General features: G+C 35.3%; 1 protein-coding gene across 1 annotated transcript; it reads right to left on the reverse strand.

The window, feature by feature from the left end:
* Positions 1–16,812: 16,812 nt before the first annotated feature.
* LOC145666939 (trypsin-1-like) lies at positions 16,813–51,507 on the reverse strand. Its single transcript, XM_081734558.1, has 7 exons — positions 51,459–51,507; positions 43,982–44,079; positions 41,018–41,103; positions 24,025–24,175; positions 20,607–20,720; positions 17,597–17,752; positions 16,813–17,030 (listed from the first exon to the last, which is right to left on the reverse strand). Exons 1-7 carry the CDS (start codon positions 51,502–51,504, stop codon positions 16,887–16,889), a joined length of 795 nt encoding a protein of 264 aa, XP_081590684.1. The 5' UTR covers positions 51,505–51,507; the 3' UTR covers positions 16,813–16,886.
* Between the last annotated feature and the right edge of the window lie 20,582 nt (positions 51,508–72,089).

Here is a 72,089-nt window from a genome sequence, read left to right on the forward strand (position 1 = left end):
TATATTTACTATTACTCTCCATAGCTACATTACAAGAAATATAACAGACAGTAATTAAATAACCAAAAACATTTTTAAAACAATCCATCTAAACACACCAGTAATGTTCTATGATGTCTAGATCAAATGGAAAATCAAACCTACAAAGGGCAACCCAAATATAACATAAAATACTGAAGAAATGCAAAAATATTTAGCAGAAAAGAATTTAATTAACGAAAGAGTAGCATCACATATAAACTAATAAGCCATTTAAATTCATATTTTCACTCAAAATCATACAGGAATAAACTATATATATATATATATTGGAAGGCAGATCTAAATTATTGAACATCCTGTATAAATAATCAAAAAAGACGAGGACGTGCAGCTGATTCTTTTATAACCGCCCTTATCCGTCAGACCATGGAGGAGAAATAGAGATTATCAAATTAAGAAAATATTAACCTCGATCTCCCACCAAAAACCCCGCATACGAGACTTTCGGGGACAGTACCTGAATGCACAAGCTCCACTGAACCTATTTTTTAGAGATTTGATACAATGCTCAATGAGAAACAACCATATATATATATAACACACTAAAAATAAGGAAATCAGCAAAGTATAAATAAATCAAAAGAATAAAGTTCAATAGAAATGACAATTTTTATTTCAAATGTAGGGTGGTGAATGTGCAGTTATTTGACTGTATATTCAGATCTCACACATACAAATATTCTTACGTTTCGTAACATTTAATAACTAAGTTTTCTTAAAAACGAATTCCTAAGAATCCGATATCTGATGCTAAAGTCTGAATTTTACCAATTATCATTTGATGAAGGTGAATATGCAGTTAGTAGACTATATATTCACCTCGAACATATACCTACAAACTGAAATGTTTCAAAATTCAATAAAAATCCTAAGTCGGATTTAATTGTCTGACTCAATGTTAATTCCACTTTTACAATATCTAATTCAATTCAAATTAACATGTCCTCTCAAGCCAACAATATTCACTAATCAATTTTAACATTTAAATATTCTTCCAAAGTTTCAATTTAAGAGTGAAAATCGACAGAAAGTGTAATTTCAATCTAAAAAATCAAAGTTATCTGTAATCTATCAATTATCGCAACATATCATCTGTTACTTCAATTTTATTTTCGCAAGAGTTAAAAATCTCAATTTATCTATTTAAAAAATCCATAATTGTCTATCCAAACACGGCCAATTATCTCCCTAATTGCTCAAATTAATACTCAGAATAAGTTCATGAAATACTACAATAACCTGCCAAGTACATATCATATTCCGGATATATTTAACAATATTTAAATTTACTCCTCGAGTCTCTATTCAACGGCAACATTAAACTTGGGAATGAATGAAGAAGCCAATTAACACAAGAGAGCTGTACTATATCAACTTAACTGGCTTATCAACAGAAACCTTAACAGAATGAGCAAATAAATTCTATAGGAAAGATTTAGAAGTCATTGGATCAACGATTTTTCTCCATTATACCATATGAAAGCATGAGGAGACAACCGAGAGAAGGAAAACCTTCCCTTTCGAAAGAAACAATTACTGCACAACCTCACACTTCTCCACTTTGTTTTTTTAAACAAAAATTAGCTAACATTGAGCAGTGCACAAACAACACATTTAACTAATAAGACAACTCACCATTTCAGAATATTATACCTCTCCCAAGTATTTCTCTCGTTACCTCGTAGATGGATTAATGGCACATTTCTTCATTCACTGGCTCTATTCACGTCTAATTGGCTGACTGAACAAATTTAAAGAAAAAAGCGAAATGAACCATTTGGATTTCCCAGTACTTTCACGCCAAAAAATACACAAACAAGCTTTCGAAACACTATTGATGAGCTTATAGCAAAAGAAAGAGTAATTTAAAGCAGCCTTAGAGGGTATACAAATACACCTCATAACTGCTCAGCAGAATCGCGAGTCCGGGCCTTTTTAACAAACACATATTTTCACTCCGAAAAAATTCTTCTCTCAGTAATACAAGGAAATAGTGTATTATAGACAGGACAGAAAACACTATTATGATTATAATATCAATACATCTAATGCACTCACTTCCTCTTCTGACTTTCGTTAACATTCTAAGTATCACCATTAGACAATGTACCAAAGCAACCAATTGGAACCTTAACACCTCGACACGTTCCCCTTACAGGATCAGCTACAAGTCCTCGTGCTGCAGCAAGAGAACCATGCACGCAGCAATACTACCAAGAACTAGTTACAACAAATTAACTATTAATTAAATAGCCTAATTTCTATCCAATTATTTAAGATAATTTTTAAGTGATTAGTCCTTCCCGTACAAAACAAATTAAGACTCTTGACACCAACTGGAAATGTAACGTGATCATTACACGTCCATGCACCAATTCTCTTAAAAACATCAAATATCCGTCTACTTTAGCCCAGAGAGCATGCACGTTGGCCATTAAACTTAAGATTTGATTTGATTTCGTTTTGTCAACTTTAATCATTCCTGTTGTTTCTAACCACACCCAACCAACACAAAATCCTTCACCATCTTAACTCTATTCAAGATAACGATGCTCTGTAAACGGGGGAGTTTTTCAGCTACGTCTTTCAATATGTTGTGAATCGGTTCCACATTTTGTAACTAAAAATTAGGGAATTCCTGTGATTGTATCTCTATTGCTGCCAGTAAAAGATACGGAATCATCCATTTTCAAATAGTGCAAATTACAAGTGTAAAACGACAACATGCTGCCTCAGCTGAATGGCAAATAATTTCTGAGATATTCATCTCCTAATATTAGTTTCTCATCTCTTTGATGGACTGTTCCAAAACTAAGCGATTACGAGTAAACGTTTACCTGAATTCTGTCCTTTATTCTATAAATACATTCACCCCCGAGCGAAGTATTATCATTCTATTACATATGTATATACACCGTATATCTTTGCAAAGGAATCCAGATGTCAGAAGACATGATACAGGACACACTTTGATAGTCAACTTACGAATGTTACTAATGTAGCACTCAATGTATCTCCTGGAATTTAAAATTAGAATTACATAATTAATGTATATAATTTAAAAAATAAGCTGGCACTTCACCAAAGGCAGCACACTAAGATGTATTAACCCTTAACCAGTGTGGTGGATATCTGCTACACAACTGGTGTGGTAGGGGTCAAAATAAACCAAGCATTTTTAAAGCTAAACATACTAAATATAAAAGGCGAACAATGTGAAAACTTTTTTCTATGTTTATTAACAACTTTCGCGCCATTTGTGTGTATGTATTCAATAGCAAATTACAATACAAATTTTAGGAAAATATACCAAATCTGAGTTTACACTTTCATAATAGCAGATTTTAGGATTGTATTTGTTTTGTTATTTGAATAGTATTATTTATAATAAAAATAAGTTTTTCCTTTAATTATGTTCTAAACATGTCATCAACACAGACACAATAAAACCTAATCCACTGCTTAGTTCTTGTCCATACGGCACATCTCATTCTAAATGACAATTTACAGAAACTCTTAACTGTGCAGTTTCCACAAATTGGTCATTTGCACTTCTCACATGATTCGATTTATAAGTGTCGGTATCGTGTTCACTTTCTGCCCAATTATCTTGAATAAGTTACGTAAAACACTGTCCTTCGTATGTCCTTGGCACTTATCACTAAATTTTGACGTGAACTGCATGCCATATTCACCAAATGTAATGTACAGAACCATATACACTGGGCATACGCCTTGTTAAAAATACAATGGTTATGTAAAAAAAAAAAAAAAAAAAAAACAGAGTTCGAAAATTTATCAAAAGGTACAATACGTCCGAACAAAATTTGTAATACTAACAGTGTGGTACGAATCTTGAAGTCCTGAGCGCGCTATAACTATCCCACTGGATAATTCACGCTTTCAACGACAACTGTTTCTTAGAGAGCTACTGCTTGGTGTAATCATCTAGCGTAAACAATAAAAAAATATACCTCTAAAGTCTTACTCGTTACAGCGATCTGACCCCTATCACACTAGTTAAGGGTTAATGTGTATAACTGCAACCTGATTATTAGTTACAAAGACATCCAGTACTAGAAACAAAGATTTAACTGGCTGAATAGCACCACTGAACAGACCCCTTTTGCGATCCAATTGTTTGCCACTCACGTATTTTTGACACTGGAATTTATCGAACCTGTACTTGGTGAATATATTTACTTACTTTGTTACTATGGTGATATACTTACTTTGTTACTATGGTGCTTTTGATCTGGAATTTGAATCAAAAGCAATGTTACCAATCCCACACTTTGTTCCTTACTTTACTATTATTTCGTAACTTTTGTAAGGTGCAATATTAAAAATAACATAGGCTATCTCTCTTTGCAGAAAAATAATACCAAGTCTGTCTTTACACGATTGGAGAACAATGTCGTGTAGCTGCTTTGTGTAACTTTTATGAAAATTCAATGTGGAGTTGTTGAGATATTAATTTTTAGAAATAGTCCAATTTGGAAATTTTCAATGTTTTCATGCTAAATTCTCACTTGTGGAGTACAGATAGGTAGGAAATAATATGTTTACTGCAATGCCATATTTCCATAGTATTTATTCCTAGCATAGAACAAATTTCATGTTTTCATTCAGGCACAGGAAATATCCAAAATATGTGCACAACGAAGTTTTTTCCAAGTTTAACAATTTTGTTACAGTTTATGTTAAACTTCTAAGGTCTCTGTTTGGTATGGTTTGGAATAGTTGAACACATAGTATAAAATAAACACCAAAAAAGGTTTCTAGCACTTTTCCTCACTTTGCTGCAAAAGTAAATATTTGTAGTGATTTTTCAAGAGGTTCCAACATTGTTGCAAATCATCATAGAACAAACGTATTTTGTTTCTGTATTCTGGTCATGTCAGTCTTTAGTGTATGTTTTTTTAATCTGAGAATTTAGAATGGTCGATGGGCATCCGTTGTACGATTTGAAATTAAATGGGCCAACAGTTATCGCGTCTGCCAGCTGATAACCCAAAAGATACATACTTAAATTCAAATGGTCCGCGATGGATTAAAAATGAAGTATATTTGCATGACTCCGATGAGAGTTTGATACGCAAATAAGCTCTTTAACGTCACAAATTGAAAACAAATACTTTCTTTGGAAAGTTCATACAAAATATCCTCTATCCTACTGATAGTTTCAATACAGTCTCTTATTGAGATTTTGGTCATTTACTCTGACTCTTTTATGCCCAGTTTTATTTTGTACTAAAGCATGGAAAAGTCCAATTACTATCAAATGGTTGTATAAAATTTAGATTTAATAAATCATCCAAACATTTTTGATCAACCCTTGTCATAGGATAGGCCTTTTTACGTATCGGATTTTCATCATTTACTCTTATTTTATATTCATAATCTTTTATCTCCCCAACTTTATCACTAAACACATCTGAATAATCAGAAATTAAAGAATCAACACACCATTGTAATGTGGGATCAAGCTCAGCTAGTTGATGGTCCATTATCAATCATTGAGTTTTCTCCTGTCCACGAAGATTGTGCCTAGCATGAGAATCTTCTAGCCCAATAGAATTGATAACACTACATCTTGTTGCACTGATACTACTTTGCCTCCGACTCCGAACTCCATCCTCTCCTCGAAACTCAGTTAACCTCAGCATATCACTACGAAATAAATGTCTATCAGCAGCATTATTATTATCACTAATAGGCGAATTTAAAGTATACATTACAGGAACTGTCACTCCTTCTTGATTCAAAGTTAGTTTATGAGAACATAAGTCTATCTTCGCCTGTATAGCTTTAAGATCTTTTATTCCCGAAATAAAGACGGGTTCTAAATTGTCCACCAAAAACATTTTCACTTTGTTAACCTTAGTATGGAATTTCTTCAACAAATGGACACACGAAGTTAATGTTATCACTTTTTTGTGCACGCGTGTACCTGTAAATTGTTCATGTAATGATCCTATAGGGTTCTTTAAAGTTTTGTTTCGCTTTTCAAACTCTTGTTTGTTAACCGACGACAGAGAAATACAAGTATCTATTCCCCCGCAATGACTTCTGCTTAAACAATAAGCTCTAACAAACGCAGCAATCAGTCTAACCTGCTAATTACTATTAGATGATATCATAATGTTTATTTTCCTTACATTGTTCTTCTTGGAGAACCTTTGATTAAAGCGATATTCGGGCTGGAGTTGAACCTGTGCACCAGTCAGCAGTTGCCTATCAACCCACTTGTTACGTGGACTTCCCCTCTCCAGCACTATTCTTAGATCATACTGAGCATAACGATGATTCCCACTACACATATATCAAGTTATTCTTTTCTTTTCTCATACACTATCTTTTTGTATCAACGAATTATAAACTTGTAAATTTCGCTGATGAATATCATATTTACGTACTTCATCTAACAATTGTTCTAAATTAACCGACATATTTTTTTAAATAATTCAAATTTTATTTGAGAATTTACACCATTGATCACAATATCAAATTTTAATACAGAATTATGTTGTGCATTATACACTTCAAAACAATCTATAACATCTGTCACATATATCATGGTATTTTCGTTTCTACGTTGTAATCGCTCTAGGTACGAGGTAATTTAGTTCTCAATAGTGTTATGCCATTCTTATATCTCGAAAAAGGTATAGAAATTTGTGATATCTTTAATGCATCATTCAGTCTTCTTCATTACTCTGTGCATTAACTGATATTGATCTTTTATACTCGCACGGACAACTACACGTTGGAGTGCACAAGAAACAGCGATTCTTACATTTGTATTTCAAACTTACACATTCAAGTTTCTGACAGCTACACATGGGAGTCTCTAAACAAGCCTTGGGAATATCTTAAAGTGTTTTCAAAACTGGTTTCAGAATTCGGTCCTCCAAGTGCCATCCGGAGTCTTCTGGCCTTGATAGATCTATCTCACACTTATCAGCATTTCCCGAATTGGTATTTGCTAATGGGATCTCGTTATATGTTGTTTCAGAGCATCACTAATTGGAGGTAATCTCTCCAGGTTGCATTTTCCTAAACGTAGGAGCCTAGCTTCATCATAGACCTTCGCATTAACCTTAAGGAGCTTTGTAAAAAAAAAAAAAAAAATTCTGCAGATTCAATAGTGCTTGCTGATAAAGGAATCTGTCCGAGGGAAACTCTTTCTATAACTTTCGAGGTACAAGAGTGGCATAACATTATTGAGAACTAATTCTAGAAGTCAAATAATTTCCTGTCTTGTGTAGAAATTTCTTAAGCATATGATTTCTTTCTATTACGCTTCTTATAATATATTTGTTGTATTATAGCAATTGTACACAATCTTAATTATTTATACTCGTTCTACAAATAAGATATAATAATTTAAAAACTGATCATTTATAATTTGTATAAAATGGCGCAACGAACGGAACTTTTGTAAGAACTAACGAGGAACTAACGATTCATGTCGAAAAATGTGGGAAAGCTTGTTGGGTAGACATGTGAAGTTAGCTTACAAACACATTTTTTAATGCCCTAATTTGTACAAAATCGTGGAACTAGCTCAACGTTTGTACGAACTGACGGGAACTAACGAGAAACTAACGATTCCTGTAGAAAAATGTGGGAAAGCTTGTTGGGTACGCCAACTTCACATGTGAAGTTAGCCTAACCACACATTTTTGTTTATGTTCTAATTTGTATAAAATCGCGGAACTAACGGAACGTTTGTAAAAACTAACGGGAACTAACGAAGAATAACGATTCATTCCGAAAAATGTGGGAAAGCCTGTTTAGTACGTCAACTTTTTCATTGTTTTTTGTTTGTTTTTTTTTGTATTTTTTTTAAGAAAAATCTCGGAACTAACCTAACATTAGTAAGAACTAACAGGAACTAACGAGGAACTAACGGCTCATGTAGATAAAAGTGGGTAAGCTAATTTGAGTTGGCCTACTTCACAGACCTCTGCCTTCCGCATATACCGAATGTGACCTTTCCGGGTCTTCAGTGATAAATTTCTTTTCACTTATTAAACTTACTATAAAAGCCACAAAGACAAGGTTATACACTTAATAATCTCAATTGTATTGTTACGAGAGTATACGTTAAGAGAGCTTGCATTTCGCTAGAGTCAATTTTTTCTTTTTATTCTGCCACTTATTAAAAATAAGGAATTGTGAAGTAGAAATTTATGTAACGTGCGTTAAGTAATGGCGATCCAGTACTGCAATGTCACTGGTCGAGGAGAAATAAATAGCACCCTCCACAAATAAGTTTCTGGCAGAAATTATGTAAGAAATGCATAGAATAGTTGAACTTTTCAATATATATGCATAAAGAACTAAATCCAAAATCACAACTTTGGATTATTCTAAAATTGTGAACGTTTAAAAATGGTGAAATTAGTAAGCACTGTTCTAATTAATGCGATTTTAATAACATTTTTTTTTGTCAAATTTATAACGAACAGCAACAGTGTAACTGTTCCAAAAAAAGTGATTTAACATATAATCCAATTTAATTTCATAAACATAAAACCAATCTCCTAATATACCAGGGAAGTAAGAAAGTTCGTGCGCTTTTCAACCACTCCCGCTTCCATTTGGCTGCTGCGGCGACATCTGTCCCCGTAGCATGAAAGTTTTGACTGTTTGGAAAAGCTTGTTCATTGACGCATCAGCCACGGTGAATATAACAACGCATTTGTTAGTGTAGTGTGTAAAAATCGCTCGTGATCATGTCAGTATCAAATGAAGTTTTTAGAGCTTGTTTGCTTTGCGAGTTTAAATTGGGGACAAATGGTGCAGAAGCAGCTAGAAAAATATGTGTTGCGATCGGAGAGGGTGTAATAAGTAAATGTACAGCACAAAAAGGTTCCAGACCTTTTCAACTGGTGACGAGACCTTTTAAGATAAGCCTCGCTCTGGGAGGCCTAAATCAGTGGATATGGACCACCTGAAGGCCTCTATTGATGATTATTCAAGTCAAACATGTGAGGAACTTGCTCACCGATTCGAGGTAAGCAGGAAAATTATTCGGGTAAGTCTGCATCAGTTGGGGAAGACCTGAAAACTGGGTCAGTGGGTCTCTCACGAGCTGACCGCTATGAGCCAAGTTCTAAGACTGAATATCTGTTCATTTTTGTTGACGAGACACAAAATCTGTCCAATTTTGGACCGTATAATAACTTGTGACGAGAATTGGGTCATGTATGACAATAAAAAACGGTTATACCATTGGCTATCACCGAATGATCCGAAGCCTTTGACTGCAAAACCGAACATTGATCAACACAAGGTTTTGCTCTGTGTTTGGTGGACTACAAACGGTATCGTGCACTACGAATTCTTGGAACGTAGTAAGACAATTACCAAAGATGTGTACTCATCACAACTGAGAACGGTAGCCACCAAACTGACCCAGAAACAGCCAGCACTAGTGAACAAAAGAGGTGTGCTCTATAACCAGGACAACGCGCGCCCTCACACCGCAAAACAGGCGCTGGAAGTAATCTCAGAACTTGGTTGGGAGCTTGTATCTCATCCTCCCTACTCCCCAGATGTAGCCCCTTCGGATTGCCATTTATTCTTGGCCATAGACAACTTTATGCGTGGCAGGCAGTTCAAGACTGAACAAGACGTCAAAAATGCAGTTGCTGAGTTTTCCGAGTCTCGGGAACAAATATTCTACAAAACTGGCACTTACAAGCTTGTTGAGCGCTGGGAGAAGGTTGTAGAAGCAAATGGAGGCTATTTTGCCAAATAAACAAACCGTTAAAACCCTGTAATTGACAGTTTTCTTCCATAGTATAAAAGCGCTCTTGCTTCCCTGGTAATTGATATTCGAGCATTTAACTGTTTGTTCTTTATAAGGCAAGCTCGATTAGAAGCAAGTTCAATCATGAAACCAGAAAATAGTTTACACGAGTCGACCACCATTCAATAGTCGACCAGTTTTGCTTACTATTGTGTATATCAGGGGTAAAAGTGAGGGAGAACACGGGGGACGTCGTATCCCCGCTTCCATAAAATATATATGGCGTCCCGCACTTCCTAAGAAAATTATAATGGGAAAAGATAGATAAGGGGGACGACGTGACGCCATCCTTCCCCGTAACTTTTCAGATCCACTTCTACCCCCGGTGTATATAAATATATCTGATGGTCTTTTGGAGCGAAGAGTGATTAATGATAAAGCTTGCACCATATACTACCAATGACATTCAATGTCTCAGTCTCCCTTGGCCAGCTGGTCGTCTTTGACAATCGCACATGACATAAAACAGTGATACAACTCAAAAACGTATTTTTTCAGGAGAGCAAAACAACAAACTCTAGTATTACAATGAGTATTGTATTTCGAAGAAAATAGTGTATGAATTGTTTCTAACTTTGTAAATAGTTACAGGTATTGTTACTGGAAACAATACGTGTTTAGTACACAAAATGCAGTCATCCCAGGGGTGAGAATTTTGATTTGTGTCACTTTTCTTTGTATTTATCATTGTCATTTTTCGCAAGTTGTGACTATTCTGATGACACACCTTGTAAAAGTGTGTAATGATGACAAGGAGGAAAAGTGACACAAATCGAAGTTTTCAAAGTTTTACAAGAAAACAGTTACTTTAAATTATCGTATAACTTCAAAATAATGATCCAAAAATCAATGTCTTTATATCAGGTGTCCAATAGAAACTATTAATTGAAAAGTGATGTGTAGAAATCTTCGTAATTGGGGGAATGTGTTGGGAAGCAAGAAAATCCATTATATCGGACTTTTTGCGATCAGATATTTTCAATTTATCTGGATACGCTTTTCTCAGTTCGAACGACATTCTTCGCTGCCGAAACTTGCGTGTATTCTTCGTGACACCAATTTTTTGTAACCCACCTGTTCGTAAGAAGTTTTGATAAAAAATTAAACCGGTGTTTCTTTCTCAACTTTTGCTATCTTAATATCGGGAAATTTTATTTGCTGTTCATCGTAGGTTTTTGAGAAATTATTTCCGTAGTTTCGACAAAGATCCTTAAAGTCAAGGAAGTTTTCATGCGTTAATTCAATTACCTTGTACGGCTTTCCTTTCTTTTTTGCTCCCTGAATTATTGGCACATAAATTGGTCCAGATTTTAATGATCTTTCCACTGCTTTTTCGATAACGGCATGAACGTTATCACCCTCATTCTGAGTATGTCCAGGTACTAGGTACTTGTAGGTTATAGATTTTATGTTTAAAGTGGACACAGCGTGCATATGCATGGCGATCATGAATTTATTCTTTTGATGGCCGCAGCAATTATGAGAGTAGAAAACAATTTCCAAAAATTCATTCCTCGCACGTTGTGACACGTCTTTTAAGTACATGTAAACAGAGGAGGATATTTCTATGGCACCTCTGTTGCCTTCACATTCATGCCAAAAGTAGCAAGAAACACACTTTTAAGCTGCGAAACTGTGAAATTATAGCTATTCAGTTTTGATTTATAATAAAATATGGATACGTTCCTTCGAGGAACTGGTAAGACCACCTATAGGTCGTAACAAGCTACAATGTAACTTTCATTTGCTTTTTCTTTATCTTCATTTTTCTCCACGTGAGATGAAAGTTTTTCCCTCTGATGTCTATCGTACTTGTCTTTCAATTTTTCTTTCTCGTCCTCACGAGCATTTTCGTATGATGCACACAATTCACATTGACCTTTTTTGGAGTGAAGAAAAAATATTGAAACCGTGATTTAAAATGTACGTGTATGTCGACAAATATGCAACGGGAACTTGCTTCTCTTCACACTGTGCTTTATAGTCTCTATATAATTCAGCGACACTTTTCTCACCATCAATAAATTCCCGTGTTGTCTGCTTGCGGGGATAATGACTTTCAACTCGTGGAATGGAATTAATGTGGGAACGAATGCATTGTTGTACTTCTAGTTCCAACTGCTTGTGTTTACCACGATTATCCCTCAAATCTTCATTCACATATCTCATGTCCAATTTCTCAACAACGGTTCGTATTGGTCGATCATCTATATCAAGTGTAGCTTTAAAAAAATCCTTGCATACTCGAATTCGAGAACCATCTACATGAAAAAAGAATTGATTACACTAGTTAACAAAGGTTTTGTTACATGAAAGGATATACCTGTTCTAAAAGGAACTTTTTGCGCTGAATTCGAATATGCACTCGGTTTTTCTCCATCACGTACGATTTTCCCGTAACAGAGGGATTTTCGGGAAAAATCCCTAAAAAATTTCCCTTTTCGTTTATTTTACACCCCAAGATCTTGTCCCCTTGCATATACTAACATAGAAATTATACCTAAGTATACTTTGATTCATATTTAACAAACCCGCCAAGTTTCGTAATAATCGCTTTATTCTTTCTAGAGAAATAAATATGTTTGTATGTATACTGTGTGTACTGTTTATTGCACCTTATAGTAATGCTTTCAGATCTCTTAAGTTGAGGTAAAACGTTTTGCTTTATTACCACAAACACATATATAATATATAATACAATATAATTTACAAGTGTGACAATTTACAATAAACAATAATACAAATGTACCAAAAGGCCATGAAAAGACAATCAAAACTATCACAATTTATGAAACTTCCATTGGGTTACAAAAACGTACACTACTTCCTTCTTTTGTAAGAAATGTTCCATTCTCTAACAAGACCCCAACAATAGTCCCCCATCATTGAAGGATCCCATCGTCCCTGGTACCTTTTCTCCATTGCCATTATATCTTGGTGGAATCTTTCCCCCTGTTCGTCGCTGAGAGCACCTAGGTTAGCAGGAAAGAAGCTGAGGTGGGAGTGCAAAAAGTGAATTTTTAAAGACATCCTACAACCCAACTCTTTGTATTTCTGTATCATGTCCTGTACGATTTCTGTGTAACTCTCAGCTTTGTTATTGCCCAGAAAGTTGCGCACAACACACTTAAATGCTGTCCAGGCAGCTAGCTCAGCACTGTTTAACTTGCTGTCAAAGCTATCATCAAGCATTAATTTCCTAATTTGGGGACCAATAAACACTTCCGCTGAAATCTTAGCATCACTCAGGTTAGGGAATATATCTCGCAAATACTTGAAACCTTCACCAGATGTGTCCATGGCTTTGACAAAGTTTTTCATAAGTCCTAACTTGATATGAAGTGGCGGTAGTAATATCTTATTAGGATCTACCAAAGGAGCGTATTTGACGTTGCATTCTCCAGGTACGTAATTCACTCTAGGTTCCCATTCCTTCACTTCATAATGTTTGTCATCAGCTCGGCTATCCCATAAACATAAAAAACATTGGTACTTCGTGTAACCGCACTGCAATCCTAATAAAATACCAACTACCTTGAGATCACAACATATTTGCCAACAATGGTCCTTGTAATTTATAAGATTTAGCAAAGTTGACATGGTGTCATAGGATTGCTTAATCTTCACTGAGTGCGCAAGTGGTATAGAAGGTTTTTTATTTCCATTATGTAAAAGGACAGCTTTAAGGCTGACCTTTGACGCGTCGATAAATAACCTCCATTCTTCTGGAACGTAAGGAATTCCTAGCTCCGCCATCAACCCATTTATATCCGTACATACGCACACATTATCTTGCATTGAAAAATAGCTTGAAAATTGAACATGCCTTCTCCTGTACACTGATATGTTCGTTTCTGCATCCAATAAGTTCCACTGCTGGAGCCTTGATCCCAGAAGTTCCGCCTCTTGTTTTGTCAGGTGCAAATCACGGACTAAGTCATTAAGTTCACATTGCCGGATGAAATGTAGCTCGCGAACACAGTCAGGGATGAACGTTGGATCCTTGGATGTACATGTTGATGTCGATGGTTCATCAAGGTCATGATCATCATCAGAGTCTTTTGGCCATATCTCTTTCCAGTTGGTAGGGGGCTCAGGAAGTGAAAGTCTGTGTTTGTAGTAATAAAGCAAATCGTTTTTACCCCAACTCAGGAGATCTGAAAGCATTACTATCAGGTGCAATAAACAGTGCACACAGCATACACACAAATATATTTATTTCTCTAGAAAGAACAAAGCGATTTTTACGAAACTTTTAGGGTTTATTAAATATAAATCAAGGTATACTTAGGTATAATTTCTATGTTACTATATGTAAGGGGACAGGAGCTAGGGGAATAAAATATCTGAAAAAGGGAAATTTTTTAGGGAATTTCCCGAAAATCCCTCTGTTACGGGAAAACTGTACGTGATGGAGAGAAACCGAGTGCATATTCGAATTCAGCGCAAAAAGTTCTTTTACGATCAGGTGATTTTTCTCATGTAACAAACAAAAAGTTTAAATTTGTTAACTAGTGTTATTTAGGCGTCGATTACTTCCCTGTTTGCAATAACGGTACGATGGAGGAACCAATTCCAAGCTCTTGGAAATAAAGTCGCGCTGCCTTGCCACATTACCGAGTCTCCAAAAGTTTTGAAATATTGCTCTCCTGTATCTGCTCCCATCTTTGTAGCACATTTCAATCTACATTTTGCACTACAAGGAGGACGCATTTGTCTCGCTTTAAAACATTTTGCATTCTTTGATGCTGAGACATAAGCCTTTCCTGAATTACGAAGAATGCTTGCATTGTTCTTTTTCCATTCATTTCCTTTGCAGGACGAACTTTACTTCTTTTCAACTGGTCAACTGGACTGTCGGAGATAGAGCTTCCCCCCACATCCCCATGCACAGGGACAGAGAGAATGCTCGTACTTGGCTGATTAGGTGGTGATAATGATAATGATAGTGCAACTAAGCGAAGATGAACACTGAAAATCTGGATCAGCTACTGAATCATGATCAGATAAAACATCACTCTCACTTGAACTATCACTCGAAACTGAGCTATATTTTCTAACTGAGACACAACGCAAACACATCCGCAGCTCACCTACTCCTTCCTTAATTTTATCTGTTTCCCACTCTCCTTCATGAGTTCAAGCAGAGGCGGGTTAAGTGGCCAACAGAGCCCCGTAGCGGGCTAAGCGGCTGTGGTTAGGATTCCCAGACAGAGCCCCGAAACAGGCTAAGAAAGGAGATAGGATAGGCGTAGTCCCGTAGCAGACTAAAGGCCTGGTGTTAGATTATTCCAAAAGTCCCGTAGCAGACTAGAGGAGGGTCACCAGAAAACTGGTGTCGAGTTGTCATTGTCCATCCAATTTATATTGTTCCTTGGGTGGCGGTGGCGATGCTGCTCCGATGTCGTCTTCTGCTCCTGGAGGGGGCCAGAAGCCGTCGTCTGCATGTAACTGTAGATCCATCTGGTGGGAGATCCTCTTTCCGAACCACGTGGAGGTGTTTATAAACACTGATGCGTGGAATTGTTTGTTTACATCACACAGGATATTACAATATTCAAATTCATTATTCCAAATAAAGTAGCTATGTATCAAACCCTAATAGCCTGATTCTTTCATTTATAATCACTAAGTAAAGAAAATAAAATCTATATCATAGTTTTGTCAAGTTCATATCTCACGAATAATACAATTACTAAATATCATCAATTACTTCTACTCGGTAGAAACAATAGAAATTGAGCGCTGTCGACTAATAGCATGAATGCGGTCGACTACTGAGCGACGGTGGCCGACAAGTGGGAATTTTGAAGAGTTTTGATAAAATGTATTTTTATATCACTGCAAAATTTTAAAAGTGAGCAGTTAACACACGGTATGGTACAAAAGAACCCAAATAATGTAAATAATTTACTTTTGTCAAATATAATGAAAGTATCACGTTTTAAGCGTTTAGAAGTAAGATTTTCTTTCAGCGGTCGACTATTAGCGAACTCACCCTACAACTTATTTAACCAGTAATTTCAAGAAAAATACATACACTTTGAAACACTCACCAGATACAATTCTTAACTACCACAATATTATTATTGCTTTTTTTTACTATCGCGAACAGTTGCTTTAGTGTAACTATTATATCCAAAATTTTCTATTCACTTTTTATTAAACTCGATAGTACAGAATTTTATTCCGACCAATTTGATTTCAGCTTCACAATTGAAGCTTATAACCTGTGACGTAAATTTCAAATAGATATAATTCTATAGATTGCCATTACAGCGCTATAGTCGGGCTATCTCCCCGACATCTATACAATTCAAAACCCTAACCTTTTATTTTCCTATAAAGCTCGGGAAAGAAACAATAAAAGAATGTTTTTTGCTAAAAAATTTCCGGCTTTTTCCAGGCCTTCACAACACTACAAAGAACCATGTACACAAAAGGGACACATGTTAGCTCCTAGATTGGCGGGAAGCTCACGAAATGGCCATCGCTCTCAGGATTCAAAGAAATGTTATTAATTTTTGATAACCATGTTCATAGAAGACTATGTGCTTAAAAGTTTATTTATCTTATCTCAGACCTAAAATTCATGTCCAAGAATCAACACTAATTGTCTCACAAATACTTATTAAAGTATTTTTAAAAAGTGTATTTGTGTGTTTAATAATAAATGCATCGTAAAGCAGGTATTTTTCTTGATTTAAAATGCATGAATAAATGTAAGTTATCTACTGTTAGTCCAAATCATTTGTACACTATACAGAACTGTTATTCATTCATTACTTAGGACACTGACATAAATATGTTGACTTATTTTTGAAATATAATAATAATAATAATAATAATAATAATAATAATAATAATAATAATAATAATAATAATAATAATAATAATAATAATAATAATAATAATTGTTTTTAGGAATCAAGATATTAAAGTCTCAGTTAAATTTACTTATCTAATAATGTATTTATTTTGTTTTACATATGTTTAAAATCCATGTAAATAATTAAAATAATTAGCCAATAACACTGTTGACAAAGTCCAAGAAATAAGCTACATCAGTGTAAACTCCAGGAAATCCTGGTTCAGCACAACCATTGCCGTAGGAGACAACGCCCATAAGAACGCCATTAAGAGTGAGAGGACCGCCACTGTCTCCCTGTTAAGGAAAACATTGTAATAATTAACGTATATTCAAGAAAAGAAAATTCCGTTTTAAACTACAGAGTTATGGAAATGTGAAATAAAGGTGGCAGAAAGCTGTTCAACATGACGTCATAGCTCAATTCAAATAAGAATATGTGACCGTGATCAAAAAGAAGTTAATTTATCTTAAAATTATATATTAAGTAATTAGCCCACATTTACCAGTATTAAGACGCATTTGTATATATTAGAATTAACTCGTATATAGAAAAAGTTAGTAATTTCTTCAATACTAGTAACTTCATCATCAGAAAGAAACAAGTTAATTATTAAACTATTAGAAATTGCAGAAATTATTAACTTAATATTCCTTATTAAGTTAAAATAAACTGTCATATTTGTTCTTTTATCCAAGTACATACTTAGTTCGTTGTAAAACAGTAGAGACTGTGACAAGACACAGCCATTAGCATACAATGCAGTAAGGAAAGTATTTAAACGTTCTATAAACAAGGAACATTTCTTATTGACATGTAATATTAAGTTTTTATTACGTATAATAAGTGAATAAGTGATTACCTGACAGGAGTCCTTTCCACCTTCTGGGACACCTGCGCATATCTGGCCATCACGAATTCCGCCTATAAGTGAATGTGAGTAGTCATCATTACATTCTTCAGGACTTACAATAGGTACTTGAACTTGCAACAGGTCTTCTGATAGTGGCCCAAATTCCTAAAAAAAATGAGGTCAATGGAATTAGAACTCGATTATACGGTACTTGTGACCACAATCAGTAATCCTTATTTTTCAAAGGATTGTAATTGCCTTCCTCATCAACATAATAAAAGAATCTGTTGATCGATCTTGGATACATAGGTCATGAAGGGGCACTTTCCTTTGGCTTTTGACTAATTTCTCAGAAAAGGTTAACTTTAGAAACAAAACTAGCTGGGTCACTTTGAGAGATGAGGAAATTTCTTGTCAATTATAATTTTGACAAGAAATTTCAAAATTATAATTAGATTTCTTTACAATTAGATTTCACAATTGGTCACAATTAGATTTCTTCCACAATTAGATTTCTTAGTCACAATTAGATTTCTTCCAAGGCTCAGCATACTTGAGAAATGATCAGTTTCTTTTCGGAAAATTATATTTTAAAAAAGAGCTATGAATTGTCAGTTTTATTGGAATGTTGAATTATTTAAGATTAATGACCACGATTTTATTCCAAATAATAGTTTAATTGTAAAAAATAATTTTAGGTCATTTCATGTTATGTGATATTTGGGGAATTCTCTTTTGGAATACCATTACTGACTGGCGTCATTAGCATTTAAATACTTGTGGGCAAGTGCTTCATTTCACATACGCAGGTTATTTTTCAGCTCCATACTAAGGTTTGGTTTGGTTTAATTTTATAGAATAAACTTAATGATCTGTCGTAACTCTTGTAACGCAAAAGAAAAGAAAAGAAAAGAAAAGAAAGAAAGAAAGAAAGAAAGAAAAGAAAAGAAAATAAAAAAAAGTTAAACCCATGGAGCTGTGAAACACCTTTTTCGCTAAAGTACGTAGAAAGACATTCATACCATTGGATTGTAAGATGACATAATTCTTTAAGAAAATTATCACCTCTCAAAATAAAATCGTTCGTGTAGTAAATTATTTGAGGGGACTTGCTCCGAACATCCCTTCTTTAACTACTTCCATTCTACTACTAAAGTATTTTGTGTTTCGTAATTTTTAAGCTCGGATGCTATTTGGTTCGTTTTACGAAATGTTTGTATATATAATCCTATCTGTAATATTCGAGCAGTATCTAAAAGAACCCAAAGGGTCACAGGACCCACTTAAACAATTATTTTCTGTAAGAAAATATTACAAAATTGATCGAAAGTACCGCTTAATTGACATAGCACTGAAGGACATACACGGATTAATATTGCAGCTATGCATTTACTATTAGCTATTGAAAACACTATACAAGGTTAGGATATGCTTCTCTAAAAATGCTTATACATAAATTATTTTTTTAACTTTAAAACTGTACTAGTTAACAACAACCGATTTTCAATTTGTTACAAGATAACTCAGAATGTTATGTTTCTTTGCGTGCACCTCAAGTAGCAAGGGTAACGTGCACTCAGTTTTCAATTTCTTTCCATGTACACTCTAGGAATTCCACGTTGACATGTTAGAATGTATTGGGAATGTCTTTCCTCACATCATGAAGGTTTGCAGTCTTGGTCCGGTATAGCTGATTCTTTACAAAACCCCGTAAGAAAAGTCTAGTTGCGTTAGGTCAGGTGATCATGGCAGCCACCGAATCGGACTATATCCTTCATCCACCTATCTGGAAGCTTTTTAACAAGAAATTGAAGGATATTGAAGATCTAATAAAGGGGGTCTTTACTTTTTGCTATACGATATCAAGTTTCAAAGATCCTATTGTAGTACAATAAACATTTGTAACATATAATAGTAAATATTAGTCTTAAAGTAAAGTCTCTGAAAAGACTGAACTAATAATGTGATTTTATATAAGTTCTCACTGCCATTGAACTTGGGTTTGTCTCTCTCCGCTTCACGTGAAATATGAGGGCATTATAATCTCAACATATGAACGTTGTAATAATAGAGTTTGCGAGATACATGAATAGCTCACTCACGTGAGAAAAAAAAACCTCCCAAAAAGTCAATGCTTAGGTCATTCTTGGCTAGTATTCATCTGAAAACCACTCTGAGGCTTTAATGTCTGAAAAAGTGCACCTTCTAGCTATAAAGATGTATCCTCTAATGCGGGACTTTGTGCACTATTGACCACGACATTTCCGATTCTATGCTTGCCGTATACTCTGGTTTTGTCGGACTCCTTGCAAAATCCTGCCGTACCTTTCTCACATTGGTACCTAAAACATATCTGGATTCGTTCCCAGTTCATGAAAAACACTACTTGTTTTCATAAATGACGTATGTCAAGCCCGAATAATTGGTTGCAATGGTGATACCCTTTCATACTGTTTCCGAAAGTGTCATAGCACTTAGGTATTCGGATTTCATCTTCATGAACAGGGTTACCCAGTAAGCTTTCTCATATTTCGTCCATGTGGCGATGGATTGCGAATCATGATTCAGATCGGATGGCTGAAATCCCTCGGCTAGTGCCGGAGGCTGCCACTTGAACAGCAAGAAGTAGTGCTAATAATTGTATATTAAGAGTAGAAAGTTACGTTAGTCATATTCAAAGCAAAAAATAATGATTTTTCTTTTGGTTAAATTAATGTCTTTCTAATTAACATGATAGAAATATGCATTTTTGTACTACTTAAACTATAAACACGCAGTTGCTACTATGCAAATGTTATTTCAAATAACATAGTGCATAAAATTATAACCAGAAATGAAATAACTATAGAAATATTGATAAACAGTACCCTCAACCTATTCTTTTATCATTCTGTGTAGTTATTCCCCTAATGATACGAATGAAAGAACTTAGCAAGTGGTTCTATAACAATTGTATCAGTAATAATAAAATTGTACAGAAGTCTTAATTTTTATTATTAATTAATCAACAAATTTTCACCTTAATATAACCCCATCCTGTAACGGTAACTTCAGTGCCTGGAGCAAGTGTTTGTCCAGCTGTGGGAAGCCGAGCTGGTTGAACGTTGTCATCGAATACAAAAGGTTCATTCACCTGGAACAAAAATATTTACTATATTTTTATGTTTACAACTAAACTATTCTTAAATTTCTTAATAACTTCATTACGTCTTTCGTATTTTACTTGCGTAATATTGATAATACCCTTCACAGCAATTTGAAAAGCTCAAAAGAATTTAACGTTTTAGTTATATTTTAATGCAAGCATTACAGAACGTGAACACATTATACAATTTGAGTTTACTATTTAAAGTTTTGGTCATTTCTAAGTTTCAATGGCCCCGCGTGGCGTAGTTGCAAACTCTCTCGCCTTTGTTGCGAGCGGTTCCAGGTTTGATTCCCGATGGGAACACTCGGTCTAAAATGTTTAAAAGTTTTTTCAGGCCAGCCATCCAGAGTGAGAATCTTCCTGGATTTCCCTCACTCACAAGAGGCAAATGTTGCAATGGTGAATAACATAGCGGTCCCATGTCGCTTCCTTTGTTCCCCAAACCTTTCTTCCTTCCTTTCATCGGATACTGTGCTCGCCGAGGGACGTCATCCCTCATACGTGACGAGCTAAGTGGATTTAGATGCTGACAGCCCAGAAATCTAATTCCTAATCCTAATCTAGTTTAAGATTTGTCATAATTATTTAAGATCTCTACTTGAATATCACTCTAGTGCTTAAAAGATTCAGATCCAGAAGTTACAAAAAAATCTTATAATGTAAAAATAGTATTCAATTTTTCATATATTTATATGGAGCATAAACATTTTGTCTATTTTTCTCACAACCTTTTATTTGGACTTGGCTCCCTTGTGCTCAATATATCTCACTTAAATTTTATATGATTGTGTGATATATGTATAAGCCTTGCGTTACATCACTGCAACTAATTTCATTAAACTCAATTTCATCCTTTATTACTTCAAGTAATAACCGTACACTATTTATACTCAAAATTAACGAAATCTCTCACTAGTGATATTTATGGCGGCACGGTGGCACAATGGCAGGCGCTCAATTGTGGTGCGTGAGGTCCAAGATTCGATCCCCGGAAAAGTAAAATTGTGGTGGACAACGTCGTGTTCATGGACTTCTCAGAGTATTCCCGTTCCCTCTCAGTTTTTTTATTTGTCAACAAATAAAAAAACTGAGCATTATTAATAACAATTTTTTAATAATAATTTATTAATAACAATTATTAATAATAATTTTTTCAGCATTATTAATAACAACTGTTTGCTGAATATTACACTCCAATGATAACCAAAATTTCATCTTGCTCTCATATACGACTTACTGTAGTTCTGAAAGCTTGCATTGTTATTTTAGGAATGTGATATCACACGAAGGGTGAAACTTTCCCCCTTCTAAGCGATTGCAAGTAATCTCTAAACTTTCCATTCTTCTACCCAAATGACAATTATTTTCTAAATATACTATGTCTCCCCATAAAAATTACAAATTTGCAACAAACTTTACCATTTGCCAATATTTGTACTTTTCCCTTCAATTTCACTATTCTTCTTTTTCATTGTACTATTATAAACGGACATTGTCTTCCTAGAAATTCTCGTTGGTGTCCTCTGCGGTTTAAAACCCGTCTGTCGCCATCCCTACGTCCCCCTCGACGTGAAATTGATATGAGAACGTGTCAACCTGAAAGTAGTTGTGTTCAGAGTTGCTGCCAAAGAAGGAGTCGTTACAAGATAATATCTAGAAAATATATCAAGCTGAAATTCTTTAGTTGTTTTGTTCTTTCAAAAGAGCCTTCTGCAGTTTGCATTAATTATTTAATTTAAATCTACATTCCGTCAGTAGCATAGAAGTTAAACTGAACTCAGAATTGCAAACTAGCGCTGAATTCAAACTCATCATAGCCGACCATGACTTGTATTTTTTGCTGTGCATCATAATGTAATTTTTTGTAACACGAGCTTGATTATGATTAATGTTGAATAATATTATAACGGTTAGTTACATCATTGTTTGCACACTGGCAGAGCAAACACAAGGCCAGCCTTGAACATAATATATATTTTAAAGGGTAATCCCTACTTTCGTATGTACACTAAATGCATAACAAAACTGTGTATTTCTCTAACTTAAGGATATTTTTGTCGTCGAACTCTTGTGAGAATATATTTTGAATACAAATATATATACTGAGAAAGTTACTGGATAGATTTTAAACTTCACTTCAATCAATGTAAAATGTTTTCCATTATTATTTTCAAAGAGAGAGATAAGACACATTACAAACAGCAAAGAATTTATTTCTATTTGTATGAAATATTCGAAAGTAAAGTTAACACACAACAACTTGCTCAGTGGCAATCATGCCAGCAACATACAGTTACATTATGCTTATTTCGAAATGTTTAAGAGATTTTGGATTAACTCATAGCTGTATTCTTGAAACAATATATCTAATATAATTTTACTGATAAGCAACATAAGATATCATATAATTTTAATGCGTAGATAATATATACTTTTGCTGTTAAAGAAGTGTAAATCTTGGTCGTCCTCTATATCACTGTCAATACTTTTAACGGTTTAGATTTGCCGTTTTTGCAATATAGATCGCTTGTTTCTAAATCAATCTGTAGAAACTTTGAGTAACGATTCCACACAATTGGAATCACTCAGCTATTTTGTTACGATAATAGTGAGAAACGTCCGTGTAAATTTATTTCATGGTAAATGTAAAGTGTACTAATGAAAATAAATCAACTGACATTCATGAGACATAGAAAACAAGCTACGAATTGAACGGCTAGAAATTCTCAAATAGAAAGAACTTATAAGCACAGTGTTGTTTTAGACACATCGTATAACGTACGCGCATAGTTTCATAACTTCTTTTCAGTTTACAACTTATTAAGATATAATGACGATATAATAATGATATTCTTAGAATGTGTTCATTAGCGAACAGCGCAAGTCGATGCCATGTGCTGCCAATGGAGTTCAGGCTTCTACCACACTGTTTTCGTTTAGAGGTATAGGTCAGACAGAGAGGGCCAGAGAGCGTTAGAAAGCATATAGAAAGCACAAAACGTGCACGTTTTTGTTCTCTTAACATTAAAAGAAATATTGTTCACAACCTTCCATACCACATGGTTTCTGCTGATATTGACACTAAACTCTGTTTTTACTAGTGTAATACAACAATGACATCTATCCTGTAACTTGGTACCTAAGAAGTAAAAACATATTTAAAAAATCGTATTATTGGATATTATTTGCATTTATCTACGTAATGCATAAAGAAAGAAAGAAAGAAGAAAAATAATATGAACAAGATAAAATTAATTCGTGAAATAATTGGTTAACAATGTATATTTACCCTGAATACAGCTATGTCGTTGAAAGGAGTATGAAGTATCAAGGTTTGACCGTAATTTGGGTGAACTGTAATTTCAGCAACTCTGCGTTCTTGACCTTCTTCGTTGAGGTTAATAATACCAGCCAAGATTCTGTAGGAGCTTATTGGAAGGCTATGAAAGAGTAAAATATAGGTAATTATTATATTATCTTGCTTTATGTTCCACCTTTTTTAGTCTAGACGAAACTATTGGAAATAAGTAGTTCTAACAGAAGAAATGTTGAGAGAACTATACGTAATATCTATATCCTGAATGATATCTGAATCTGTGAAAGACAATTCTTTCATTTGTAAATTTAAAGTATTAAACGAATCAAAAACATCAGAGGTGTAACTATAAAATGTCTCAAGTGAATTATTATTAATGCGTTTTACCTCCTATAAGTAAAAAATTCATTGACAATAGAGAAGATAATAGGCTTTTTTAAAGGTAGATTACCTTTTAGTTGTTCTAGACAAAATCGAAGAGGAAGAAATACTCTTTACTTGCCTCATAATAGAATAAATACTAATAAAAATTCTCCACTGTATAAATTATCTCATTCAGGTAATAGAATTGGAACTATTGAATTAGATATATTTCAGTATAAATTTAGGACTTTCAGTTTGAATGTTATAAGTTATAACCTGAAGAAGAAAAAAAGGGTGTACTTATTGTAATTTCATGTTTAAATACTAACTATATGTATGTTTTGTGTTTCACATCCTTTGATGATTATATATAAATTTTTTTACTTTGTAATTGTTTTTGGTGTTAAGTACAATAAATGTTACTAGAAAATCATTCACATAATACCAGGAATAACCAATGTATAAATATCCGATATCAACAAGTGTCAGAAACGTTAAATAATCGTATAGACAAATAGATAATATGAATAAAATTGTATACTAAATTTCCTTAAACACTAACAAACGAGCGTATCGTTAGATTTAAGAAAAATTGTTAATTGCATCGTTTTCTGATGTTTCTAAAATAATTTTTAAACTATATTTTAAATAATCTTTTAAACTGTGCTCATAATTACTCGAAAGATGTTATTATTGTTGATCATTTTATTTATTATCTTATTCGACAATTGTCTTTAGTTATAGTTTAATAATAATTCATATTTATGGACCGCTAGCTATATTTATAATTACATTGTCAATTGCTATGCACACTTTAATAACAATAAAATTAACTTGCATTATTACATTTATTGGTATACCTATTCTAATCTGTACCTTAGAGGAGACTAGTTATATAATATTTTTTCAAGATATGAAGAGCCTCTTTTGTACAAAAGGTGGGATATACGTAATATATTTTCAATTTACAACATAGAGGTAAAATAGTTATACATATATAAATGTATAAGGTTTTGTGAATAGGAATAATCACTTTTGGTTTTGAAACATAATTAATTAATAGTTTAGAAAGGGGTAATGTTAAATAAACACCTGTCTTTACTTTAAATACTGTGTTCGTATTTTTTGTTACTATATTATATTCTCCTTGACATGGAATAAATACCTTTTATTTTATTTTTGTAGTTACAATCTTAATTGTATTTAATAGTGAGTATTTATGGAATTATGATTCATGTCGTTTTGCAGTTAAGGTTGTTAAATATTTCACTGTCCTAGTGAATGGAACGGAGCGATAATTGCTAATATTGGGAATTAGCATTGAACATTAGCATATATTTTTCAGGCGCTACCTTAGCCAACTGTTTGAAGTTCGTCACAAGGAAGCGGGTGAGGTTAAATTTACATCGAAGTTGCATCAGCCGAGTATGACGTATCGTGGGGGTCAAGGTGGAACAAAACGAGCTCTGCGGGGCTTCTAACCCCCTTTGCTCGTTGACGCTAGCTCAACTAAGTTTAGTAACGTAAGTAAATCATTTTTTATGCATTATATATTACGTATAAGGGTAGGGTGTACAACGGTACGTTGTATATTCGTATTGTAAATCTGTACTCTCTTGTAATTCTGGGTTATAAGATATTTTAAATATGTACTAGGCTGGCTGATTGTTTGTACTATTAGAAGAAGAAAAAGAAAAGATATGTTAATTATAACGTTAATGTATAAAGATATTCAAGTGTTTTTAAATTATGAGATTTTGGATATGTCGTTGTCAGGAGCAACAAGATATATAATATAAATAAATGGAAGGATTATGGCAGATGAGTTTGTCAATTTTATTGGCTCAATAGTAATAATTTAAAGAACCAGTGAATATTTGTTGTAGGTGCGGTTAAAATATATGACATCCATAGACAGAGTATTGCTATTTTAAAAGTATAATTTTGTAAAACATAACATTTTAATGAAGTTTTACCCATTTGCTTAATTTTATATGTAACACTATATATTTCCTTTTTAGAACAAATTTTGAAGTTTTTTTAAAGGGGAATGAAATTATGTCTGAAGATTTTTAGTTGTTAGAGCATATATTTCACTGTTAGAGCAAATAAGCATAACTTCTTATTTACTCTTATTTATTTACTCTTATTTACTCTTATTTATAACTTCTTATTTATTTACAAGCATATTTTATTTGTTAGAGCAAATAAGCATAACTTCTTATTTTAACAGTTAAGACTAAAAATTACATTAACATTATCAAAATTTTCAATTTTGTACTTCGATATAGTAGGTAACAATAGAAATATATCAAAATTATGATAAAGACACACATTTGCTTAAGGAGTGTTCACAAAGAAACGATCCGAAGGCTGTACTATGTATACTGGTGATAGAATGGTAATATTGCTGCATGTGTAACTAATAGGCGCTCCAAAAAGAGCGCAGAACTTCACAACCCGCCGCCAGTGCGTCACATGTGCAAACCAGCCAGCGGATCAGAAGAAAATCGTCCAGTGCGGTCAGTCGTGCTGTGAATAGTGCAACAGTGAAATGAAGGCATCAACGGTGGGGAAAAGAGGGGTTATTCGTTTTCTGACGGCGGAAGGAGTAGGAATTGAAGAATGTCACAAGTGTACAATAAACACTGCATGTTTCCTGCAAGGGTCAATGAGTAGCACAAGCGCTTCAAGAAGGAGGACTGTCCTTAGTCGCTGATGCAGGGTCTGGAACTCCACATTGCATTATCGATGACATCGTCGAGCTGATTGATGCACTCGTTACCGAGGGCCGCAGAGTTACAGTGAAAGCCGTAGTTGCCGAGGTCAACCTGAGCGTGGGAATTTTGCACACTACCATGACGGAAAGACTGAACAAAGTGTGCGCGCAATGGGTGCCCCACAATTTTCAACCACAACAGGAAGCATCTCTAATGGCCCACTGTCTTGATCATTTGCAACGCTATGCTAGGGAACGGAATGAGTTTCTGGTACGAGTGGCCGTCAGAGATTAGTCTTGGTGTCATCACTTCAAACCAGAATCGAAATCACAAAGCCTCCAGTAGAAGCATCCAGAGTCACAACTACCAAAAAATCTAAGGCCATTCACACAATGCAGGAAAGATTTTGCTGATTGTTTTCTTTGGCTAAGGCGGCCCTATTCTGATATACTTCCTGTAGCACGGAACAGCAGTAAATGCCGAGCGCTACTCGCAGACGTTGACCAACCATTGCTAAGCGATGAAATCGAAATGACAAGGCAAGCTCACCCGTAGGATCATTTTGCTCCATGACGATTCACGACCTCAAACGGCCAACACAGTCAGGGCAGTCGTGCAGGAATTCAAGTGGGAGCTCTCAGTCACCCTGAATAGAATCCAGACTTCTCTACCCGAATTTATGCCAATTTTGGTGTCCTTAAAAAGGCTCCGAGGGGCAAACTATTCTCCTCGGACAACGATGTCCGGCAGTACGTTCTGAACTGATTTTCACTACAGCCATTCACTGCCGTGTGTCGCAGTGAGACGAGTGTCTCAGCAGCCAGTGGGCCAATACTTCACAGATACAGGAAAGAGTTTCTGCTCCATGGCCTCCGGCTTGGTTCTTTTTGAATATTCCTTATATTAGGAAACAAAGGAAATGTATCAAAATTACGAAAATGACACATACTTGCTCTTTTTCTTGAACTAAACAACGCGTAAACGAAATTATCTGGATAATCTAAGAGCGAATAAATAATTGTATTTAACCTCAACATAGAGGTTAGTGCTAGGCATTCGTTTCTAAATTAGTGTGGAGTTCAATGTTTTGGGTTGTTCAGCAGTTATTCCTGTTTGCTTAATAGCTAATACAAATGCATTTAAAACAGAGGTTTCAAGTTTGATTCCCAGTGGAAAACAATGACATTTGAACCTATTATATTGGTCTTATTTCGTGGTTTACTTTAAACAGTAAGTCCGCTGCTCATATAGCCTCAGTGCTGGAAGCGACACTAAACTCAGATCCAATCTAACACATCGGGACAACTGCTATTATTATTATTATTTTGTTCCATTAATGTATCTAGTAATATTGCAAAAAATATGGAATTTAAATATATACACGAGTATATATTTAATATAAGAAATATATATTAACCTGTTTAACCAGTGTTTGTGAATCCCACATGAAGTTTTCTTTTTCATTTGAGAACTTATAATTATTCAAGTCATGAATGATACCATTGTCCGATTAAGTAAGACAAAACTAACATATGTACACTTTTCTCGAACATTGGACCGTTGGATTACGGCTTGTTTCATTTGTTAAGAACTCCTGATTAACGGCAATGTTAAATACACAGGAACCGAGGACACCGTGGAGCCCAGAAATGTCAAATGTGCTCTTTATCCTCCTTATATATTACAGAACAAATTAACTAACTCTCTTATAAATTTCCCATCTGGGTCTTTGCTCCATAGAATATAACATGCTTTTCATTTCACATATAAACATGTATGCAGCAATTAGACTTTGTAGCTGTAATCGGCTGCGGAAATCAATATTTTACCTAAAAGCTCCGTCTAAATGTAGAGGTTTATACGTTTTAAATCACACTATGTAATACAAACAACACAATCCCAAATTTAGTACATAGAAATATCATAAATTGAATTTACGCTGCATTCCCTGGAGGGGAGAAGTAATGGAACTATAACTCTAAGGAACAAGGTTGTCTTAAATCGGTTCTTCCCTATAGACAATCGTCTGCCAGTAAGAGCAATCAAAAAGTGCAATTACCCATACTGACTGAATACCATCGTAATCTACTCGAAACTTCCTAGTTCCTTTTTTTTTTTGTTTCTGATCATACTGTTTATGATTTTCTAGGTACACCTTACTTCGTAATATCGTTTTTTCCCTACGTAAGCTCGAAGTAGAAGGGAGACTCACTTAAATAATCGATATTTGCCAGACTTAAATTGTGAAGCAAAGTAAGTGTAATTTTCTTACTCTTCGTGTTATTTTATTTATATATTCTATAATTCTCAGCTTGCATTCATGCTACTTTGGAGAATTTAACTGCATTGCAGTATTATTTTACTGCATTAAAAGAAATCGAATGAAACGGCTGTTATATTTATAAAATAAGGAGAGTACAGGTATTGGTTTGCAATATATTTATTCCTCGTTTTAACGGATGAAAATTCGTAAAATTCGATTGACGTTGACGATTATCAGTTTATTTTGACCCTAAAACTGTAGTAAGTAGTATCCACAATCACATTACTAAAGAGAATGTAATATATAGTACTGCAGTTCAATTTAGCAGACTACCTATTCTGATATTGTAAAATACCTGTAAACTAAAAGTTTTCTGGAAATAATTTTAATTGAAAATAAAGTTCAAACTGAACCCTTTGCTCCAGATTTTATTCATTGCCTCTGATATCAGTTAAAGATAAGTCTGTAAACCAGCTTGTTGAGTGTAATTGAATAATTTATTTATTAATTAAAAACACTATTTATTTAATTTCAATAATATGGGTCACTTGGAATAAGAGAAATTATACAGGAAAAATATTGTCGTTTAGGTGAACAGAAGTACATGTAGATTATGAAGGAAATTTTAAATTGTGTAGGGGTATTTTACAGTTTTGATACTGTGACAATGTGCAGACTCTTTTTAATTATTTAGCTCGTTTTATTCCACCATAATGTAGAGATCTGCTCACGCTAATTCTGTAGCGGATGTCACAAAGAAATATACTTAAATTACACCATTATTTTCATGGGAAAAGGTGGTTTTCATCTAGGGGAATGACAACATTATTTATAAAAAGTAAGTTTATTACATAACTAAAATGGTAATATATAACAAAATTTGATTTAGTGAAAAAGTAATGGAATATCTGATAGTTAATTTGATAGATTGATACCTTAATTTATATATATTGATTGACAGGCTAGAGATTGAAATATTAAGTTAGAAGAAACGGAAGATGAAATACAAGTATGTGACAACAGTTCTTAATCTTGAAAGTTTTATGGTAGATACACAATTCATTTTGAAGTACTGCATGACATCTCTAAACTTGAATTTTATGATGCAACAAGGGATTATACATACCTTATGGTAGTATTCTTGTAACTCTTAGAAACTTTGACGATGATTCTGTCTGGTCACAACCGACGTCTCGAACCTCTGCACCTTCGCACCGGAACTTGTGAACTTCTCAATCAACCGTTTGAGACCTTGAGGTTCTTTTATATTATTCTCGAGGGTCACACCCAAGCCTCACATCCGTCAGTACATCCGTTTTATCATCTCCACAAATATGGAAACTTATTGCTCTTTTGCATTTTGATTGGCTCTTAGAGACTGCCGCACCCAAAATACGTGGCGTGACACACATGTACATACGTGTACTGTCACAGCCGGAAGAACTCAATAGCGTGATCTCTAGACTTATCTACAGATTCATATCTATATAACCAATTTCAACATATTAATGCGGTGTCACGTTGCCAAAATCATGATTATGTATCCTGTAGGATGACTTATGAGTAATCTTCGACAAGTAAACTTCCTACAAAATTGCGCAGCAAAAGCAACATTAGTCACTTTCAGAACGTTTTACGTATTTCCTGTTTCTGTTGCTAGCTTGTAGCAAGTCAAGAGAGAGAAAATGTCTTTTATAATGCATATTAATCCAAAATAGCCTTCTCAATTCCTTCAATAAAGAGCAATGTAACCATATTTTTGGATTTAGCGTCACATTCTCACTGCTTCATAATTTTCGACCTCGAAAATCATCAAGAAGCGAGGTTAAAGCTGGAACATGGGTAATTTACTTTCCGAGTGCCCCTCGTAAAAAAAATTATATTGAAAAAAAAAGTTTTCGCAAAGTGAAGAAAGCATAGGTTATGTATACTTATGAGTCTGTTGTCAGCATAGTCGCATTTCATCTTTTCTTAACAATAATACAGAGAACGTTTATAACAAAATGGTGCCTCTGTTCCTTCACATAACTCAGCTAAATGGAGATACAGGTGATTATGAATGAGTAATTTCTACTAACAAGAATATTTTAGTTTGACACACCATATAACTAACGTACTCACCATATAACAAAGTTAAAGATGAACAACATTTCAATGTGCTAAAATTTGCAAGAAGTCACTCGAATGAAATACTACACTAAGGTTGAAAAGTCAATGACATACTGAACATGCTACATTAAGATAAAAAGTCAATTTTCTCAATTGTCACAAATGCTACGATTGCAAGAATGTAACATTAGAACAACCTACATAATGTTCATTAACAACTAACAGTCCTCAGTTCATAAAAACCTTAACGACAAGCATCCACATTTTATTGGAATTGTAATATATGCAAAAGGACAGAGAATAAAGTAATGACAGAGAGTGAATTAGACTACTGGACAATAACAGAGAACCCTTCGGTTTATCATTCTAACGGTGATTTTGTAATGTTCAGCACACTATCTTAGATTCAATTCAGTTTCTTTAGTACAGTAGATTCACTAATGGCAAATTCTGAACTTTAATAAAAGTAAGTATTAATATACGGTTACGTACGTTAAATACTACAATCTAGTGAGATGTGTACCATCTCATATTCAACGAAATAGGGTCCCATTTGAAATTTAACGCTACACAAGTAAGAAGTAGTATTGTTATAATTAGTAACAATGTAATATACTCAGGAGCAAAATAATTTGCATTATTTCATTACATTACACACATATTTTAATTTCAATATTGTGCTTATGAAGTGATTGAATGAAATAACAGAACATAAACCATTGATGAAGAGATTGGCATCTAAGATGAATGGAAAAGAAGATATGCCAATACATAAATTGTTTTAATTACATAGCAAGACAGCCTTGTTTCGTTGTTTACAAAGATAAATGAATGATTACAATTTAGTCACCCCAAGTAATTAGTAATGAGTAATTAGTAACGTCAACTAGTAATGGGGTTTAAATAGAGATCTCTACAGTTACATAGCTCGTAGAGATTTGGTTACATAAGGATTCGAGATATCAACAAGGGTTGAATTACAATGTTTGACTACCATTGATTTGTTAATTTATTATAATGAATTTCCAATATTTAAGTTCATCTAGATTCAAGGGGGAACTACCGTCAAACTGTTGATATTGTGATCTTGAATTTTAATTTATCTCTTTACTATAGATTATATTATTTTAAGCGTGACAATTCAAACAAATAATAGTACAATATTGAGTTTACTCGTAGAAATTGCCTTGAGTCTACATGTCATGAATTTAAAATTTATTGGAACCCTGTTTTTTTTTAAGTAATCCTCCAAAATATTGAATAATCCTCTCTTTCCCTTCTCCTCTTTTGTGCGTTTTAAAAGTTTACAGGTGTATTCAAAAGGAGCGAGGAAGGAAAAGGATCCCTTGTTGTTTATTAGTCGGGGACTTCGGAGAATCGAACCAATACTTAGTTAGATTTGGAACCTCCACACCTAGTGGTTCTTGCTTCCGCTAGAAGTTGTGGGCGTTTATCAGGTATACCGAATTTAGCCAATTAGAGAATTTTAATCATTCACATTTTATTAACTTCTCGCTGGCATTAAAGTATATTGCCACAGGCGATTATTCGCAATCTTAGATTAGGTAAAACCGCAGGCATTTCCTGTTTACTGTCTACAATTTGCATAGACAGGAAGCGTGTGCCAATTCAGCTAGGAAAATGTTTATAAAATTTCCAACTGAATAAGAAGTAATGCTATATTCCTTTTTGTTTTTACTGTTGGAACCCACAAGAATCAGGGGCTTAATTGTGAGTGTTATAGAGTGTTCATAATTCACAAATAAAGTGTCGGGTTGGATACTCCTTATTCGAGTTAATGTTCTAAGGATGACACCATACATCATATAAGGAAAGTAATAGGTGTCTCAATTCTTTTTGGTCTATTAATTATTTCCAATAGCGGATGGGTGGATGCCGGATATTTTGTATTATGCAAAGCTTGTGACCACGTAGTCAAACGTTGGTAATTCGCGGATTGACATGCACATCGTAGTTACTCTTATTCTTGAGAGTCGCGAAGTGATCGTAATGTAGGTGTTTGTGTGAGTGTTGTTTAAGTAAGAAATGCATATTGAATGCAAGTACAACAATTCTTACTAAAATATAAAAGTGCGTTTAATACTACGGGTAGTATTACGGATTAATTACGGTAGTATTACGGTAGTACTAAGGATTATTAATACTACGGATTTAAATCATTTTGGAAATATTATAATCGCGTTGGGGTGATTTACTTCAGCATCCTACCTATGGATTACCATGGGAAAAGTGTCCAGTGGTAAGTAGAAACTATATTCTGACATAGTATAATACTCTAACACTTGAATGTAATGCCACGTTTTGAATTAAATACACCACTATACACCATTAAAGACAATTACTTCCTGAAGTTGTAGTCTGATGACCGAAGTACAGTAAGGATTTCCAAATTATTTCCAATTTTACAAATTACAAATTTTACTCTTCTTAGGCATTCTTCCATTTTTCAAGGAACAGAACTCACACTCAGAAGTCAATTAGATCCATGAAAATAGAATAAAACACGATTAGTTTATAATATATCATTTTCAATTAAAAGATTTAAATAACTAATAAATAACTAAATAACTTCTCCATTTAACTAAAAGACTGATATGATACACCATAGTATAAGCAGAATTTCCTAACACAATGTTGATAAAAATTATATAGATATATTAAGTAGTAAAAAAATGAACTTATAGTAAGGAAACAAAATTAAAAGAAAAAGTATTTAGAGTAAAGAAAAATAAAATTCTTTGCAATAGTAAATGGTAGTTACAACGATTAGAAAGTCTCACTAATATAAGGAGGGAGCGTATCCAATATTGGGCGCACAAGAAATACGCACAGGAAGCTATGCAAGTAGTCACAATGGAAGTAGTGGTATTAGAAGAAGGTATTCAAATAATATTTGTTATAGGAAGTAATACTTGTTTTATACAATAATTGTTATAGGAAGAGTAATGAGGGCAATTGTTATGTAACATGTACATTCTTCAATTAAATGTAACGAATTTAAGTAAGTGGGGATCGATGGTAATTTAGACGGGGAATAGTGGCAATTTAGACGGGGAATCGAAAAGCGAATAGCTTATATATGCTCATTAGTATTACTATTTAACTTAGATGACAGTACAAATCACTGTTATTATTATTATTATTATTAGTATTAGCATTAAACTTATGGGTAAGGTTGCTGCTATTCAACTTGACCTAATTCCAATAGTAGAACTAAGAGTGTGTGCTGATAACAGTTGAGTAAGGAAGTAGATAACTTACTTCCGGAATGCAGAAACTATGCAAAAGAACATTATTACATAATAGCAGATAATACTGTTATGAAGTAAGATCGTTGAGAAAAGAAACAATATTTGATTTAACAAATATGAAGTATATAACAATATTTTATTTAATAAATATGAAATACATAACAAAACATATACTTGATTGGAGAGAGACCTTTAAAAAGGGTACAGAACGTTGCAGGATCAGGCCGGAAATAGACCGGAAAAAAATAAAGGGGAAAGAAGTCGTCCTAGCTTCGTAACAGAGTACTATACCTACATTCATGCCAATGAAAAAAAATAAAGAGGGAGGGGTATACAGGTATTTCGGGGTTACCTATAGTGCTTACGCAAACGGTGAATTGTGAATCGTCATCCATCTGCAATATTTGTAATACAATAATGTATGTAACTATAATACTTTATATAGAATATACTATAATGTTGCATTGCAATAATACAAACAAAACAAGACGTAATTACTTACGACCAATGGCAATTAATAGAGACTTTTATCTGTAAAAGGAAGCAAAACATGATTATACAAAATTAAGATTGTTGTCGCTCGTGTTCTTTTCTTGTCTTTGTTTTTGTTTTCAAATGACAACTACGTTCTCACTGCTTCATTATATAATGTTCTAGAGTAAAATAATACTAATAGAATTATGGAATTGATTACTAATAGAATACTAATAATGAATTGCATCTGCTTATAAAGGCAGTGGGCTACTACTTGAATAAGATAGGTAGTCAGTGTATATGAAATTTATAACCTATATTTGCACATATTATAAAAATGACATATTGACATATACATACATTTATTTACAGCAAGCCTACTATATACATAGTGAAGACTATACTGTTGCCACTTGAATTAATCATAACTGAATTAAACATTCGCATTGCACTAGCTTTTGTGCACGGATGTCTTTTGAATAGTACTCTCGAATCATACATTCCAGATTCTGTTATAGATTGGTGGCGGGGAGTAATATCCCGTAATCGAAGGCAACTTAACCTAACTTATGAACTTATTCATGCTTCTTCATATATTCTAAATGAATATATGTTTTGTGTTGTTTTGTTTTCGTGTGCATTGTTTTTCAGATTATGGAGGTTATCTGGTGGATCGAATTCCTTCTAAAGATATGTCCTGCGTGAATTTTATTTACAAAATTCAAATTTGTCGAATTCTTGAAAGTGAGGGGAGGGGGTACCAATACGCACTTGAGATTTGGGCATTATTAGGAATTTCTACATTTTAAGTTCTACCTACATTATTGTTCTGTCTCTCCCTATTAAGGCGTCTTCTAGAATGTCGTCCCTTTATTATGCGGCTGACCTCTATTATTATAATAACCTCTTTTACCACGACCCTTATTATTATAGTATCATTGTTCTCCACGATTTATCAATACACTCTGTCGATTGATTTTAACTTTGGTTGACTACATTCCACATTATGGAGCTCCAAGGGAGCATCAGAGAGGGCACGTAAACCTGCTTGAACCTTAGCAGATTCATACAATTTAAGTAGTCTCTTAACTTCATTTACACACGACCTGGCTCACGAGTAAAGATAATTTCCAAAGCACGGGGGTCCAAACCTTTTCATATATGTCGTTTCCACTCATATTAAAATATAGTTTAGTACATACTCTTAGAACTGCATACTTAATTCGAAAACGTTCATGAGGTGTTTTATTCTGTCTTGCCAATAAGACAATGGTTCACCAAGCTTAGCGGAGGCTGCGAAGGCAAAAGCCTATCTGGACGTATAAAATACGAAGGCGTATCCTATTTTTTTCTTATTCTCTTTTATATTCGTATTCTCTTAATATATTCTTATTCTCTTTTTAATATTCTCATTAATGCGATTTTCAATCCTTCTAACGGAAGTTTTACTTTTAATAAATAGAATTTAACTTTTGTGTATCTATCCACTTCTCTCGTCTTCTTCCTCTTGGTGTTTTTTTTGTCTGTCTGTCTGTCTGGCCATCGGTCTGTCTGTCAACACCAGGAATATAATACCTACGCAAGGAATCAAACTGTTTCCTTAGTTGTATATATATATATATATATATATATATATATATATATATATATATATATATATATATATATATATATTCTTCTTATTCTCTTTTCTTTTTATTCTTTTGTGGCAGGGTTTCCGACCATATATGGATTTAAACTATCTTGTACTTCTCTATACTACTCTTTTCTCTATTTATTCCTTCCTATACACATAGATGTATTTACTTAATTGGTTAGGTACCTATTTACTTATTTATTTATTGATTGATTGATTTATGTATTAACATAACATTTCTTTCAGAAAGCCTGCATCAACATTGAATTTCACGTTAGAAGTTCCTACGCCTATCGCGATAACTTATTAAAATAACATTTTTAATTTGACTATGCAGTGTGGGATGATCTAACAAAATCAATCAGGTTTGGAACTAGAGAACTTAGATAATATAATTTCATTCGTTCAACATTAACTTTCTTTGGCTGATCTTCCTCGTTTACATTTAAGAAATAACCCCGGCTTAGTTGCCAAAATTCTAATGAAGACTAAATCATTTTCCTTTTACGTATGGGCTTTCCTACACTTATTAATTTTTTTTTTTTTTGCTTTTGTTTTTACTGCTGACTAATTAAGGTCTTTTGAGTTAGTTTTCTTATACGACTAAGATTCTTTTTCACGAGTTTCCCATACAGGGTTCGACATGGTGTCTCGACTTCGATACCTAATACAGCCTTTCTACCAAACACCAATTCAAAAGGAGAATAAGGATGGTGTTCGTGTCTCGCAGTATTATAAGCGTAACAAGCAGTTCTAACAAATAGAGGCCAACCTTCTGGAGAAGTAGACACATATTTCTTCCATTAGTTTGCCAAATTATTATCATATTTCTCGACTATGGTCTGATATTCATCAAGGAATCTAGTAATAGATTCTTTAGGACTTCCTTTAAATTTCGGCAATTTCAATACCGGTACACTGGCTACTCGATCTCCATTTTCTTCTCTTGCGCTTGATTCATCAAGGTTTTGTCTATTTTCTACTTGGGGTTCTTTCGGATGGGGTGAATTAACTTCTATTGCCTTATTCTCGTCCAAGGGTAATGAATCATCTGAGGGAGCCTTCACTTCGTGATTATCTAAAATTTCTTGCCTAATATTATTATATAACAAAAGTGCAAGTGCGTTATCGGCAGTTGGGGAATATGTTACTTGAGGAGGGTGAGAAGCAATTTGCGGATATTTAAGAAAACTTAGATTTTCAATACAAGGTTCTTCATTTATAAACTCTTTAAATTCTTCGCCTGAGTCATATGAGAAAGGACTGGGTGTTAGTACGTCACGTGCAGTCTTTTCCTGGTAGAGCTCCTTCTTTGCCAATTGTTTAATTTCGTCATTGCAATCATATTTACTTGATTCCGGTGGTGAATTTTCTGGGAGTTGACCCTCCAAGGTTTTTTTTCACGTGAGGTGGTATATCAAATGGAAAATAAACTTCATCCTCAACTATTTGCTGCTGTTCTTCTTTCTTTAAAAGTGTTGACGCTAATGTAGGGTCAAACTCAAAATCACTCGTCATAATGCCAGGAGACTCTTCGGATGAACTATCTGCACCTTCATTAGAAGGGTTAGTCAGTTGTTCTGGCTTAAGGAAAATTGTGCGTTTCGCGACCACTGGTTTATATTGTGTACTATCCAATGGAGTCAAGGATGGCATTTTATTACAAGTTTCTTCAAACTTAGCTAAATTTTCCTTAAAACGCTGCGTTTGTGTTATCGGTTGCCTATCCACAGGATCTGGTAAACTATACTGCTGTGGATGGTTTATCCGCGGTTCAAGTAAAGTAGGCGAACTGGCTACTGGGAAACTGGCTTGCTGCACGGGCAGATATGTTGCTTCTTTTGCCAGGGAACATACTTCGGAGCGCAAAGCCTGCGTAAGCGCGGCGTTCTGACCAAGAGTTTTTCTGCAATATTTGCAACTTGCTTCCCCCGATTTTACAATATAACAAACATGAAATTTTGGTGGGGATTTCTTAGGTTTGAAAAAGGGGAACCAATGGAAAGACATTTTCAATTACTGTTTTCACTATTTTTTTTTACTCAAATCAAAAAAATAATGGGGGGGGGGGTATTTCACTATGAGCAATATAATCAGATCATTAATTTCCATTAGAATCCAAAATAACACAATTGCAGTAATGCGACAATTTACATAATTCACTTAAATTAACATGCACTATGAACATAATATCAAAACCTAAACATAAGACACAAAATAGAAAAGGAAAGATGTCATAGCAGCACCACAAAATTTTTCGTCCCGAAAAATGAAAAAAGAAGAAAAGCTTTGGACGAGCCCCCATTTTGTGACGATGTGCAGACTCTTTTTAATTATTTAGCTCGTTTTATTCCACCATAATGTAGAGATCTGCTCACGCTAATTCTGTAGCGGATGTCACAAAGAAATATACTTAAATTACACCATTATTTTCATGGGAAAAGGTGGTTTTCATCTAGGGGAATGACAACATTATTTATAAAAAGTAAGTTTATTACATCTAAAATGGTAATATATAACAACATTTGATTTAGTGAAAAAGTAATGGAATATCTGATAGTTAATTTGATAGATTGATACCTTAATTTATATATATTGATTGACAGGCTAGAGATTGAAATATTAAGTTAGAAGAAACGGAAGATGAAATACAAGTATGTGACAACAGTTCTTAATCTTGAAAGTTTTATGGTAGATACACAATTCATTTTGAAGTACTGCATGACATCTCTAAACTTGAATTTTATGATGCAACAAGGGATTATACATACCTTATGGTAGTATTCTTGTAACTCTTAGAAACTTTGACGATGATTCTGTCTGGTCACAACCGACGTCTCGAACCTCTGCACCTTCGCACCGGAACTTGTGAACTTCTCAATCAACCGTTTGAGACCTTGAGGTTCTTTTATATTATTCTCGAGGGTCACACCCAAGCCTCACATCCGTCAGTACATCCGTTTTATCATCTCCACAAATATGGAAACTTATTGCTCTTTTGCATTTTGATTGGCTCTTAGAGACTGCCGCACCCAAAATACGTGGCGTGACACACATGTACATACGTGTACTGTCACAGCCGGAAGAACTCAATAGCGTGATCTCTAGACTTATCTACAGATTCATATCTATATAACCAATTTCAACATATTAATGCGGTGTCACGTTGCCAAAATCATGATTATGTATCCTGTAGGATGACTTATGAGTAATCTTCGACAAGTAAACTTCCTACAAAATTGCGCAGCAAAAGCAACATTAGTCACTTTCAGAACGTTTTACGTATTTCCTGTTTCTGTTGCTAGCTTGTAGCAAGTCAAGAGAGAGAAAATGTCTTTTATAATGCATATTAATCCAAAATAGCCTTCTCAATTCCTTCAATAAAGAGCAATGTAACCATATTTTTGGATTTAGCGTCACAATACTCTGAGATAATTTTCTATAATTAAGTGAGAGTATTAAAATATACTTATGATGTTATTTTCAAAGAATTGTGAACGTAGAAAGCTGAACAATGCATCTTAGGTTTTTTTTTAAAAAATTATTAGAAGCAAAATCCAGGATTTTGAAAGTAGTTTCCTTTAGGCACCGATTTGAATGTAGTTATAAAAGGACCTTATAACTTTTTTCGGGAAAAGGTTGGACAAGTCTGCAGTGAATGTCAAAGAAGGATACTATAGTGTGTATGTAATACTTACTTCTTTATTTGTATTAAGTCTTCTTGTAATGTTTATTCAGCTTATAAAACAAACTTTTCCATCCAACCAAAACGTTTTCTTCACATCAGTGTTTATATCGGTTGATTTCACTTCAATAATTCACTAAGCTCCATGTTTTTAGCGGTAGAATTTATTAAGAAGGAATACATTAAATAGTGTCTAAAATCTCCGTTAATTATATACCAAAAGCAGCACCGGAAACTGAATGTTAATGTCCCGAAAGGAGTTGCACAGGAAAAAACGATTTTCATCGGGTGCAAAAATTTAGTGATTTTAATATTTTTAGTGATCCTGTTTGCAACAGGAACTGGTTAAAATTTCATTCTTCACCTAGAAGAAAAGATCAAACTATATTATTCTATGATATATTGAAAATTGAAGTAAATCTATATATGTAATTAGAAACTTACGCACTGCAATGACCAGCTGTTATTACGTAATTTTCACTAACTATAGTGCCGCCACACAGATGTATACCATCTGATTGAACTGAAACCTGCAATAAAATTGATATTAAAATGTAAGAAAGAAATGCTTTCAATAAAATCTTATAATTTTCATATTCGTTGATTACTGTATGTAATACTTAAGAATGATCACATTGTTTTCACACATATCTATCCCCCAATGTCATTTCAACATTTTATTAAGAAATTATTACGATATTAAGAGTAATTGTTCCTACTTATTCCTACTTATAAAAAGTATGTACTAAAATCAATTCTGAAGGGATATCCTTAAATAACGAACTTAACAAGAATAAAGTCCACATCAAAATAAACTAGTAGACTCAGCAGTGGTTTGTACTTATTAGAAAATGATGGTAAAAAAATTTCCATTTCAATACTTTGAAAAAAATAAGAAATATTAATGGAACTGGAAACTTATAGTTCAGACTATTAGCTAAAATATTTCTAAGTGGAAATTTTGAAACATTTTCTTCTTATTAGGAAACCTCACAAGAAATAACAGAGGAAATATTTAAAAACGCGTACATTTTTAAGGTCGTAAATATTAGGTTGGTGTTATTCAAATGTTCAGAAGACGGAAGTAACAATGCTTTGTTAGGCAAAATAGGTTCTGGTTCCAGTCATGCCCTTCTGAAATTGAATTCACAATTGGATTCCATGAGGAAAGAACTCTGAAGCGTGTAGAGAAATACCTCCGTATCAAGAAGCGATCGCGTATGCTACGAGAAGTAGTAATGTGTGTGAAAGAGTACAGGGTGGGACAGAAGAGCTTTGTACTATAGCATATAGAGTCTAAACTGTTCTTCGAGAAAGTTTTCGGCGTCCATTGTCGTTCAATAAATGCATACATGCTTGGATATGGCTGTTTGCTTGTAGATAAGTTTACAGTGCATTTGGTAGAGTTCCGCACTGTAATAAGTAGCACTGATGGTTCAGTGCTGGAGAAAACTCAGAGAACTCCTACGTCATCATTGATCATAGTATATGTGACAAAACCTATCTGTAGTTGAATCAGTGGAACACTTTATTTTAATCTCAATAATCTCCTACTTCGAGGACCTGGTCCAGGACTTCTAGAAGGGTGTGTGTGCATCAATAACTACCACTACATTTGATTTAAGTTTTTAAATGCCTTTAGGCATCTGTTGTGTGAATGAGGGATATTACTTTGTTTAGTGAATCATTTTCCTTCAATCTTCGGAAGATCGACTGAAACTATTGCTTTTGCAAAACTAAGCTTTCTGTTAAGCCTCAAACGGACACATGACAGCAGAAAGTTTCGGAAAATGTTGCTGTTTCACTGCTAGGTTCTCATTTTAGATCTTGTATATTTACAGTGAACGGGGTGTGTGTGCTCCGGTGCACCCCTCCTAAATCCGGCCCTGACTACTCCCATAACTCTTTACAATTGTTAAGTTACTTAATTAATTAATTTTAGTTTAGCGTCTCATTCAACAGTAAAGCTGTATGGGACATGGGCCTACATCTTAAATGGAATCCTGCCGGGAATCGAACCTACGTCTTCAGTGCCAAAGGCGCGTACATAATCCACATAACCACGAGCAAATTCTTTACAATTGTCGAAATGTAAGTAGAAATTGGTGACAAATGATACGTCACCAACAAAAGTGACAATCTGATGCAAGAAATCTTCCTGATTATTGCTTACATACAGACAATTGCGCATATAGAACGGCGATCCCTGTTGGCCGGTGTCAACTAATTTAGTGCTATTAAGTCATACATATTTGGTTTTGCGTGAACCCACCGAACGACAGTGGTATTGTGTAATGTTTAAGCCACCTGCAATTACTCCATACTTTTTGAAATATTTAATTCAATATAATTTCAGAAGAGCTCAGGAGAACATGTTAATCTGTAGCCCCAGGCATCACTTTTGAATGTATAAATGGTATAAAATTATACAAATCACCAAAGTATTTTGAGTGCATATTCTACTCCTGGACCAAACGCACTGTTCAGGTTTCTCGCTACTAGATTTGTAGAATGTTTTAGTTTGAAATCCAAAAGGAAGTAAATCGCGATTGTATTCTCCATGAAGAAATTCTTTATGATCATATTAAACACCATACTACCATCTGAGTGGGTTATCCCATTCACTTTCCTGAGCACGTACATAGTTTGTGATTTCTATGTGCAAACTATTGACCGAATTACAGAGAGTGTTTTTCCAAGTGACATAGAAACAAATTTTTCAATTCCACCCTCCAATAGAAATCTTTCCTCACTATCATAAGAGTGAAAATTTAAAACTTGTGATTAATCTTAATTTTATACTTAATTAATAATTTAAATGAAATTGATCAAGACCAGCATACACTGGGAAACAAATTGTAGGTGGCGTACTTAGAAAGATAGGTTACATACGTAATTCCTGTAGTTTTTGGACTTAACGTACAGGAGACTTATAACTGAAAACGCATGTTTTATAATACTTTCTGTATAAGTGTTCCATCTATACGTACTTTCCGTATGAAACAATGTTCCGGTCGGGAGCTCACACAGAAATTGACGTATATAACATATAGCTGACGAAGGTAACATACGTATATGCATGCGATATACGGAAAACTGTTCGATGTCAGACATGCTGCAACGGCATGATGTAACATCTGAGGGCAGTGCCTATGTAGCATACGGAGAACGTATGCTTCGTACTTATTTCTATAGTAAGCAAGAGGATAACGTATATTTGTACAATATACCACTGTCCGGAGAACGGATTTTTCTCTGTGAACTTTCTGTTATAACTATTTCTTTTTACTATTTCAAAAACATTCAATATTGTTCCTGCTCATGCTCAATATATTTATGATTAATTTAATATTCTCATAATTGGTCTCGTGGGGAGACATTTTACATTTTTGAGATTAGAAAAATTACCTGGAATGGAAATTCTCCTCGTTCCACTGGGCTTCCTCCAACAATTTTTCCATTTGGATATATGCTTGTTGTTCCCAAAAGCTTCGTATAGAAAGTGGCTAAAATGAATAACTCAAAATTCTGGATTACAGTCTGAATTAAGAATAGCAAGATAAGTATAAAATCTATCAGAAAACTTAAAAATACCAAATAAACTCCCTGTATATATTAAAAAACATGAACGCTATGAACATCTACGTAATAAATAGAATATCCACATTTGGTTCGCAGAATAGCAGTAGTGTGGTTTGACATGTTACAACAAGAACATCGTAGGTGCGTGGAGACATAGTGTATAACTTGGGCACATTAAAATATTTTAATCCCTGTAAATTTCCCAGAAAACGCCGAAGAGCTCGGATCTAGCGTCCAATGACACCCCACACATGTTCAATTGAGTTAAGAAAGTATGGTCTTGTATACCATTGCAGTAGTTGAAATTCACCTTGTATAATTTTCGAACTATACAAGCAGAACATTGACCTAACGTGAAGTCAGGCTGTGCTGCCGAAAGGGGTTGTTCCCAGATGAAATCCTCAGGTGAGATTTGTTCACTTGATTAGCAATATTCTGCCGATAGCTAGGAGTCATCATGGTGTTTACCTCATACACTTTCGGCCCATTAATGACTATGTGAATATTTCCCAGATTTCAAAGAATTTATTAACTCCGTGTTGTCATTTACTGCGCACGTCTGAAGCAACATTTCTACAGGAAGACAATGTATTTTGACCATTAATTTGATGAAGCCATTATCGTGATTCAAAACACCATCGATTGCTATGCCACTACTAATTTGTTCCATGACTATCAGCAAGTCTCATTCCAGTCGTTAACGATAAATGAGTGGATTTTGAATTTAACGTTCCTTTCAGCAGCAAGGCTAAATGAGACGCGGTCTTACTGATTAATGTGAATCTGAACTACAGGAGGTCAGGCCGGGAATAGAAGCCGGGTCTGCCACGCCAAAGGCGCGTACGCCAACAGCTTAGCCACGAAGGAGCTCTCGTTAACGAGAAGGTTAGCATTAATGCCTGTAATAGATGTCAACTCCGTAAGCCCATATTTAACTACGTACAGTAAACTGTGTACTCAAAGACACACTGTTACATTTGTTAACACTTATGGCATGACCGTGAAATCATTTTTGGTTCCTATTACAATTTTCCCGTACGGCGTACGTTGATAATATGTAGTATCCCTGCATGTTCCCCTTACAACGTACGTTTTGCATTTTAAATGCAATATAACGGTCGTACACGTACTCGACACGGAATTTGTCCCTACTGCATTGAAGACAAATGTTTCAATAGCCATACAGTCAACACACGCCAGAACTAGTACTAATCGGAATTCCTTCTTCCTAGTTGAGCTCGACGTCTGAATTTTGATAAAATGGCTTCCACACATTTTCCATAGCCGTAGTCAAGTGGATGCTGAGGATATAGATGTGCTTGGTGAATGATCAGGATTTGACATAAGTTACATTGATTTAGGAGATGAAGATCCAGGCTTTCAGTTAGGATGAAGTGACGGAGAAAGCGACTGTAGTTCTCCGTCTATTAATGATACTTCTGTGTTGCAGAATGATCTTTGTGCAAGTTCATTACTTAGTAATGTACAAGCGAGTGACAGAAGGTGGTCTTTTTGTGATGATCAACCGTGTTAGCTTGTTTTCGAAGAAACTGTATAGTTTAACGTTGCTCTTGATCCTCCATGTACTCCGTTAAGTTGTTTTTCTATTTTCATTGGAGCAGATATGTTCAAACATGTGAAATTGGATACGAATCGTTATGCTGGTGATAAAATTGAGTTGCTGCATCGTCATGGAAAGATGAAACCACGTTATATGTGGTACAAGTGTGTTACAGTGAAATAACCAATTCTAGTGTGGACATTTTGTTTGATACTAACAACAAGAAAACGATATATATCTACCAAATATTATTATATACCGTAATTACTAACAATACGTATCAGCACATTTTGATTTTTTTTAGCATTAAGATTATGCTTGTGTTTTGTCTAATAAAATACCATAAATAAACATTTTAAAAACTATTTACAGTTTCGGGAAGGTAAATGTACATCCTTTCAAAGACCACTACAAACATTGTCATGGGTTGAAAGAACTAAGAAAACATATGGGGCTAGAAACACCAAAAAACCTTCGTCTCCACAGCCATAACTTAACATTGACGGCCCGTAATGGGGGCCAAAATACGAACAACGTACGGCGTACGGCATGGTGCCATAAGTGTTATTAAGATTTGCTGTCTATCGTTCCACACTTTACATCCTATCTTGTGATACTAACTTCAATAGTCTACGGCGTTGGAAACCTCTGACATGTGATCGTCCCGTATTCTGTCGTTTGGTGTTTGTGTCACTGTTTCTTCTCCATGTTTTGAAGATACTACCCATAGCAGCTCACGAACACCCGAGAAATCGATGTTTCCGAGATGATTACCTGGATACCCAATCATCTCCCAATTACCTGGATATTATAATCTAACCGTATCAAACTCTTATAAATCACCTGCCTTTCTTGTTCTACGCACAAGTATTACTCAGACTGATTGAGTGTTATCCTTGTCATCATTGTGCAAACGGATGTATTGTGCTCCGTGCCTCTCACTTCAGCTCAACTACTTGGATCAAAAGTAGGACGTAAACCTAATACCTTGGCTGGTGATCGCATTTCTTGAAGGCATTGGTAGTTACGTTTCAAACAACTTCGTTTCATTATCTCGCCATTGTTATTCTAGACAACATAAAATTTCACAAAATCGTTTTAAAATATTACACCAGGCACCATATTGAAGGATCAAGGAAACGCTTCTGAAGAACTATTAGGTACATATTTCTGTTTTAGTAGGTGAACACAAATACTGTTTTAGAGTTTCGCCAGCCACTACCTTTTTCACATAATTAGTATGTCTCGAGTACAATGATTTGAGATATATAAATATAAGTTAATGTAACTAAAATGAAGTTCTATACATATTGTATGCGTTTGGTTTGTATAAAATAACATTTTGTTGCTGCAAAAATAGTTACAGTAGGTTCAATGTTTATAACTCCTTTTCTCTTAGTTATAGGGATGGTAATCTTCTTCTTTGTCTTGTTTCGCATCCTAATATCGTAACATCATTCGCTGCTTATCCATTGTGCTAATATCCAACCTCCAGCTTTATCTTTGTTTAATGCCTTTCATATCCTAGTGAAAGCGAATCATTTGTTCGTCTCTTACAGCAAAGACGTTTCTAAAGAAAAGTGTCCAGATGGGGTTTCAAATTGTATGAGATTCAAATTTATTGACAAAAAGAGAGTACGATATAGGACTCGAGTTGTATATTCTTAAACACATCACGTTGTTAGGTATTATCTGCAGTCCACCAATATGGCAAAAGTGATGGTACTTCAAAGGTAACATGGCAAACACCAGAAGAGGGTATCACAGGTAGAAACTACATGGTACTAAACGGAGGGTATGATAAAACACAAGGAGAGGGCGCCAGAGATAGCTATTAGATGGTACTATCATTTGCAATGAGTACGAAATTGAGCGTTGCTGTCATTCGTGTGTAGTCGTTGGCGATGTGCAAGTAGTGTACTCTGTCAGGACTCTGTTAATTTTGACGTCACGTGCCCAGACAGTGCGTGTCACGATGATTTGGATTTCGGTGACGAGGATGAAGATATGAAGGCCACGTATTTACGAACTCTATTAGATCAAAGGTCACTCCTCCTAAACCAGCATCGAACAGTGCAATCACGTATGACGAAGAGCCCCTGAGTAAGATGACAAAGACGGTAGATGAGAGAGTCGGCGACGATAACAAGAAGCAATCGTACGCGTTCACGGTGCACAATCCTCAAACCGGTCAAATGTGAGCAAATCCGCCCAAAATAAACAGTTTTCGGTCAATTCCAATTACTTTCCAAATCATCGTTTAAGCATTCATTAAACAGATTTGTCTATTAAACCAGCCAGACATAAACAAAACAGTGCTGGCCAAATTCCAGGGAATGTTGAGCAGTTGTGAAATTATTCATGACAGGACTCGCTAAATCCGGGCTATGGAAGCCAAACGACTAATCGATCCAGACAACAAACTGAACTTTAAAACTTCACAGTCATGTGTCAAACAGTTGAAGTCCAGGAATAAGATTCTGAGCCATACAATCAGACATAAAATCAGTCGGATATGTTGTACCAGTGAGGAGCAGGTGAAACTCACAGCAGATACGATCGTGATCAGTGCTCACCGTCAAAGCCGTTCGATAAGGAATTCCACAGTCACCAAACGTTGAGTCCTCAACGAATCACTACTGTTTGAGCGGTTGTGGAGTCAGTTGCATGCACCAGCCATTCATATATGTCGAAAGTGCAGCTTGCAAAGTTTCACGACAAGGTCTTCTAGGGCAGCATTCCAATAAACAGGGAGAACACTTATCTCTTAGTGGACTAGTGGACGTCGAAAAAGACAACGAGCTTTCTGACAAATTTGTTTCTGCGAATGTCACATTAACGAGGAAACTGATCGCAGCTGGATGCACAGATCTAGTGCAGGTCCTGGACGTGTTCCTTTTCCGTCTTTACAAGAACGTTGTCAAGTTCGTCACTCACACAATCGTATTTTTCCATGAAACGAAGATCTGGTATCGTAACAAATTCTCGATTTTCCAATCGTTTGCGCTGTATCAGTTCTCTGTCCTATTGTTCATCAAAATGGTTCTATTTTCTTTCTTCAAAACGGGATACCTGGATATCGAACCGGAAGCATTCCGAACATACACTCAGTACTGCTTCGACTCCCTTACCACTGAATTGTGTTATCAGGGCCAGTCGATGACCATTGTAAGATGTACACATTTAACAAACAATTTTGTTTTGATAATTTGATCATTTCTACTTTCTATATCAACTGTGTGGCTTGAACATGTCACTTCAATCGCTAACTCACTTTCCCAAATATATGTTAGAGACGGGAGAAACATGTTCTTTCTTGTGTTTGACATAGACCCACATGTTACTTTTGAAGTACCATTACTTTTCCCTATTGGGGGACTGTAGCTAATAACTTGGTAATTAATTAACTACTTGATGTTCTTACTGCGCAACCCGAGTCCTGATATCGTACCCCTGCTATCATATCGTTTCTGATATCGTATAGTACCCATGTCTTTAAAGTTCATGAGCATGTTTTCGGCTATATGAATACAATCTGGATCACGATTGTTCCCTAGAAAGTTTTGAACCACATCTCTAAAACTAGTTTAGAATTCTTATTGCATGTCATAAATAATACTCTGGAAGTAATCAGATATTAATTTCTAAATATATGGACAGATGAAAGTATGCTCTCTTAATTTTCTAAGCGAAACGTTTAAGAACTGATTTCAAAGGTGTCCTCAGCCTTGATACTCTATCATGTTCTGATATTATATTTTTGTGACCACTATATTTTTCTCAATGAATTTCTCGAGCATGGCTATTATTCCATTTTTACATGAAACATGGGAACTTCGTGTATGCTGCTGGTGGACCTAGTAATATATCGAAAACCTTTCAAAGCAGAAAACATTATATATTCATGAATATCCATATTTAAGAGAATAACATGCATAATATGATTTGTATACTCGTTCTAGAAAAGTACAAATAACTCGAGGATTTGAAGTATATTTTACTATTATGAAACAGAGCAGCATTATTAAGCATATTTTTAAATGAATCATTCGTTCTCTTCCACCATTTGTCAGCAGTAGTTAGTTTTTAATATCTGTGGAGGCTGTGACTCAGGTAAATCGAGCCAGACTCTTACGGGATAGAACACATAGCTGAGCGAAAATTTGAATGATCTTATAGATTTTCAGATGTAGCCTCACGTGACACATGGACAAACGTGGAATTCATCGTTTTGATTTTGTCTGTCTTACTGTGCCAAGAGGATGCATTCTTTCATGAAACTCACCATCGTAAATTTTCTATACACATGGTATGAAACTTTTGTGAGCCTATGGTTTGTCACATTACCAATCTTCGTTCCAAAATACGCATTATACACATTACTTGAGGTTATGATAAATTCACCACAAATACAACAAAAATAGTTAAGAAAGTTAACAGAGTCGGGACAAAACAAAGCTATAACACGATATATTTTTTATCATTTTCGAATTTAGGAGCTTCAATTTCATAAGGTAGACACAAAATTTTGAAAAAATCAATTTTGCCTAGTATTAATAAAATGTAATTACTTAACATGTTAAAACTATTCTGTAAGAGAAAACTTTTGTTAATATATTTTTGAAAAATAAAGACTTAAAATAAAGACTTACAATACTTTTTCATAATAATTACAATACATTATCGACATAATTTTTACCTTAATACAAAATCCATGGAAATGATATGAAGAAATCAAATGAAGTTTCCCAACAGATTCATCAATATTTTCAGATATAATAGAGTATCTAATTAAGGAGAGATGACTTTTTTGTTTCAATATTGTTTTAATGAACTTGAAATGAATACGAACTGTATACACATCCGGAAAGTTTTTATTTTGTCTAACAATTTATTTAACACTTCAATGGGTGATCTTATCTTTTGTACCAGGTTTCAATACAACCAAAAGCTTTTCTAATATCACACTGCTAATTACAAGAGTTATTATAAACTTTCCTGAGATTAACGGAGGCATTAAGTCAGCGACACCATTCAACGTGAGTGAAAAAGTGAGGTTTAAATATTGGGAGATAGAATATTGCTTCAAATATGGTAAAGACGCATGGAAATATTAAAAGTTGGCAACACAACCCAACTCGATTGTGATGTATTTCTTACCAACCGAAATCTCACACTATCAAAGACAAGATATGAATAATATTGATTTATCAATTATTGATCTGTTAAGATTATTCTTTTAATTCCAGATGTATTTCAGCTCTGCTACCAGTTACGCCTTTTCAGTTTAACTATTACTTATATCTTTATTATAGGAAACTACATTTTAATAAATAGGAACTGACACAACCAACACACTTTTTAATAAACGATAAGTGATAAATCTACTACAAAGTGTATATTTATTACTAGTGTATTACAGAACTTAGTAGTGGTGGTAATATTTATAAACGGTTATGTTACTACTAATATTTATGACCTTCATAGTGGTGACCATACTTCTCACATACAGTATGAACAACATATATTTAAACTCATATAATAGTGATAATACGTATAAAATTTTACAGTAATGGTTATAACTATGAAATAAATATTTGTATTCACCTTAGAAGAGTACATATTTCTTAAGAGTTTATAAATTATATTGTTTGGGTTTATATGTCATTTATAAATCATAAGAGTTTATAAATCATTAGTTTGAATTTGCAATTGTGTTAAAATATGTTAAAACAAGCTTACCATTAGCGCAAACTAGAAGAGCAGCTATTGAAACTAAACGAAACATATTGATTAATGGACTTACTGAAAACTGAAGATTCTTCATCGTATTATATACAGATCGTCTTATCAACTACGGAATTATTGAGGACATCAAAATTTCAAAGTTCTATTAGATTTACATTGTTTTATATATTTAAAAAAATTACCATGTTGTATCAAGAAAGGAATTTTTCGTCTGATTTTTCTTGTTTTCGTAATATTATCATCTCTATTAATGATATTATCGCGAGCACTTCAATTTTTCTTTACAAGTCTATTCGACTAAATATCTTAGTGTGTCAATGATTTTTCTTTTAAAAATCTCAATAATAACTTGCATAATACAGTATTGGAAAAATCGTAGAACTAGACCAAATATATCATTTTTTTAACATTTGAACTTTGAATACAAATACTGAAGATTAGTTTGGATAATAATAATAATAATAATAATAATAATAATAATAATAATAATAATAATAATAATAATAATAATAATAATAATAATAATAATAATTGAAACAGTACTAGTCCGCCAAGGCTCTTTGCTAAACTCATGAACTTTTTATATAAAAAATATTTAGTGCATAACTTACAAGGAACGTACCTGAACATGTCATCCGGACATCCAAATCAAACCTAGTCCATTCGATAGAGATAACAAGGATATGATCATGCACAAAACATTAGGTCCCATGGACAACGGAGTAAGTTCCTAGGGCCACAAACCCTGTTAGTATAAAAAGAATGGTAGACTCGCAGTGAAATAGTTACTGCATCAACACTGTTCATTGGAAAGTCATGGTTTATAGTTTATTCTTTTCAGCATGAAAGTAGCTTTGCAGAGGTGCTATGTATTGGTGCCCATATCGCATTTGAACAGGAAAAATTGGGAGAATCTCTGAAAAAATCCCTCCTAAAATCCCTCCCATCAACTTTGGACCCCTTTGGACTGTCCAAAAGTTTGTTTAGTGCCGGTTTCTTGCCGTTTTCAGTGCGTATTTTCATGTTTTGTGCGTCACTGGAAGTGGGTCAATTGGCTCCCAAAATGGGCCGGAAATGACCAAGAAATCCGTCATCGAATTTCGAGGTCGTTTCCTTCACAACGTTTCATGCTCTTTTGTGCGCCTATTTCCACGTTTTGTGTGTCATCGGAAATGAGTCAAAATTGACCTACAAATATATTGAAACAAGTTAATGCTTCCCGCCACAACGAATTTCGAGGTCGTTTCCTTCAAATCACCTAGTGTCTGTTTCGTGCGGTTTTGTGTGTCTATTTCCACATTTTGTACGTCACCGGAAGTGGGTCAAAATGGGCTCCGGTATGGGATGAAAATGACCAAGAGTTCCGCCACTATAGAATTTCGATGTCGTTTAATTCATATCGTTTAGTGCGTGTTTCGTGCTGTTTTGTGCACCTATTTCCACGTATTGTGTGTCGTAAATGAATCAAAATGGGCCTACAAATATTTCAGAACAAGTTAATGCTTTCCACCACTAACGAATTTCGAGGTCGTTTCTGTCAAATGGCATAGTGCCTGTTTTCTGCGATTTTGTACGCCTATTTCCACGTTTTGTGCATCACCGGAAGTGGGCCAAAATGGGCTTCCAAAATGGGACGAAAATTACCAAGGGTTTCGCAACTATCGAATTTCGAGGTCATTAATTTCACATGCTTTAATGCTAATTTTGTGTCGTTTTTCGCTCCTATTTCGACGTTTTGTGAGTTACTGGAAGAGGGTCAAAATGGGCCTCCAAGGTAGGAGGAAAATGACTCACTGTTGCGCCACTATCGAATTTCGAGTTCGTTTCCTTCGCAATGTTTAGTGCCATTTTTGTGTCGTTTTGTGGGCATATTTCCACGTTTTGTGCACCACCGGAAATGGGTCAATTTTATCCTACAAATAACGATTTCAGGAACGATTTCGAGATCATTTCCTTCACATCGTCTTGTGCGTATCTTTTTACCGTTTTCTAAGCCTATTTCCACGTTTTGTGAATCAATGGTAGTAGGTCAAAATGGATATTCAATGTGGGAAGAAAAATGACCCACTGTCCCACCAGTATCGGATTTCGAAATCGCTTCTTTCGCATTGTTTAGTGCCGGTTTTGTACCGTTTTTGCGCATATTTTAACGTTTTGTGCGCAACCGAAAGTGGATCAAATAGGACCTACAAATATGTCAGAATAAAAGTCATATTCATCCCACTTTCAAGACCCATTTTGTACCACTTCCATTCAGTGTTTCTTACAGAGATGTTTTTGGGGGCACTGCCCTCCGTAGCTCTGAGAGTGCCCTCCTCCCGAGGAGACCAAAATAATACATCTATAATATTATAATAAATAGAATAGTACGAGAAGTGCCCCCCAGAATATTAAGTGTGCCTCCCCCCGGAATTTTTTTTGAAGGAACGACTGCTTCTACTGACGCACAAAGCGACACGGTACAAAACACACACTAAACGATGTGAATGAAACGTCCTCCAAATTCGTTCGTGGCGGAACAGCATTAACTTGAAATTCAATATTGGCGGAAAAGTGAGTCATTTAACTCCCACTTTGAAGGCCCGTTTAACTCACTTCTGGTGACGCACAAGACGAGGAAGTAGGTGAAGAAAACTTTTTAATAAAATGCACTAAATGATGAGAAAGAAACGACCTAGAAATTCGATAGTGGCGGAACAGTGGATAATTTTTGTCGCAACTTGGTGGCTCATTTTGACACACTTCTGGTGACGCACAAAACGTGGAAATAGGGGCACGAAACGGCACAAAACAGACACTTGTCGATGCGAAAGGAAGGACATCGAAATTTGATACTGGCAGAGCAGTGGGTTATTTTCGTCCCATCTTCGAGGTACATTTTGACCCTCTTCCAGTGACGCAAAAACGTCGAAATCGGCACACAAAAGGGTACCCGATGTGAAATTAGACCTCGAAATTCGATAGTGGCAAAACTCTTGGTCATTTTCGTCCCATCTTGGAAGCCTATTTCGAACCCACTTCCGGTTTCGCACAAAACATGAAAATATGCGTTCAAATCTGCAAGAAACTGACACTAAACGATGCGAAAGAATCGACTTCGAAATTCGTTGGTGGCGGAACAACGGGTTATTTTCATCCCACCTTGGAGTCTCATTTTAACCCACTTCCCATGACACTATTTTGAAACGTGGAAGTAGACGCACAAAACGTTACAAAACGATGTGACGAAAACGACCTCGAAATTCGTTGGTGGTGGAACAGCAATAACTTGTTCCTTCATGTTTGTGGGCCCATTTTGACTCACTTCCGGTGACGCACAAAAACTGGTAATAGGCCCACAAAACGAAACAAAACACGCACAAATGATGCAAAACAAGATACATAGAAATTCGTTGGTGGCGGAACAAGTTAATGACATCGTGAGCACCAATGTAAGTATATACTGTAGTTCTTACGATCAAGGAGGATAACTGCAGGGTCTATTTTTTTTAACCAAAGCAGAAGGCCAACCGGGATAGTGATCTCAACCGGCTCGGCTCAGTTCAATTGAGCGAACAGCTTGAGCTGGCTTGGTTGGGATGTTCCATCGACTGGTCTCAATTGAGCCGATGGCATGAGCCGGTTCGGTAGGGACGAGTCATCGGCTCGGCTCGATTGGAGCCAATGGCTCGAACCAGCTCCGTGGAAACGAGTCCACCGGCTGGATTCGAGTTAGCTCAACTGAGCAGATGGCTCTAACCTTCTCAGTTGGGTTGAGCAATCAGCTCGAGCTGGCTCGGTTGGGTGATGCTCTTGGTTCGGCTCACTTCTGCGTTAGGCTTGATAGTGAATGAACTGGGAGCCGAGCGAGTCGCTTGAGTCGTTGATAACCCTAAACACGGGTCGAGCAGTTTTGAACATGTTTGGCCGGAGTCCTATAACTCTTAACAATTTTTGGCTCGAGCCCGAATACTTGAACCTCCTGAACTCCAACCTAGAACCTCGTGACAGATGTCGTTACTTCCTAAAGATTTTTTGACGACCGAGATCGACAGTCAACTAATTTTTAGTATTCAGAAACAAACCGCCTATATTTCATGTTTATACACGGTGTTATAATAATAATTAGTTATAGTACTAGTAGTAAAGTAGGTGTGCGCAATTTCGCCATGTTTGCAATTCTGCCAGTTGCCTGTATTTCCGAACACTTTGGCATAAGTCGGTAGAAGGGGCATATATATAGATAGATTACGCACGATGAACATGTTTTGTCTTATTTCGATTGGTAGGAGCTAGGTGCGAAGACAGGCAGTCAGAGAATGTGTTACATTTATTGCTGTTATAAGATCGAGAACAACAAAGTGCCGTCCATTGTTCCAGAAGTAAGGTTTGAAGCTGTGCTGTAAGTATTGCATTGTGAAGACGAATGCTTTATGTCTACAATAATAAGGGTAACGTTCTCATGTCATATTGTCACCCCATTTGTGTAGTCTTTGGAAGTGCTTGCAATTTCGCCATGCAGAACAAAGGATGGCGACATAGGAACCTGGGCCAAGCAATATACAAATATGCACCAGCAACCTACAAGTACGGTCAGACAGCATGTTGTTTCCAATGAGACTTCCGATTCTGATGGCGATTCAGTTACACAGAGCAATCATAACCAGAGGACAGACGCGTTTGTCAACATTCTCTCTACCCCGAGGAGAAAAGTCCCTGGGAAGAACACTCGCAAAGCCATTAACATCGGGCTACCTTATTAAAGTATCATTATTTCCAGAAGAAGATCCTAAGTCAAACATTTCAACGGGAGTATCCAGAAGAACATGGTCGACACAACGTAGGAATGGGATCACAAGTAAACATTCTAATAGTTCTACAAATTGGTTTGTTTTCTGTGTGCAGAGAATTTTGTAAAAGACATGAGACTTTGTGAAAGTTTTGCACGTTATGTTCATGAAGAGTGAGTTGGGTTGACGAAAGCAGATAAGGATATTCTTCTGTCTTGAATGCTCTCTGTAATATTTACAAAAGTTAACTGTTGTATCACATTTGTTACTTACTTTACTGTTAACAATACTAATCAAAATAATGACAAATATTTACTAACAAATATATATTATGTTTATTATTATATTCATGGGGTGAAAATATGTACTCCAGTATTTGTTTTATATAGCGGTTTGACTTGTCACCTTTGTTTACAGTAGGAGTGGCAAAATTGTGGACAGGGTGTATGCAATTTCGCCAGTTGCACACTTTTATTCCTTTGTATATGCAAGAGCCATACAGTTAGCGTACAGATGTTATTTTTGTCCCAATGATAACTTAAACCGTATATTATACATTTCCAGTACGGACGTACTCGTCATACCTATAAGGAATTTGCAACAGTCGTTCAAAGCTTAACGTGGCGAAATTGCGCACACCTAACTTAATATCATTGATAATTATATTGTCTATGTAGGATACTTGAAAAGAGTAGTACTTGGAAGTACACAAAGGATTTATCTCGAATTGGCTCGTTTTGGCTCCACTCGACTCGAAACTCGATCGGAATTAGAGGCGAGTTGGGGAAAATTTTTAGAGAATTTTCTCGAGTCGAGCTCAAAGATGTCTGCTTCCAGTCGAGTCCAGTCGAGTTTTAAAGAAAACTCGCTCGAACTCGCTCCTGCCCATCCCTATATGGGAAGTAGTTGACCGGAAAATGAAATCTTTGTTTTACGTCCCACGATTATGCCGGTTAGGCTAAAGGAGACAGTGATGATGAGAGATGAGTGAAATGGTGGAATGAAGAAAGTGGGAGGAAACGGGTGTTTGTTCACCTCACAAAGTACACACGGCGCTAGCTGTCATCGAACCAGGGACCCCAATCACCGCAGATGAACGCTCTACCACTGAGCCACTGCGCCTTCCCCCCCAGCAGTTGACCGGAATAGTTCCTTTCGGTACCGACCGCTTTCGTTCGTCAAGACGAGTTGACACATATATACTCTATGTGTGCAAACGCTTGAAACACCCCACCCCTGAAACCTATATTAGGTAGCATGTACCGGAACTTGCTGACCGGAATCGACCAATTTCAATACTGACTGTTTTCTTTCGTCAAGGCAAAGTGATTTATATTTATGTTGCATGTGTGCAATTGTTTGAAACAGGCCTGTAGCCAGTCCAAAAATGTAGGGGGGCGATCCAACAATATTTATTCATTTGAAAGCCTACCGTGAAAATTTTAGGGGGCAGGAAAAATTTAGAGGGAGCCTAGACTCCCCTGGATACTGCCCTGGTTTGAAATACCTCACCCCCGGAAAATGCATTAGGTACTCTGTACCGGAAGTAGTTGGCCGGATGTGAGTAATACGGGTACTGACCGCTTGTGTTCGTCAACACGAGTAGATTGATATATACGTTCCATGTGTACAAAAGCTAGAAATACCAAAATCATGGAAACTGTATTAGGTGCCATGAACCTGAAGTGGCCGACCAGAAGTAACCAATTTTGATACCGATCGCTTTGTTTCGTCAAGGTAAATTGATTAATAATTATGTGGCACGTGTGCATTCGTTGAAAATACCTCACCTCCAGAAAATGTGTTAGGTACTGTGTACCAGAAGTACTTACCTGGAAGTGAGCAGTTCGTGTACCGACCGCTTTTCGTCAGCACAGGTTAATTGATATAAACATATAAGTTGCGCGTGAGCGAAAGCTAGAAACACCCCAACCCCTCGAAACTGCATTAGGTACCGTGTACCGGAAGTGGTTGAACGCAAGTGACCAATTCTGGTACCGATCGCTTTCTTTCGTTAAGCCAAGTTGATTGATGTATATGTTTCATGTTTGTAATGATTGGAAATACTCCACCCCGGAAACTGTATTATTCCCAATTACTCCCTAATGTTGAGACTTTTCTTGTCGCTGGTTAATTTGATTTCCTAATCGCTGATTTTGCAGCAGTCGCTGTTTTTCTCGGCCGTTGTTTTAGCAGTAAATGTTTTCTCCGTAAATTGTACTGTATGCATGACTGGCATATAGAGTTCTTTCGAGGGGGATAAAATCATAAACATAATATATTTTTAAAATACTGAATTTCACGGCTTTCTTTCCAGGAGGGCGAAGGGACGGTAGTTATAAAGCATTTCTTATAAGGATCTTATTTGAAATATGTAAAACAGTAACAAGTAGACAACACAATATACACACATCTTCTTATCTTCAGTTACAAGTTTCAATTGCCAATTGCAATTATCAATTAACAACTAAAAGTTTCTATTGCCCGGCGATCAATTAACAATTAACAATTATCGGAAATTTAATTTGCTAATTTTATGATTGAATTCAATTGCAATTGAAATTAATTGTCAATTAGAAATTGGAATCAATTGCAATTGAAATCAATTGCAATTAATTTTCAGAGCAGTTACTTTCAATTAATTGATCAATTGCAATTGATTTCAATTGATTTTGCGCAACACTTATACATAGCACCTTAGGAAAGCTTGTTTCATGCTGAAAAGAATAAACTATAAACCATGACTTTCCAATGAGTAGTGTTGATTCAGTAGCTATTTTACTGCGAGTCTACGATTTTCTTTATACTAACAGGGTTTGTGGGCCCTTGGAACTTACTCCGTTGTCCATGGGAACTAATGTTTTGTGCATGAACATATATTTGTTATTTTTATCGAATGGGCTCGGTGGATTGATTCGGATGTCCAGATGACAGGTTCATGTCCGTTCCTGGTTAGAAATACTGAACTAACTAATTCTATATCATATGTAACCCGGAGGTTCAATGTCATGTGAACAAAGGTATTTATTGACTTCTGTTTTTAGCCAACTAGATTCAGTTTCTACTTTGTATATGCTATTTCTGCGAAATCCATCCTAATATTATCCTCATATCTGCTCACAGGTCTTCCTGAAGAGTTAATTTTCATTCACAGCACATGATCATGTTAATAACCAAATTAAGAAGTAGGTCCAAACATCTGATGTAACACAATGTAACGTTCTGAAGCGATGTAACATTTTGAATCTAGTATCATGAATCCTATTTTGTGTCCTTTTCTGTCTTCGTTATGCGGTTGATGGTCCCTAAGTGATTTACAGAACCCTACTCTTAGACAGTGTGCAGTCACTCACATAAGTACCTCGACCGCTGACTGTTACAATTCCATTACTTGGGATACAGATCATATGTAGGTGTGAGAACGCCTAGACAGAAGCAACCCAACATACACGTAACTCTTCTCGGCACTGTCGTAGCCCTGATCGAGGTGTTTCGTAGCCCTTTCTAGGGAAGAGAAGATCTTGCTTGTCACATTGAGCATACACTGAAAATGAATTTAAAAAGTGAAAAAGTTTCAGCCTGGCTAGGATTCGAACCCGGGTCTACCGAACAGAAGTTCAATACACTAACCACTCACCTACCGCGCCACTTAACACAGCACCCAAGCTAATACCAAGTTAACAAGGGCGGTTCCAAGGGGGGACTAAGGGGCTATAGCTCCCCCTTGACACTCAGGTTTGCACTGAATAAAATGGGCTTCAATTCTGCTTTACACTGAATAAACCGACAATTTTTGTTTAGAACCTCCCTTGATCATATCCTGTATCCGACACTGCTAGTTAAAATGTTTCATATAAAAATATAAACAAGATATTAGTGCTTATGTGAGTGCCTTAATGATTTACCCGAGATTTCCTTGTTTAACTCAAAAGAAACTTATATAGACGTTTCTTAACGAGGAAATTATCACTAAACATTCTTCAAGTTGAGGCTACATTATCGGCTTCAAGGATGGTCCAGAATTACATTATATTTCGTCTTTAACATAACTTCTAATTTCGAATGAAGAAAACACGACAGAAATTATTTTCACATTCTTTGAATTGTATCAACACATGTAGAAATAGACAGTTCTATGTTTATGTTCCATAACTACTAGTTTATTTTCTTATATTCATATGAGGAATTTGTGGCAAATTGAGCCAGTGGCACTAGCCGAGTGATATCGGGCGTTCGTCTTCTCATCATGATGCGCAATCTACTGGAGTTTCGAATTCCTCTGAAGAGCAAGGTCGGAATTTTAACTGTTCTCAGTATTTCTGAGTTAGTGTTCCTGTACTGTTTGGAATACGTCGAAAGGACTTAAAGTGCCAGTGCCGAAATATACTCGTGTTGGAGCGTTTTTTTTTTCAAATTTGAAAGCAGGAAACTTCCATTGTGGCTATCTGGGTTCAAATCCCGTGTGTAGCATTCTATGCTACATTGAGTTGGAGCTGCCGAGTTTTCAGTGGGTTACTTCGGATCACCCTGTATGTGCTCGTTCCAAGACGTTGAAAAGAAAAATGGACTAATAATAAAAACAATGAAAGAAAAGAAGAATGAAAAATGTAAAAATATCTATTCTGTTAAAATCCAAATGATACTGTTATTTCCTTGATTGAGAAATTCTATTGTGCTTGCTTTAAAAAAAGTAAAATCGTTTTGTAGCTAAAGGAAGAGCGAATGCTTGAGAAGCAGGTTCGTAATGTAACAATTTCAAGGTTGTGTCGTATGACGTGGCTGTTGGTTTGCGCGTGGGCAGCTGCCTCGCGTGCTCGCGGGAGCTGATAGCGCGGCAGTTGCTGCGTCGAATACTCTTCTGGTTACATCTGATCGTCTGCTCACGGAAGTATTGAGGAATAGAAAGAATTCGAGTTTGAATGTTTCTTTTCGTCTGTACCGAGTTTTGTATGGTATTAGAACGGAATAGATCTACCGTTTTGCATTATATTTTGAATTTAGTTCTGTGGAGTGGAGCGGTTTAAGTAAGGGTGATTATAAACCTAGTAGTAGATAATATAACCTTATTTCCTGCAATACCTGGTTTATTAATTCTGCTAATATTTTCCCCTATTAACCCAACTAGTTAGTTACTTAGATTATTAAATTCCTAGACGTTTGAGCTTTGGAAGAACATTCGAAATACGTTGTTATTAGATTCTTCAGTTTTCATAAATTTTACGGAATAAAAAGTTGTATTTAGCGTCAAATATATTCTATTACTTTTTCTATTTTTGTGAATTCTTTTGAGAAATTAGCATTCGGCGTCGAATTATATTACTTGTTTTTGTTTTCACGTATTTATTAGTATTGGAATTTTCGGCGATATTTAGAATTTTTGGTAAAGTCGTGGTCACATTTAAATATTTATTGAGACTTTCTATTCCGGTTGATATTAGGCAACATTTGAAATTGTTAAGAGTGATCAGGTTGTCCTTGTATTGACTTATTTAAAACTGTTATTTAGTGCATTTAACTACTCTTTTCAAACAGTATAACCTTCCTTTCAATTGCATGTAAACGCATTGAAAGCTTTCATATTAATCAAATCATTCATTGAATTCAAAATTATTATTGTTATTTTGTTACATTTTTAAATATTTAATTGTTTGTAATAAATAGCAGATTGAATATTTTCTTTTATTGCAAAGTGTAACTTGTAACTATTATATTTACGATTAATTCAGATCTAAGTAAATTTGCGAGTCATAGTTTGGGAGATTTGAAGCCTACATATTTGGGAAAATTTTTCACGCGATTATTTTGCCAGAAACAAGAATAGTGTCACATGATAGTTTGGCTAATCTTAATCAGTATTTATTTGATTTAATTTACATTAAAAAAGGTGTCAAACAATCGACGGCACAAGGTTCGTTTCACGTGTTAGGTTTACACATGAAAGCAATAATATTACGTTTATGGATTTACAGATAGAATTATTTTATGACAAGAAATGGAATATAAATATTTGTTAGCTCATAACAGTAATGCATTTCGTTTCGCCCTTGTTCTAGGTAGAAAGGTGAGGTGACATCCTAAATAGGATCATTCTAGTGACTAGAGTAGTAAGTTCGATCACTATTTGCAATTTGTGCACAGCTAGGAACAATTTCTTGGAACCCACACTAGAGCAATCAAGAAGTATTTAACCCTTACGTATTCAACAATTCTTGTCCAAACACGGTCACTTCCCAGTTATGAATGGAGGTTGATACGGAAGACGTAATTTTGTGTTGTTGGACATTCACCTGTGAAGGAAGTCGTCTCAACTCTTAGAGCAAGAGAAATTGGATATTTTTCATATTAGTAAACATCAGCAGTATCAAAATTGCAAATTATAAAAATTCCTTAATTGCCGCAGCCGGAATCGAACCCCCGTCCCCAACATTATGAAACTAACGCTTAAGCCATCACTCCAAGACATTACTGTTTAAGGAGAAGGAAAAACTGGATGTGCAGTGAATCCAGTAATTACACACTTTTATATATATAATAATGCTGAAACTTTCTGATTCCAGTCATGATAAAATAGTAAAGTATAATGCAAAAAGGATAGTCCAGAGTATTCAACTTTAAACTGCCAACTCATATGTAGGGAGGCGCTGACATATGCTCTCGCCTCGGGCCCTGATTTTTCACGATACGGCATTGGACACATACTCATATTGATTGTAATCTGATGTTTCAGGGTACAGGATTATTTTTAAAAAAGCTAACTAGTTTAACGAACCTTTCTCAGTACATTGTTTCCTATTTTGACGCGTTTTACTCACCTTTCCAGTTTTTTTCAGTAACTCTACTAATAGTTCCAAAATCACACAAATATGAGTAAAAGTCACGAACACTATTCGCGTATTCTTCCTTGGCCTGAAGGCAAATGGTAAAATAATGGTGAGCATGCAATTTTTGGTCTTCTATCTTCTATGTGTTGTCAAATCCAGAGTTGGAGTGGATCAGTGGGTCAAATGGATCGCCTTTTGTGAGTGGGTCAGTTGGTCCTGGGTCAAAATATCTCGCACCGTGACCCACTGCGAACCACCACCCACCGTGACCGACCACTCACTACGACCCACTCTGACCCATCGACCCACTCTGCTCATTGCATTGTAGAGAGCATCTTCTGAACAGCATATTTTTTCACCCTCGACAATAAAAACACGTTTCCGATTGGTTGCAGCTTGCGATTGTCCAAACCTTCTTTTGTATGTGTTGTGTATTATAGTAGTAATAAAAGAAAATTGTCACTTTGTTGAAATTGAAGAACAAGAAAATTGAAGAAGCAGTTCAGGTTAAATTTATATCATGGCAGTCAAGGTGGAAGAAAACGAGCCCTGCGGGGCTTCTAACCCGCTTCTCCTACTACTATTACTACTACTACTTATACTGTGAATTCGTGTTGCGAAACTGCACACGTAACGTAATCATTTTCGAGTATTATTTTCATCTTATTTTAATGATTTTTTTTTTTGAAAATTTTAAAAATAAAATATAAAAATAAAGTATAAAAATAAAAAACTTTCCTTGGCCCGGGTTTGAATCCACATAAATAGCAACTATAATTTCTAGGCCATGGCGCTAGTACGCTCGTCCACGAAGACCGCTAGTAACAGTCACTTCATTTTTGCTATATTTATACTACGTGGCGAGAAATGAATAACTCCAATTAACCAGAACCGCATATTTGTCTCCTATGAGTAGGGTCGAGCGTGATTTAGCAATATGCTTCTGAACACTTGTCAATTTGTCTACTTTTTGCTTTCAAGGCTTCCATTTCCATTTTTCATTTGTTTCTGTTTACTTACCTGAGATGAGTATCTCTAATTGAAAAAAGAATTTGAGCATTTTGAATATTGATATTTGAAATTGTGATAATTTTAATAGGTCTTCCACTAAAACTTGAATTTCGAGACACACAGCCTGTGAGTTTTAGAGGGGCTAACTACTGGAAAAATGCATTTTGAATCACTGTAATGTATAAATTATTATAAGCAAAACTCGAATATAACTATGTTTGCCAAATCATCATAGTCAAATGAAATGACTTTTGGTATATAGTTAGGCCTTAATCCAAACCGGGATGTTATCATATTGCTTTCACTATAATAATATCCTAAGGGATAGTGAGGATCCGAATTTTGCGGAAAAAATATGAATATTTCACAAGCCGTTAAACTTATGGAGTTGAAATTCAATGTATTAACTCTTTATTGAAAATGAACAGAACGTCTCCTAACATTTTTTTTACAATTCTCCTTTATGGGGAGGGGCGGCACTTTCTATATGTGGTTAATTGATAGTGGGTTAATTGTAATGAAAACAAGCGATATTGCTTGAGAAACAAGTTGAGAAACAAAAAAAAATACAGTGCATCGCATCACATATCCATATATGCTAACCATGTGCTTTCTACTGTAATAATTCTTGATGCTTGTTTATTATATGGAGTGCTTAAAGCAGGGGGCAATAAAACCATAAAGTTGTGAGAAAAATAGACATAAATTGTGTAATATAAGTTTCTGTACGTTGGTCTACTTACCTTGATTTAGGACTTTCAAATTTCATCCATTTTTCGACTGAAAAGTATCGATAATTCAACAAGGAGATAATTAGGCCATGCTAATTTAACAGAAATTCATCGTAATTTTGCCCATGACAAACACTTTACCATTTTATATCGTAAAGGTCAGATCCACCGCTATTCTAACAGAGTGGTGCTTGATCGATTGACCGTAGGTATTCAAACTCGAATTAGATAGAATTTCACAATCTGTTTTATTACTCTTTAGTCGGTAAAGAAGAGGCTGTCAATCATGTATCAAAGATGATGACGATGTCATTTGGTGGGTCAGTGGTTCATGGTGGGTCGGAGTGGGTAGAGGGTCAGAGTGGATCACGGTGGGTGCTGGGTCAGTGAGTCGTGTGTCAAGTTTTCATTGATCCATGCCATATCTGCTCAAATCTGTAAAACCAAACCAAAGAGCAATATTAATACACAAAACGCTCAAAATCTTAGGTATTCATGTCATAACTATTGCATGATCGGAATAACTCTAGTATATTCGCAAATTATCATTTGTCATATTTTACCGAAATACAACATGAATTTTCCGACAACTTGATACTTTAAATCTTATTAATACGCAAAGTTTATTGATATCATCACTTATTCACTTAATCTCTTATGGTCATCAAAACCTTTAGGGTACTTACCGTAGATATAGAAAGGTGAAATGTAGTATCCAAACTTGGTATAGCGTGCAAATAAACAAACGAAAAGCAACAGGATGATATTTCCTTCCCCCAAACCACCTACAATGGAGTGTGTTGATTATGCAACAAAAAGACTCGAAATCCAATCAGAAAATTTATAAAATATAAAATATGTAGCCAAATCTCGACTTTGCATTGTTATTGTTATTATTATAAATAATAATAATAATAATAATAATGATAATGATGATAATAATAATAATTAAGGAATAACAGAATTACCATATCAATTACGTAAACAATACTTACCAATAAATGCCACTATGGGATTCGAACTAGGGTCGCTGTAATGACAGTTCTCTATTTTCACACTTTGCCATCAATTCATCACACAAAGATAGGAAAATAGACTAGTAGTTACGTTAGATAAGCATAGCACACACTATTTCTAGACGTGTTGACATAATTCAATGAAGGTAAAATTAATTTCTACCCTTTTTTCTTCTCTGAAAACTAGGAGGTATAGAAGAATTGTACTGTAAATCGGGACCATGGCTGAAAAAATGACGTAGCCTTAACTTGAAGAACGTTTCGTGATATATTCCTGATTGAGGAACGTCTATATAACTTGTTTTTGGGTTAAAGAAGGGAATCTCGAGTAAGTCGTTGTGGCACTCATAAGGAACATCTCATTATACGAGCATTAGTATTTTATATAGTCTTAAATTCAATAGTTTAGATGAAAGATGATATGACGCCGTAGATAAATGGTTAGTATATTGAACTTCTATTCGGTGGACCCCGGCCAGGTTGATTTTTTTCTCAAATCTTTCAATTTCAATTTCAATACATACTCAGTATGACAAGCAAGATCCTTAAGAAAGAAAAAAGTTGTTGAATTGGAAAGTTGAGGAGAATTGGAGAATGTCCCTCAATGAAGGCAATTATTTAGAAATTTATTTCCTGCAGTTGTTGTAGGTTTGATATTTTCAGCTACTCTCAAGCATTTACTGATTCATGCGTGGTCAGTATTTTTATTTCTCTAAACATGCTGTATATAAAGAAATAATACATTACATACACAGCAATATTGAGATTAATATATTGTGCAGTCGCCCCTTGTCGGTCTGAGAGCTCAGATGATGTACTCATAAACAACGTAATTGGGGATGCCAGATCCGACAAGTTGCGCCCAGGATTTTGTAAATATAGAACTTAACAAAACATGAGGTACGGGATCTAACCTGGGTTGCATTTAAATGAAATCCAACACGTACAAAAGAAACAGACTGTGATGTTAAAGGGGGTGAAAAGGGGCAAGAAGGGAGTAACTTTCGGGATAGGTTAATCTACTCGCACTTACTTGCAGGTCTGATCGTTGTCCTCTCCACGATTCCTCCAACGGGCCGACGTCCGTCCATCCCTCTGTTTGGCTGGCTGGTCGTTCCAGTAACCAAGGTTAAGAGTTGGCGAATCCCGGACTGAGTAACCAACTTCACGAAGTCCGCAACTTTAGATAAATTCAAAACTTCTTCTTAAAAAGCAATACATCGTCGTTGAATCAAAGGTGCTCTCTAAGACAGAGCAAGGCTATTCATCGTAAATTTCAAATGAAGCTAGCGGTCTACATTCTAACTCGTCTCTCGCTCCATGTCGACTGTCCCTTCCAATAGTCTCTCAATCGATTTTGTCTGGCCTTCTTTCCGGGTTCATGTCCTGGGTTATTCACTCTGCCTCGCGTCTCGATGAAGAAAGTGCATGGTTGTAGATTAACCAAGGTAAGGTGATGATAGGAATGCTGACGGGGAAGCAATCTGTTATTTTATTAATTAAGAAATTACAAACGTAAGAAGTAAATGACAGACAGCAAAGGCAAATGAACTTAGAAAAAAAAGTCGAAAGGTGATTTAATTTGAAACGAATGATGATGCTTTTGACTGAAATGTTCTTTTAAAATAAAATGTTCCATTGTTCAAAATAAGAAACTTTTCCATATGTCCAAATACACATATCTTCACATCCCCCCCTGAAATCAAAGTCCCGAATGAAAACATTTCGGAGACAAACAAAAAAATCACTTTTTAGAATTTCTGTTTAAAAAAAAGAAGTTAAGCATCTTTGTAGTTTCATTCAATGTTCATGATAAAAACACAGCAGCAAATATAGTCTGGAAAGAATCATATGATAAGAAATGATGAGTACAGCAGAAATGTTCACACACTAACACAGTTGACAGCAGAACAGTCAATGCCAAATGACGTAAGCACAGCAACGTCAATCTTGTAAACACAGCATCACTAAGCACAAATGTATGTCTGGAAATCACAGGTACAATGTCCTTACACATCACATAACTGGAAAGTTCATTCAGTACAAGTAGATTATAGGAGTAGGGTAGACAGGTATATGATAGTAACATCACAAAATTCAGGGGATACAGTCAATGACTGCCCAAAACACGTAAGATATGAGAATAGGGACAATAATTGGATAAAATAATGGAATGAATAAAAATCGACGAAAAATCAGGGGGAAAAAAGCAAAAGTAATAACTAAACCATAATTCATACGTATATATCTATATATAGTAAATAAAAACTCCAATTCCAATAAAATTGTAACTCTATAATCAAAATAATCATTACGCGGTAGAAGAAAAATTAATCTAGCTACCCATAGAAAGAATAGATAAAACAACACAAAAGAATGTTGATTTCAGGTTTTAGAAAAACGAATTGTGGAGAATTTAGTTCCACAATGACCGACGTATTGGCAGAGTTATAGCCCTCTGCACTGGCTATTAAAAACCTCAAAAGAAATCAACATGACAGACTATCATCAAACATATTCCTAAATTCCTAACTAATTATGCGCTAAAAGAAAAGAAACTTCTTTCTTCTTATATGAAAGTAAAAGTACGTATACCCACAGGAAAATGTGGAATCAAGTCAAATCTACAAATATACAAAAGTATATATCAAATAAGTACAAATCTTCGTCATGAATAAATCCCAAGTCATCTTCATGATGAAATACGCAAATATACTATATACACTGCAGGCGATGAAAAATTGATCATTCCAAAAGATCACTAAAATCACACAAGAGGTTATAACTGTGTATATTCCTTTGAAAAGAATACATTGACTGAGTATGTTCCCAATAACTAATAACAAATCGTAGGATCAAATCAAAATCCAGGGAAAGAAAAACTTCATTCTTCTTTACATCCACATTTGGGTTATAAAATGCATCTTGAAAAATGCAAAAAACGTAGGGATTCCTTCTTCATCACTATCATAACATAGATAGTATACAAATATCAATTCATAGTTGCGTCTATCTCCCTAGTTTTCTTCTGCAAAACATAATGTATCAATAAGATGTTGATCTGGCGCCTAGATACTAATTTATACAGTTTATAAGCTGTTGATAAGATGACTAGGAAAAAGAACGTATTCTACAAAGTTAACCAACAGTTCTAAGTAGCTGAAAAAAAATGGTGTCTATATGAGTACTCCTTTTTCTCCTTATTTTCGTTGTAATTGTTATTGCCGGCAAGACTTAGAAACACAAACAAACAAAAACAAATTCCATAATGACATGGCCAGTGTCAAAACAAAATTCGTCACCAACTTCACAGATGTTCCTAATCCATCAAATCTTCCTTTGAGAACCGTCTTCTTTTTTCCTCTTTTTTTTAAAAAAAAATTCATTGCAGAGAAACAGCTTCCACTTCTTTTCCTTCTTCCAAGGGAAAATACACAGGTAAAAGACGCTGATAGAGATCCCAATTCTCCTTGTCGAAAATACACAATACAATACGGTCTACGTTGTCCACATGATCCTCTAAAAATTTTCGTGTACTCAACAATGCAATTCTCGCAGCAGGTTCCTTAGGGAAATGAAATGCACCAGCAGCGATGCAAGGAAAAGCCACAGTTGAAAACTGATTTTTCAACACAAAATCAAAACAATTGTTATAACAATTCTCCAAAGTCTTCTTGTTCGCATCTCTAGGACCACATGTCAATAATACATGATCAGCGGGGAGATTATAGCCTGGAGCAATCTTCACTTGTCCTGGTTTTAAAGAACGTATTTTCTCACAATCTTTACGAAATTCTTCTCCTGCAGCTTCTTGGATACTTCTATCTGCTCCTCCTAATGGAATAAGTAATTCATTCGTGGGATTGACAACGGCGTCAGCTTTAATCATAGCGATATCTCCTCGAAAAACACTGATTTTCTTGTTGATTGCAGAATTGGCACCAAACTTCGGTTTCAAACCGGAACAATTCTTCCCTGTTTCAGCCCAAGTAGGTAATTGGTTGGCAATCACAACCTCACGAAGATTCACAGATGGAATATTTTCTTCTTTTTCTATCATGTTCACCGCAGGATTAAAAATAATCTCATAGTGTTCTTCTTTTTCTTTCCCTCTCTTATTTCTTCCTTCCTGTTCTTCGGCACAGCAGGCATTCGCAGTAGCATCCTCGACAACGTCTTGTATATCCAAGTCAACATCATCTTCTTCTTCCTCTCCCTCGTTTTCCTTCTCCTGTCTCTCGTAGTACTTCTTCAATCTTTGTACTGCAATCGAATCAACCTTAAATCTTCCTCGTGCAGTCTTGAACTTAACAAAATAGGAACTTGGGTGGTCAATATCTTGAATGATTCCTGGACCTAAATAACGTCCACTGAAAGCTCTGGTGGATCCTTTCTTCATGGTGCTGTCCAAAATCCATACCTTGTCTCCGACTTTGAAATTGGGTTTCGAATGACGTTTGTCATAAAATTTCGTTGCTGTCTTGTGTCTCTGGAACCATTTATCATGGGTTTTGTCTCGTATTTCTCCAAGTTGCTGTAAACGTTCAGCATTGTCCTGAAATTGACAAGGGGTGTCCAAAATTGCTTCGTGTAGCATTCTACATCTGAATCCATTCCAAAGTTCAAAAGGGCTGTATCCAGAGGATAAGTTAACAGTTAAATTGTGGGCTAACACAACCGATGGCAGCAGTTCGACCCATTTTCCTTGATCTTTATTACACAACGCAGATTTCAGTCTCTGTTCAATGTTTCGGATAGCTATCTCAGCAGTCCCGTTAGCGTAATGAGCTTGAACATTAACAAATCGAATCTTAGCCCCAATCATTGCACACAACTCCTTGAATAGGTTACTTCTGAAACATGGACCTTTGTCTGTGACTAATTCTTTGAAAATACCGTATTTCAAAATTACATTTTCATAAAGAAAACTACTTACAGAAGACGCTGTTATATCTGCTAATGAACCACAAATACTATACCGAGTAGCTGCATCGACTACGACAATCAAATACTTGTGTCTCAAAATATTACTCGAGGAGTACACCCCTCCAATGTCTACAAAAATGCGATAGAAGGGCGGCACTTGAGGATACGTTTGCAATGTACCATAAGCAGAACCAGGTTTATTTTTGCTGGACTGGCAAATTAAACATTCTTTGCATTTCTGATAGATATATTGTTTCATATTAGGGAAATACACAGATTTCACTAAAAGATCATATGTCTTGGAAAAACCTCCGTGACTTGAACCAATGGCAGAAGTATGAGCCGCATCAAAAACTTTATAGCGTAATGAAACAGGTACAGCAACTAAAAATTTCATACCACTAGTTGTTTTTTGTTTTCTATACAATATTCCTTCTTTAACCGTAAAATAAAATGCCTGTCTTTCAATTTTGGGATTTTTCTTTTCCTTGTTTTCTAACCAATCAAAAATATCCTTATAAAACGGGTCCTTCATTTGCTCATCTCTAAGAGAAGGCTCGTCACTTAGCATATTGTTACACTCTGTAACAGTGGAAGAAAATACTCGAGGGTCTTCCTCATTTTGTTGCTAATCAGAAATGTCTCTGGGGGCACGAGAAAAACGTGAAAGTGCATCGGCTTCTATGTTAGATACCCGAGATATGTGTGTCACAGTAAAGTTATACTGTTCAATAAAACTAAGCCACCTAGCAAATTTACCTACATTTTTCGTCTGCTTCAAAAACAAAAGACTCTTACAATCGGTTTTCAAAAAAAAGTGACGTCCTAGCAAAAAGTAACGAAAGGATCGAAAGGCATATATAATACTCAAAAGTTCAAGTTCATAGGGATGTCTAGACTTCTCGCTTTTATTTAAGCTACGGCTACAATAAGCAATGGGTGCTAACTCTGGGTCATCTGGAGAGGATATAGGTTGTTTGAGCACGGCAGCCAGACCGCGAGTTGATGCATCACAGAACAAGTATACAGGGTGTTTCGGATTATAATGCATCAAATATGGCGATTTTATGATAAGATCTTTAATTTTTTCAAAAGCATCTTGTTGTTTTTGTGTCCACTTAAACGGTACATCCTTTCTGAGAAGCGAATTCAAAGGTTCCGCAATTTCAGAAAAATTAGGTAAGAATCGTCTTACAAAGTTAGCTAATCCTAGAAAACTTTTCACATGTTTTTTCGTCTTCGGACGTTCATAATTACTAATGGAGTCAGTTATTTTCTTGGAAATTCGCAAGCCATCGTACGAAATATCGTGTCCCAAAACTGTTAAAGAAAAATAAGCCAATTTCGTTTT

This window comes from Thermobia domestica, chromosome 1 (genome assembly GCF_964235325.1).
Source record: "Thermobia domestica chromosome 1, izTheDome1.hap1.1, whole genome shotgun sequence".
Taxonomy (NCBI): domain Eukaryota; kingdom Metazoa; phylum Arthropoda; class Insecta; order Zygentoma; family Lepismatidae; genus Thermobia; species Thermobia domestica.

Excerpts from the sequence above, each read along its gene's own strand:
- LOC145666939 (XM_081734558.1), bottom strand. The coding sequence starts at position 51,504 with ATGTTTCGTTTAGTTTCAATAGCTGCTCTTCTAGTTTGCGCTAATG. Across the intron at positions 44,080-51,458 it reads TCTTCTAGTTTGCGCTAATG|CCACTTTCTATACGAAGCTT; the intron begins GTAAGCTTGTTT and ends TATTCATTTTAG. Across the intron at positions 24,176-41,017 it reads ACAGCTGGTCATTGCAGTGC|CCTTCCAATAAGCTCCTACA; the intron begins GTAAGTTTCTAA and ends ACTCTTTCATAG.